Source organism: Cannabis sativa, chromosome 4, assembly GCF_029168945.1.
Source record: "Cannabis sativa cultivar Pink pepper isolate KNU-18-1 chromosome 4, ASM2916894v1, whole genome shotgun sequence".
Lineage (NCBI taxonomy): Eukaryota > Viridiplantae > Streptophyta > Magnoliopsida > Rosales > Cannabaceae > Cannabis > Cannabis sativa.
In genome coordinates this window covers 64,215,283-64,266,500 of record NC_083604.1, presented here as the reverse complement: position 1 = coordinate 64,266,500, position 51,218 = coordinate 64,215,283, and the positions used below count along the sequence as shown (strand labels likewise).

The 51,218-nt window shown below is 32.0% G+C and overlaps 2 protein-coding genes and 1 long non-coding RNA gene across 3 annotated transcripts; 2 read left to right on the top strand and 1 right to left on the bottom strand.

Moving 5' to 3' along the window:
- The first annotated feature begins 10,311 nt into the window (after positions 1-10,311).
- LOC133037066 (uncharacterized) lies at positions 10,312-11,635 on the top strand. The gene is made up of 3 exons (XM_061113876.1): positions 10,312-10,755; positions 10,846-11,243; positions 11,332-11,635. Exons 1-3 carry the CDS (start codon positions 10,312-10,314, stop codon positions 11,633-11,635), a joined length of 1,146 nt encoding a protein of 381 aa, XP_060969859.1.
- A 10,867-nt stretch (positions 11,636-22,502) lies between these two features.
- Positions 22,503-30,211, top strand: LOC115712067 (linamarin synthase 2). The gene is made up of 2 exons (XM_030640284.2): positions 22,503-23,141; positions 29,068-30,211. The coding sequence occupies exons 1-2, from the start codon at positions 22,628-22,630 to the stop codon at positions 30,006-30,008; spliced, it is 1,455 nt and encodes a 484-aa protein (XP_030496144.2). The 5' UTR covers positions 22,503-22,627; the 3' UTR covers positions 30,009-30,211.
- Positions 30,212-42,987: 12,776 nt separating this feature from the next.
- Positions 42,988-44,088, bottom strand: LOC133037295 (uncharacterized). Its single transcript, XR_009687418.1, has 2 exons — positions 43,558-44,088; positions 42,988-43,384 (listed from the first exon to the last, which is right to left on the bottom strand). It is a non-coding gene; the product is annotated as an uncharacterized LOC133037295 (long non-coding RNA).
- Between the last annotated feature and the right edge of the window lie 7,130 nt (positions 44,089-51,218).

Below are 51,218 nucleotides of genomic sequence, written 5' to 3'. Positions count from 1 at the left end.
TTTCCAGCGTGCTTTGTCCTCACTCGCACGCTTCTTGGGAAAACTTCCCAGGAGGTCACCCATCCTGAAATTGCTCCAGGCCAAGCACGCTTAACTGTGGAGTTCTTTCAAGATGAGCTACCGAAAAACAATATGCACCTTGTTGATATAGGTAGTACCAATCAATCCATTTAAGCCCTCTTCAACTGTGTAGTCCCATACCTACACAGTCTCAGAATCATCCCACTTGACCTTCCCCAGGCGGTGTGGGATTGCACAGCTTACCCGGTGTTTCTTCTTACGAATCACGGGACTACTGACTGTCACATTAATACACCCCTTATTTGTTTTAAATCCAGAAAAGTTTTTTAGTCTATTTTGTTTATGATCGTGTATGTTGTAATTATTTAGAAGCAAGCGTGTCTCAAGCCAACTTGGGTCAAAAAGTTTAATTGGGCTTTTTTTTTTGTTAATGAAAAAAAATATTATTATTTTTTTTTGTATTATAATGGTAAAAATTTGAAGATACAGTATTTTAAAAATATAATTCAACATTTTTTTCAATAAAACATCAAATGTAGTATCTTAGAAATAAATAGGTATTTTAAAAAGTAAATTAAGTATTTTTGTCAAATGTTTTTTTTGGCTTATTGGATAGGAGACTTTGGCCTGGGTCATTGCTGCCGCACCCTTGAGTTGCCGTTATTTAGAAGCATCTAACAAACTTTTAGTAAATATCAAATAGTGCTGAAAATAAAATTTCTATTTGTGATTATTTTTTTTACACGTGGTAAGTAACAAATAATCCTAAAAACAATAATGCAGCAAAATAGATGGCGGAGGTACTGAAAGAGTTTTTTAGAGAGGTGTAAATTAATCCCTGTTTTTTCAGTGATGAAAGCTTGAATGAGGAATAATGAGAGATCAAAATTCGAAATTGTTGTAGGGTCTCATATCATATTGATCCTTTCACGTGGCGAACTTCAACCTCATGTTCGATATATTTCTTTGTATTACATCATGGGGTAGAGAGTGTAAAAATATAATACAGTGGGTAATTAAGGTAAGCTTATATGGCGGACGAGAGAGTATTGCGGTAAAACAGAAATTAAACAGTAAGATATAGTTTAGTGGCAAATTACTTTGAAACCCAATGCTATATTATATGTTTAACACTCTTCATAATATTATTCCTCAAAAAGTATTCCAATTTCATTAAGCTGTACACCTCATGTGAGAAAATAAAGTTATGGGATGAATTATTTGACATTATTAAAATCAGTGTGTTGTACTGACATGATCAATCATTCGATTTCACATTTAATATTGTCATTAATTCTATATTGGGTTGTGATGGTTGCAGTACTATTCGATCTGTGCTCTGGTTCTGGTTAGGCGCCATGTGATCGCCATTAAGTTTGGCCCCTAATTAAAATGTAAGAATTCATACAAGAGTAATGATATGTGTACACATCATTACTGTTCTTAGAAATAACAATGAGCAATATTATGAACGTACGTACAGTAATAATTAAGAAGATTTGTAGAAATTGGGTTAGTCATTTACCAAACCTCAACTATATATAAACATATAATAGCTAGAAGAAGAAATGCTGAAATATTGTGATTCTAAATATTTGTATTTTAGTGTATACATATCAGCTCTTGAAAAGTTAGTATGGTGATTTTTTTTATTATTATTATTGAACTAGTAAACAATCCGCGCTTCGCAGAAGTTATTTTTAAATTTTATCATATAATTTTTTCCTTTGTATTAATAGTTTTACATAATTAGTTAGAAAAATATTTTTTTAGATAATTATAAAATATATTTTGTATTTTTTTTCTTTGAAAGAATAAAAATATAAGAATAAGAATGAAAATAAAAATAGGAATACAAACAGGAATAATAAAATAAAATTAAAATAATAAAAAATTCGTAAAAAAAATTATTTAAATTTTTTCTGTCATTCCTTTCATCTTAAAATGGAATAGTGATACTACTAAAATAATGAAAAAAACATTATATTTAAATGATATTTGAATACCTTAAAATGCAACCAAACAAAATAATAGAATAAAAGTTATTTCATTCATTTACATTCCATTTCTTTCCTTCCAACCAAACGGCCCCACCACCCCTGTATATAACACACTTTTTTTTATATGTAAATAAATAAATCGTGTTTACCATATATTTTTATTTAAAAATTCTAAATTATATATATAATCATACTAATTGAGTAAACGACAAATAATTTTCAAACTAATGATATCATTGATTGAGTATATGTGCAATCAGATAAGAGAACCATATTAGTAAAATTTAATTGAAAATAAAGAAGGAGGCCTTGATGCGAATTAAGGATAATATCATCAGAAACTTGACTGATACAATTTGGTCTGAAATTGAAATCGTTTTCTTTGTTTTTTAGTCTGTTTGCAAATTCAATTTAATTGGAAAAAAAACTGCATAAAGAGATCAATGAAAAAATAGTGTAAAGAATTATAAATTTCAAAATAATCTTAAATAGTAATGATAAAAAATTAATAATTTTTACTTCAACAAAACAAACCTACTTAATAAAATAATAATAATAATATAAATAAACTTCATATAATCTTAATGAATGCTTGGATGGGTTAAAAATTTCACTTCTTCTTAAAATATGTATAATAAATAAATAAATTAAACAACTTTATTTCTATTCTATATAAAATGTGACTATATAACAGAATTTTTGGTTTATGAGAAATTATTGGATGACTTTTTATTTATATATAATAAATAAAAATAAAATAAATCCCAAAAATGTTGTTGGGTGACTTTTAATTTATATATAACAAAATAAATCCCAAAAATACGATTTAAGATAGAAATGGTCATTTATACTGTTACACATACAGAATTAGTTAATTAGTTTTTAATTTTCTTGGTTAGTTAATTCTGTTTTAACAGTTAGTTAACTAACTGTTTTCTTTTCTGTAACTCTGCTTTGTATAATTGATCCCTATAAATAAAGTACTCAGCTCACTATTTTGGTGAGAGCATTTTCCTGCTATTTCTTGTTCTGTTTTTCCTCTGGTTTTTTTCTTGGTTCTTACCATCAGGTTCTACCTTCTTGAAGCTTGGTTAAGCTTCTACATGGTATCAGAAGCCTCCAATGGAGTCCTCTAATCCATCTGGTCCTGCGGTTTCTTCTGGCAGGGCTATTGCCCAAGACACCTCATCTCAACCCTCCAACTCTACTCCTCCGATATGGAATCCGTTCTCCAGTTCTTTGTCTTCTTCCCTCACGATCAAGCTCGATCGTACCAATTTCTTGTCTTGGAAATCCCAAGTTGTTCCCACGGTTATAGGGCATGAGCTTGATGACATTCTATTTTCTGGTGTTCCTCCTCCGCAAACCCTGGTTAATGGTGCTGTCAATCCTGCTTATCCTCAATTGAAGAAAAGAGATCAGCTCCTTCTCTCATGGCTCAGATCTTCAATGTCTGAAGGTGTTCTTGCATCAGTGGCCAATCACCAAACTTCCTCTGCTGTTTGGACAGCTCTTGAGCAAAAATTTTCAAGCCAGTCTCGTGCAAGACTCCTACAACTCAAAGGCCAATTTTCTCATATTAACTTGTCAATTTCTGATTATGTTGACAAAGTTCAGTCCCTTGTAGATTCACATGCCATTGCTGGTAGTTCTTTGAACACTCAAGATATTGTTCTTCAACTCTTAAATGGTCTTGGACCCGAGTTTGATGCTGTGGTATCTGGAATCACATCCCGTAGTGATTCTTTGACTCTTGAGGAGGTACAGGCCCTTCTGATGTCCCACACGAGAGCCGTCTGGAACATCACAACAACATGACTGACCTTTCTATTAAAATGCAAGCCAATCTTGCTTTGGTGCTTCCAAATCCAATAACAATCGGTTTACCCCGCCAACTGTTCGAGGAAACAACCCTGAGTTCTCCTCACGAATCCCAGCCAAAGGAAATGGCTGTCCCTACATACCACCTCATGCTCGATTAATCTGTCAAATTTGCTTGAAATTTGGCCACTCTGCACCGGTTTGCCACTACCGTTTTTATAAAAATTGGGTTCCACCCAAACCAGGAGCTGCTAATCCTCGTGCATATCTCACTGAAGTGGACATGGATAATGAACCTCAGGTATACTCCTCTGCCATATTACCTGATTTTGGTGATGACCATGTTTGGTTTGCTGATACAGGGGCCACGGCTCATGTGTCAACTGGGTCTGAACCTCTTGACTCTACCACGGCTTACAATGGGACTGAAGCTGTTGCTATAGGTGATGGTAAGCAGCTTCTAATTACTCATGTTGGCTCTACATCTTTACCTTCTTGTACATCTAAAGTCCTTCATTTAAATTCTGTCCTTAAAGTCCCTTAAATCAAAAAGAATTTAGTTAGTGTTTCTAAACTCACTAATGATAATGATATCTTTCTTGAATTTCACAAGAGTTGTTGTTTTGTAAAGGACAAGTCCACTGGGGCAGTTCTTCTGAAAGGACCAATTAGAGATGGATTGTATGTGCTAGGAGCATCCAAGAATTCACCATATACTCTCCAATGCAATCTCACCACCACATCCCAATTAGATGAGTCAAGTTGTTCTGTTTATGCCATTTCCGATTGTAATAAGGTCACTGTTAATACAGTGCACCATTGTAATCCTCCTTTAGACATTAATAAAGATTCTACTTCTAATTCCAATTATATTGGCCATTCTAATATCTTTATGTCTACTGTAAGTCAAGATGTCAATACTTGGCATCAAAAGTTGGGTCATCCCAACTCGGCTGTTCTTAGCAGATTGCTTAAGCAGCTCCCACATTCTGGCACTTTAAAAGACTTGCAATTTTGTGTTGCATGTCAAAAAGGAAAAAGCCATAAACAACCTTATTCTTTATCTCTTCGAAATGCCAAACAACCTCTTGAACTCATTCACAGTGATTTATGGGGTCCATCTCATGAACCCTCTAAAGAAGGTTGTAGGTACTACATCCATTTCATGGATGATCACACTAGATATACCTGGATTTTTCCTTTAACTACTAAGTCCCAAGCCTTTGATGTGTTTCTCAAATACAAAAGCATGGTAGAAAAGCAATTCAACCTCCCCATTAAAAATGTTCAAGCTGATTGGGGTGGGGAATATAGACCTTTCGCTAGGTTTCTAAGAGATCAAGGAATAGGGTTTCAACATCCATGTCCACATGACCATGAATAAAATAGAAGAGCAGAAAGAAAACATAGACATATTACTGAAACTGGGCTCACACTCTTGGCACAATCCGGCTTATCTCTTGAATATTGGTGGTTTGCTTTTCAAAGTGGTGTTTTTACAATAAATAGAATGCCAATAGCTGTTCTTGATTACAAAACTCCCTATGAATGTCTGTTTGGATCTCAACCAGATTACAAGATTCTCAAGAATTTTGGTTGTGCTTGCTTCCCTCATTTGAGGCACTATAGATCACACAAACTTGATTTCAGATCTGAACAATGCATTTTTCTAGGCTATTCTCCTCATCATAAAGGATACATGTGTGAGAACTCTCAAGGAAGAATATACATTGCACGCAATGTTGTTTTTAATGAACAACACTTTCCTGCAATCTCTACTGCTGCAGCACCTCATGTACCTCTATATCAATCTCAAAATTTACCTACTGCTACTTTTTCTCTTCCTACTGTTGCCACTAATACTTTCTTTTCTACTGGTTTTGGTGCTTCTTCAACTACACACCCAACCCGTGAGCCTGTTCCTCCACCAACATCACCACAAAATGTCCCTACACCAGCAACCATTACCACCATTCCCAACCCCAACACTGATCCCACTCCCATGATAACCAACCTCACACCAGAAACCATCACCACAAATGCCAATCCAACCACTATACCAACACCACCTTTCCCCAGCAACCTTCCCTCTGATGGTACCATTCCCATTTCTGCACCAGTACCAATTTCTGCTGGTATAACAGCAGCTGAACCTGAAGTAACTACCACTTCTCGCACTCACACCATGAAAACAAGACCTCAAAGTGGGATTCGTAAGCCTAAAGCATATATTTCCACCAAGCATCCTCTCAAAGAATCTCTACTGCCGAGTGAACCTAAATCTGTCAAGCAAGCACTCAAAGATCCCAAATGGTTCAAATCAATGCAAACAGAAAACAAAGCCTTAGTTAAGGCAAAGACATGGACTTTGGTTCCCCATGAGCCTTATATGACTGTGATTGATAACAAGTGGGTCTATAGGATAAAGCTTAATGCTGATGGATCTCTCAACACCTATAAATCAAGACTTGTTGCTAAAGGCTATCTACAAACACCTGGAATAGATTATCAAGAAACCTATAGTCCTGTGGTCAAACCAACAACAGTGAGGGCTGTTCTAACACTTGCAGTGACTTCACATTGGGATGTCAAACAACTAGATGTAAGCAATGCTTTTCTTAATGGTGACCTTCAAGAAACTGTTTACATGAGGCAACCTCATGGTTTTGAAGATCCTACAAAGCCTAATCATGTATGCCGTCTACACAAAGCAATTGATGGCCTAAAACAAGCTCCTAAGGCTTGGAATGACAAGGTGAGAAACACATTATTAGAATGGGGTTTTGTGGCCTCAAAATCTGACACATCTCTTTTCACTTATGGTTCGGGCAACACCTTCATTATTTTACTAGTATATGTTGATGATACACTAGTAACGGGTCCAAACTCAACTTTAATTTCCAAACTCATCCATGATCTCAACAACTCATTTGCTCTAAAGGACTTAGGATCTCTTCACTATTTTCTTGGGATTGAAGTTCATCGAAATTCAGAGGGCATGTACCTATCTCAAAGCAAATACATCACTGATCTTTTGGTTAAAGTTCAACTTGATGGTGCAAAAAGCTGTCCCAACCCGACTAGTGCAACTTTATTTCTATTCTATATAAAATGTGGCTATATAACAGAATTTTTAGTTTATGAGAAATTATTGGGTGACTTTTTATTTATATATAATAAAATAAAAATAAAATAAATCCCAAAAATACTATTGGGTGACTTTTTATTTATATATAATAAAATAAATCCCAAAAATACGATTTAAGATAGAAATGGTCATTTATACGATTGAGAATGGATTATGTATGTATGTATATGTAGGTATGAATGATCCTTTATTTGAATTGGGTTTTCGATGATCCTTCTAATAAAGAGTTTATTTATTGAAAATAATGTGTTTTCTTTGTTTGTGATTTTTGATGATGGTGATCATGATGATGATGATGATTAATGATTTCATAATGCTGTTTGGTTGGCTTGTATTGGTCGTCGTTAATATGAATGTCTATTGTAATATGAATGTACCCATTATAAATTCATACTGAAGTAAAGAAGAGCAACACATCTATTATTGTTGTTTTGGTGATGCAGTTGAGGAATCTGGTGTGGGCTACTTCAAAACATGATGTCTTACCTTTTGTGGAATTATCTCATTATTCATTGGTCACCGTTTAATCTCCTCTAAGTTTAAAGTTTTCAATGTTTCAGGACATGTAGCATTCTCTAAGGTTAGTTTTTGTGTAGGGTTATTTCCCTTATAATTAATCTGTAGAGCTTATTGTTGCTGATAAATTTTATGTAGAATTATACCCTTCCCTGTCTCAAATCACTTAAGAATTGTTGAGTTTTTCTCTTAAATTTTTTAATCAAAACCAGAAAAGTAAAGAGTCTTGCTTTTTTGTTGGTAACTAATATAAACTAATATGGCAGAAATCAACTTGTTGTAAATGAGGCTATCACGAAGAAACCACTCTCACCCCTATCCTGTTTGGTATAATGTTATGTTTGAAAATTGTATCCTTATTTCATTGTTTTAGCATAAAGTCTAAGGTGGCAGTATTTATTAGTTCATTGAGATAAATCCCTTTTTAGTTTTTGATCGAATGAGAGAACAGCCACAAAATTTGAGGTTGTGTAGATTAATTTTAATTTATACAAATTTATTGCTATTTAATTCTAAATATAAATTGTTATGTATTTAATTCTTCACTGATCCAATTTTTGTTGTAATCAAGATAATATTGTTCTAAAATATTATTTTGTATGTATTTTATTTATGTGCTATATCTGTTTAATGTTTCATTTGACTTTGTTTTTTTTATCACTCTTTTTTATTTTCTCCAGTTGTAAGTTCAAATTTAGAATTCTTTTGTATTTTTTCCTGTCATTCGAAGGTACCAAAATATACTTTTAATGTCTATTGGATCTTGCAGAGTCAAATGAAATGAATCTCTTTGCTGACTGAGAATCTCTTTGCTGTAGTAAAATTCAAATTATTCAGACGAATGGTTCACCAAATCTGAATGCAAAATAGACCAAGAAACAAAGGCAAAGCATTCAAAATCATCATCATCGAACGCAACATTATTCCATACCTGAAAGTTTGGTCCGTCCATGGCATCTAAAGAATACTTCTCACTTGCTGCCATTGCTCAAAGTTATCTAAATTTAGAGCTTCTTGATCTTAGTGCGTATGCTTCCAATTCCTTGTGCATTATAAAGATGATTGTATTTTTTAACTCATGCATGCAATGGTTGCAAACTCAAATGGGTATGTTATTCGTAATGACATCTTTTTCCATTTAATGTTTTCTAACACAATATTTTGTGTTCTATCTAAATTCAGATTTGGTATTAGTGATAATGTGATTGGAATGATCTGTAATGTGTTCCCAGACACTCTTACAAGGCTCCTTGTTGCTCTTATTACTTTAAATAGTTACTTTTTTTTGGCTATGTTTAAGAACATATTCTTTGTTTTGTTCTTTGACTTTTAAAGCTTTAGTTTTATTAATGTTTCTTGATATCGGCAGATCGTATTCAATTTATCACAGCACAATTGCCAATTCTTGAACTTATGGATTGTGGCATGGACACATGTGATCCCAATTCTCCATAGCCTATCTCAGAAGAAAGTAGTGATTGTGAAGTACAGAAAATATGGTAATGCTAGAGTCTCACATATTTACTAGAATTTGATCATTAAACATAGTAGTTTAAAAAAACTAAGGGTTGTTGCTTGAATGTGAGTTTCTAAAACTTACTAGAAAGTTATTTGTACTTGTACACATATCATTCAGCCCAAAATCATATTTAAACTTTGGTGGAAAATCTTTGATCAACCCTATTATTCATTAATTGGACATGTAAAGATAATTTTAAACAATAGCTAATTATTTTTTTTCAATTATTTATTATATTATTTTTAAATAGAGTAGAAAGCACCAACATAAAACTAAGTATACGTGCCTCGTACGTAACTTTTTTTTAGTATATAAATTTATATATATATATATTTATATATATATACAAACAGATACAAGTCCAATTATTAGGCAACTTACTTTGATCATTAAATGCTCATCATCTGAAGCCAAGTTCAAGCAATTTGATTTTTCATCCCATATATATATTGACAGTCACATCTCGATTTTCTTAAGTGCATATAATACCTGTTAAATTTCTTATACAACTTACTGAGTGTCTCCAATCAGATTCTTCTGGTGGAAATTGTTGGTGAATGATTTTAAGTCCTCAGATGTAAATACTACGTATAAAGAAACCTTCTGGTCAAGATTATAAATATAATCAACAATATTATTGTATAAAAAAATTGGAGAAAGAACTATTGATGGATCCATGGTTTGGTTTCTCCATGAATTGATCGTATGAAAGGGAGGCATCAAGCTGAGGCTAATGCTGAGGGTTTAAAATTTTTAGGTTGAGAATTCTAAATAAAGGCATTATATAGATATAAATTTTTTTAAGATAGATATTTCAAAATTAATATAGTGGTTGGTGTTTTACCTCAAATGTTGCTTGGCATCCGGGTGGGAGGATAGTTCTTGCTTGGAATCCTTTGAGTTATAATGTCAATATAATCAAATGTGATAGTCAATTTATTCATAGCAAGGTGACTATAATAGATGGGAGGAATGAATTCTATGTTACCTCTGTGTATGTCGTGAATGATAAAGAGGGAAGGAGAAAGTTGTGGAAGGAATTAAAGGAGCTGTCAACAGTTGATCCTTGGATAGTGTTGGGGGACTTTAATGAAATTCTGAATAGAGAAGAAAGAGTGGGAGACCGAGTACAGTATGACAAGGCAATAGAATTTATTGAATTTGTTGAGAAATGCCAGCTTGAAGATGTGAAAATGAGTGGCAACTTCTTCACATGGAACAATAAACAACATGGAGGAGATAGGATCTATTCGAAAATTGATAGAATCCTAGCTAATCCAAGTTAGATGGGCAAGTACTCAAATGCTGAAGCTTTATTCCTTAATGAAGGAATTTTTGATCATTCCCTGGGGGTGTTAACTTTTCATCCTGAAACATCTAATGGTAAAAAACCATTTAAATATTTCAGAATGTGGAGTTATTATCCGACCTATGAAGAGAAAGTTAAAGAAGTATGGACACAACAAGTCTATGGAACAAGGATGTATCAAGTAGTCACAAAGCTTAAAGCTATGAAGGGAGTGCTAAAGGAGATTAACAAGCAAGGTTTTTCTGAGCTTCATGTTGCTAGAGCAAAGGCCAAAGAAGTGCTGGCTGTGTGTCAAAACAAGTTGCAAATGGAACCCCAAAACCTGCTGCTACATCAGGAGGAATTAGAGGCTCGACATCAATTTTTAAAGGTGCATAGTGACCTTTTATCCATGCTACAACAGAAAGCCAAGGTCTCTTGGGTGAGAAATGGGGATGATAACACTTCGATATTCCATTCAAGCCTTCGGGATAGAAGAAGATAGAATAAAATCTGATCTATTGAACAGCAGGATGGAACCCGAACTGATCAGCCCGAACAGGTAACTGATGCTTTTCTTTCCTATTATAAGATGTTATTGGGAAGCTCCATGGAGAACAGGAAAAAAGTCATCCGTAGTGTTGTTAATGTGGGACCAAAAGTCACAAATCAGCAAGCTGAAATGCTGATGGAGAAGTACTCGAAGGAGGAGTGCAAAGCTGCCTTATTTGCAATCCCGGGAATCAAAGCGCCAGGTCCAGATGGATACTCGAGTTACTTTTTCCAAGATAACTGGGAGTTGATTGGGAATGAATTATATGAAGTTGTGGAATCTTTTTTGTCATCAGGAAAATTTTTGAAAGAGATAAACTCCACAGTTCTTACCCTTATACCAAAAGTGAAGTGCCCGAACACAGTGAAAGACTTCAGGCATATCGCATGCTGCAATGTTGTTTACAAAATAGCCACCAAAATGATTTGTTCATGGTACTCTGCATGGATTCTTTGAGTCAAAAAGAGGATTACGCCAGGGGGATCCCATGTCTCCTCTCCTCTTTGTGCTGGGAATGGAATATCTGTCTAGAATTATGCAAAGAATTGGTTCTAAAGAAGAGTTTCGGTTTCATGAAAGATGTGAGGGGATCAAACTAAATCACTTAAGCTTCGCAGATGACGTGCTCTTGTTCAGTAAGGGTGACTTCAAAAGTGTGTATCTCATGCTACAAGGATTGAAGCTATTCTCATTATCCTCAAGTTTGCATCCTAATCCTACCAAACCCGCTGTCTACTTTAGTGGAATGCATGACAAGGAAATACAATGAATATTAGATATGTCTGGTTTCGGTAGACACAATGCCCCATTTAGATATCTGGGAGTGCCGATATGTGCCAAAAGAATTTCAAGCAAAGATTGCAAAGAGCTTGCTTAGAAAATGACATCCTGAATTAAAACTTGGAGTACCAGGAATCTCTCCTTTGCAGGAAGGGCGGTTCTAGTGAATTCAATTCTCATGACCATTCACTCATATTGGAGCCAGATAATGATTTTACCTAAGAAGATAGTGAATGAGATAGAAGCTATTTGTAGAGAGTTTCTATGGAAGGGCCAACATTCAATGACTGGTTCGGATTTAATAGCTTGGGAGTTTATTTGCCAAGCTAAGTCTGAAGGAGGAATCAGGTTCAAAAAGGTAGCGAAATGGAATAGAGCAGCAATGTTTAAATATGTGTGGGCGATTGCTAACAAAGAAGATAACATGTGGGTTCGATGGATACATAGTGTATACATTCGGGGAGACGATTGGTGGGGCTACATTGCCCCCATTCAAGGGAGCTGGTACTGGAAAAAAGTGGTAGAGGCCAAGAATCAGATTAAAATATTGGTGAATGTTCAACAGTTCACACAATCCAGGTATCATCTCTCTCTTGGATATAAACTTTTAGTTCATCCACAACCAAAAATGCATTGGAGTAAGGAAGTTTGGGGGAAGTTTAACACCCCAAAATGCAGCTTTATTTTGTGGATTGTTGTACAGGGCATTAAGAACAAGAGAACGATTGGATAGATTTGGGATCATCAATGATCCAGGATGTGTATTATGTACTGCTCAGGATGAAACCTGTGATCATCTATTCTTCTCTTGTACTTTCTCTCAGCTTTGCCTTTAGAAGATTAAAGAGTGGTTGGGGTGGAAAGCTTCTAGTCAAACCTTATCAAGGCTTTTGAGGTGGATTGAAAGAAGCAAATGCAGCAAATTCAAAAAACACACTTTATCGCCTGCAATGGCAAGCTTAGTCTACCACATATGGAAGGCTAGGAATGACAAAATATAGAATGGAAAAGATGAGGATATAGATAGAGTAAGTTGTACAGTCAAAGAAATGGTGAGACACAGAGTCTATAGCATTTGGCCGAGACAAGTGGGGCCAAAGGACTTGGCTTGGTTCAGAAACTTATAGTTTGTAACAATAATTTTGACAATAGATGTAAAAATGTACAAAGCAGGTGTTTAATATGTGAGGTTCCTTTGATTGGGATGCTCTTTGATTGTAAAATAGATTATTGGAGTAATGAAACTAAAGCTGATTCATCCAAAAAAAAAAAAAAAAATTAATATTAATTAATATACATAATAAAAAATAATTAATATTTATAAAATTAATAAAAAATATTGATAAACTTACGTGGAGAACTTTTAAGTGTATTTTCTAATTTATTAATTAAAAAATGAATCAATATTTATAAAATTTAAAAAATAATTATAAATTTAAAAAAAATTAAAAAATAAGAGAATTAAGGAGACAAGAGATAGTGCTATTTGAAGTGATTTTAGACCGCCACGTCACCGCCTCATACTTCTTTTTATATATAGATTTTATTGTTCAAATTATTTATTTGTTTAAGTCTTTTTTTTTAAAAAAAAAAAAAATCATTGAGTAAGACTTTATAAGAATAAATGATAATGCAAATAAGGGGTTAGAAAATGATTTAATTTTTTTTTTTCAGGTTTTTTCATTATGACACTTTAAAAGTAGGTTTTTTTTTTTTTTTTTTTTTTTTTACGAAAATTCAAGTAAAAACTCACATTGCAACCAACAGATAACCTATCACTAGAGCAATTCAAACTGTAAATTAAAAAAAAAAGAATTAAAAAATAGTATATGAAATTATTCTCCTTTCTTCGTAATTTTATAAGGGTTTAACTAAACAATAAATGAGAAAAGAAAAAGTGCTTAACAAACTTTTTACCTAAAATAAAAGCCAATTATATATCATATGTACAATATTGTTAATTTGTGTTGATTTTATAACAGGGCAACAATAATAGGACAGGTTTGAAAATTTATAAGTAAAATAAATATATTAAGAGAACCTATAATTAACAAAGCTATCTCTAGCTTTGTACAAAGATGATTTATTGGAAGCAACATTTTAGTACTAACTAGCTTAAGGTTGGTGATAAGAACACTAAGTGCTTTCATCACGAAGTCTCTGCTAGGATGAAAACCAACTTCATCAGGTCCATTTCTCTTGATGATGACACCTTGTTAGTGATACTAGGGTTATTGTTGACACTTTTATTAGCTCTTATACTAATCTTTTTACATCCCAATGAGCTGATTGGGATGCCATTTCTGCTATTTTGACTGGGATCTCTTATAGACTTTATCCCTCTTAGGTTTCTTTGCTTGCAGCCCCTTTTGAGGAAGCTAAGGTGAACGAGATTTTTTTTCATTTTTCTAGTGATAAGGCCCTGAGATAAATGGTCTAAATGCTCATTTTTATCAAAAAAAAATTGGTCAAATTTGGGTCCTGAGTTTTATAAGGCTATCTTGGATGTCTTTAATAATGAGTCTAAGGTCTTTGTAATTAATGATATTGTTATTGTTCTTGTTCCTAAGAAAAGAATGCCTCTAAAATTAGTGACTTTAGGCCTATTAGTTTGTGTTCTACTCTTTATAAAGTAGTTGCCAAGATTTTGTCCAATATGATTAAGCTTCTCCTGAACACTCTAATTGCTCAAAATCAAAGTGCTTTCCTTTTGGACTGTGATTTTTTTTATATAATATTTTTATTACTAATGAAGTTGTTAATGTTCTCTATCATAGGAAGAAGGGGACAATTGGTTGGCCTGCCTTGAAGCTTGACATGGAAAAGGCTTTTGGAAGGGTAGAGTGGAGCTTCATTAAAGCTATTCTCTATGATTTAAGTTTCCCTTCTAGTTTTGTTTCCATTATTATTAAGAGTATTTTCTGGATTTCCTTTAAATTTCTCATTAACGGGTGTTTTTCAAACAGATTTATTTCTACTAGGAGTATTAGGCAAGGTGACCCCTTGTCCCCTTACCTACTTATTTTTGCTGGTGGCTGAGGGTCTTTCAGCAGCCATTCGTGTCAGAGAGCAAGTTAAGGATTTTGCTGGTATTTCTATTTGTAGAATTACCCCTGTTATCTCACTCTTGCTTTTTATTGATAACAACCTTCTGTTTACTACTGTTAGTAACAAGTCTTGTTTGGTTATTAAGGAAAGTTTTGATGTTTATAAGCATGCTACTACTTAGGTAGTGAATTTTGCCAAGTCCTCTGTTCTGTCTTCCCCAACACTAGTTCTAGGGATAGAGAGTTTTTTATGGCTAGTTGGGTCTTTGTAATGATGGCTTTGTTAGCCAGTGCTTAGGTGTTCCCTAATGTATTAGTAGAATTAGCAAATCTGTCTTCCATTACCTGATTCAAAATGTTTCCTCTAAAATGAATGCTTGGAATGGAAATTTTTTTCTAAGGTTGGTAAAGAAACTCTGATTAAGGCTGTGGTCCAGGCTGTTCCTTCGTATGCCATGTCCTATTTCAAATTACCTGTGTCCACTTGTAAGAGTATGGAGAGCCTTATGGCTAATTTCTGGTGGGGGCAGCGAGCAAGAATGGAAAAATTCATTAGAAGGGGTGATTAGAGGTTTGTGATTCAAAGTTCTTTGCGAGTCTGGATTTTAGATCTATTCACCATCATAATTAGGCCATGCTTGCAAAGCAAGCTTGGAGAGTCATGTCCAATCCCTTTTCTCTCTTGTCTTCACTTTTAAAGGCTAAATACTTTTAACGAAATGATTTCCTCACTACTTCAAAAGGCCATTACTCCTCGGCTACTTGGAGGAGTCTCCTTTGGGGGAAGAGATCTCCTTCTCAAGGGCCTTTGTTGAAAAGTGGGCAATGTAATTATATTTCTGCTATCAACTCAAATTGGATTCCTCATTTGAACTCCCCCAGTCTTTTGAATGGTCCTCCCTCTCCTACCCTTACTATGTCTATCTTTATTGATGAGGCTGGATGTTAGAATATCACTAAACTTAATCTTTTCTTTCCTCTAGATATTGTGGATGTTATTCTTCATGTCCCAATTGATCTTTCTTCTGCTGATAGTCTCATTTGGGTGCATCATTCTTCAAGTATTTTAACTATAAATTCTACTTACCACTTGGCTAAGTCCTCTTCCTATTCCGATTCTCCCTCTTCTTCCAAACTTTCTTATTTTAAAAGCTAGTGAAAAATTGTTTGGACATTTAAGATCCCCCAACCCCCAAAATCAGGCATTTCATTTGGAAAACTTTCAATCATGTCCTGCCTTTTGCTTTAAACCTCTACAAGATGAAAGTCTTAGAAAACCCTACTTACTCTCTTTGCTCTTGTAAAGTGGAGTCTATCTATCATGCCCTCTTAGAGTGTTCCATTGCTAGATCTGTGTGAAGAAAGTCTTATTTTAAACAATTTTATCATGCAAATGGTAATTGTGATATTAAGGAGTTTCTCCTTATATGTTTTGATAATTTGGAGAAAGAGAAGTTAGGTGCAACATGAGTATGTTGTTGAAACTGTGCAATATTTTATTCCATCAGAATAGTAGAAGCCTCCAAAGTGTTGAGCAGATCAATAAGAGAATGATCTTGATCTTGTGGTGCTACAGAAGGATAGTAAGAAGTTGGTTGAACATATTGATTGATCTCACTGTAGGAAGTGCTAAAATAATCTCCCCATTATTGATTGTATGCGTAAGTGTCGTAGTAGGTATCATATTAATATACTTGTGGCGAGATATAATATGGATCACAGTATTATTGATCATACATCGCCATATTTCTAAAGAAATATCTTAAAATTAAAACCACAACGTACTCAAAGAACAAGTTAGTAACAAGAAAAAAATGAATAAAATAGTCTCCGATAACGGCGCCAAAAATTTGATGCGTATCGTTTACCACAATAAATTTACTAATTTTTATTTTTATATTACCAATTACTTCAGTATAACGGTAAATACAAGTCGATCCCACAAGGACAAATATCAATTTATTATTCAAAATCAGTAACAAGAATGACAAAGGGAGGTTTTAATTATGAAGATTAAATAACATAAATAAAAAAAACAAATAGAATGATATACTACAATATTCAAGAAATAGTTCTCCACCCTTAACAATCATTCTTAATTCCAAATAATGAATGTTATTTTAGATTTTCAATCAAACTATTAAACCCCGAGATAACATTGAAGCAATCAATTATTCCAGTCTCCCCATTGCATGTAATCAAGGCGAATCGCTCACTAATTAACTCTTTTACCTAAGCAATAAATCCACAAAGCATGTAATTTATTTAACTTAGATAAAGCTTTAAGTTCAATGGAGATAGATTAATAGACAATAAATTAATGAAGCATATAATTTATTTAACATAGGTTCTATTCGTCATCATAATTAAAGATACCTTTGACAATATTAGAAATTATAATTTATCAAAACACTTAGAATCCTAGACTATTAGGTGAATAGTAATTCTAAGATTACAATAGATTAAACCAAAATTTAATTTAGCAATCATCTAAATAAGATTAAAAGATCAATCATGACATTGAATATAGAAGAATAAAATCAATTTGATATAATGGAAACTAGAAATTAACATTCATCATGAATGAAACTAAAAACTCATGTCTCGAGTTTTGAAATAATCCTTAACTAAAAAGAAACTACTCAGAACTATACATTATAATCAAAATCATAATAAATAGTAAGAGTTTAATGAGAAGAAAAAGAATTATGATGTAGAACATTCGAAGCCGTAATCTCCGTCTTCCTCTTATTCTCTCTCTCTGAGTTTCTCTTTCAATTTTGTAGCTCAAAAGTGCTAAAATTCGTACCCTAGAAGTCCTATTTATAACCCTTAAAAATAGGTCACTAAAATAATAGATAAATGTACAAATTTTGCCCAGAAATCACCTCCTTGCCGTAGCCACGAGCAGCCTCGTCGCGGCCACAAATTCCTGCCGAAAAAAATTTGTCACATGATTAGTATTTTGGTCATAACTTCTTCAATAAAACTTAGAATTGGACGATTCAAGATGTTTTGGAAAGTTGAGAATGAGATCTACAACTTTTATATTGTACTCCAAGTCCAGTTCTGCTTCCAAGGTCATCAAATTTTTTTAATTAAGTTCTACCTTATAAAACCGAGCTTGCCGGCTTCCACTATTTTCCACCAAAATATGCTAACATCCATCCAAATGACTCTAAATGTATATTTAGTTTTTAAAATAGCCTAACAAATTATAATTAAACTAATTAATAATTTAAAGAATTAATTTAAGAATATTAATACATAAATTAATCATATTAATGAGACAAATATGGACTCATCAAATTAGGTTTTTTTTAATAAAGCCTGTTAATGGGGTAAAATACATTGAATTTGTGCTTTCCTAAGCTATTGGGTTGGTTAGGTGGGGCCCAATTTTAAAGAGTAATATGGTTTACAGTATATGGTATTATTGACGATGACAACTGGTGTGTACCGTTGTGGGGAAAGAGAATGTCAGATTATGGGTGCAATGCACAAACGTAACCATCCTTTAGCCACGAGCCATTGTGGAATCTGACAGAGGTACAAGTCACTAGATTCCTTAGGGATTATGTTAGAGGCGTACCACGTAGGCGATATCAAGAAGGTTAGACCATTATGAATAACCCTTTCAGCTACAACTCCTGAATGACCCTTGGGGGTATCCATGTTGGGTTCCCAACATTACATTATCCTTGGAATTTAATTAGAGTTGAACTATACTTTCGGGAGCTTGGCATTCTCGGACATACTGTCCGAATCTGCGTCCATTCGGGAGATAAGTCGTCTTGTTCATTTGTATGGATTAGTTGATGGGTCGAGTGCTTTAGTGGGCCGCCTTGAGGGGTCACGTCTCACTTCTCCAGATATGTGGATAACAACTATCAATCTGATTGATGAATCAGAATAAGAGAAAGTTATTTGCTTGATTTCCCGAAATCAATATCAGAATAAAAAGTATTCTCATTGATGTGTTTACACTATATTGGAATGATAATATTTTATTTGAAATTACAAAACACCTTTGATTAAAATTTTAATTGTATATAGGACTCCTATAAAAAAAATAATTAAATGAAGGTCAAATTGACAATTCATAATTTACGAAAAAATAGGAATGGAAATTCTGAGTTTGTCATTCTCTTCAATCTCAAATTGGTGTGGGACTCACAAATTTTATTCTCCTTGCTTAAAATAATTAGAGAATTAAACAAGTTAATCAAATTCATTGCTTATTCTCATTTCCTAATCCCATGAGTAAACACACTAATTAATTGTAACAAATATTAGGAAAGTATACACATTTTTGCCAAAAAAAAGATCTTTTAGATTGAGTGGGGCTCTAGGGGCTCGCATTAAAAATTGGCTTGATAGCAGATGGATTAGCTCATCCATTGGTTATCTACTCATGAAATAAGACTATCTCTAATAGATAGTGTATAAATAAAAAATAAAAAATAAAAAATTAGTAATTACAAATAAGTAATAAAATAATAAATAAAAAAAATAATATTTATTATAGACTAAAATGTGATCTTTATTATATTTTGTGCTAAATTTAACACAATTTTTGTTTTTTTTTGATCAAGAAGGAAAAACTTCATTAATCAACAAACGATTACAAACAAAGCTCAGCTGAAGGAAAAAAACCAGCTGCAAGTCAACTAATTTTTACAGTATAGTTGCTCTATGAAGTTCCTCTCATATCTATTCAAGCTCCCTTTTTTTGCTATTGATAATCTGTAAAACAATTTTTTTAATATCCTGTACAATAGATGTAATTGTGCTCCAGAAACCATTAAAAATACAGTTGTTTCTGTTCAACCACAGCCTGTATACTGTGGCTGCCATGACAGCAGTACAAATTCTACTATTCTTGTTTTTGTTACTGATCACCAACCTGTTTTTCCAAGCCTGAAACTCCTTCGGCCAGCCCCCAACTCCCACCAATTTTGCACCTGATCTGCAACCTTACAGGAGAGATTACACTCAAAGAAAAGATGCTGAATTGATTCAGCAACTTCAGCACAAACCGGGCACTCAACATTGTCCAGCAAGACGCGAAATTGCAACATTTAACACAACTTTTAATATATACTAAATTTAAACTATATTAGTATATTATACATCACCATAATTAAAATTCAATTTTTTTGAACATGAGCTAAAAATTATTTATATATGTAATAGAACCTCTATTCAAGAATACACTTGGGACCAAATAAATTATATTCTAATTGAGAGGTTATAACTAAATAGAGTTACACTAGAAAAAAAAATTAAAAACCAAAAAATATCAATGTAACAATAATAACAATAAATAATCATTAATACTATATCATAATAGAAATATTTTAGAGTAAATATAATATTCGTATATGTATTATAATTTAAAATAAAATTATTAATTTTACATAAATAAATTTACAAAATACATGTATATATTTTATTAAGATGTAATTATTTTTATATAGAGGTATACTTTGGTAATACGAGACTTAGAAAATGTATAATTAATTAGGTTATTCTTATTTATATCTAGTCCAAATTGGGATTTAATTTTTTTATAACAAATTATATGTTATTCTTGAATAAAGTACTCCTAAGAGATTCTACTGTATATATATTTATACCATTAATGGAATATTTGATCATAGAAGATCCACTTGCTAATATTAATTGACTATTCATTTGTTTCATATCCAGGATTGATTTAGGAGGCCACGCTCAATCTCCAACTCCAACTTGATATATATTTATGCATATTATTAATTATTATATGAATATAGTAAGGTCGACCAAACCAAACCACACTATTTCAAATTAATAAATGGGGTTTTCCCGCATTAAATAATCTCATTAATACCGGCGGGTGGGGTCTGTCGGTATTAATGATGCCGGTATTGTATTTTTTATATATATTTTTTAATTTTTTTTTTATTTTAAAACATAATTTATACCGACGGACCCCCTAAGTCCGTCGGTTATAACATCATTATTAGGAGCGGGCTTTTTCCGCCAATAATAGATCGGCCCCTATTTTTTATTTTTGTTGTAGTAGATCTACTCCATTAATATATATTTTCGGTATTTATTAATGTATGAAAATTATATGTATATATATAATTGTATGCGTGGTGGTATAAATATATATATGAAAAGAAAATGAATGTGTGATATTTGAAGTGAGAGTGAGAGAATGAAGTTTTGGTAGTTGGGGTTGGTGGGTATATTTATAGGACAATACATGATGAGAATAATGTCTATATATGGGATAGGGGTCTCTCTCTCTCTCATATCATTAAATGGTTTGGTTGATTGTACCAATGATGTAAAATGGAATTATATGTAAATAATTTTCGTATATGCAAAGAAGTCATAAAAGTGAATTTGTTTTAACAAATCGGAAAGAGTTTCATTTCTTTAGGGCAGTGCTGATATAATATTATATTTATATTTGAGTTTTCTTTGATTAAAATTTTTATTGTTGGTAAATATTAGGTTGATGTTACTTGTAATATAAGTATAATTAGTTTTTTTTTTTAAGATAAATTGCGGTATAAATACTTAATATTTTAAATTGGGTAAATTGCGACATAAATACTTAATGTTTCAGATTTTATACACTTAAATACTTAATGTTTATTTTTAGAGACAAAAATATCTAATGTTACACTTCTCTTACACCGTTACTACCACTTCCGTTAACTCATAAATATGAACATGTGGAAGGTTCAGATGCATTACATTTATTTTTATTTTATTTTAAAACTTAATATTCTTAATATCAGAAACTAAATGCTACTTGTTTAAAAAAAAACCTGTTCTCATAACAATTTTTACATGATATTGACACTTCAATTCGATAATCATGTTCTATATGCTACACTGGTTCACTCAGTTATGGTAATTTAGTATTGCATCTCTCTTATTTTATTTCTTTTAGAAAAAAAACAAGTAATATTTAGTTTTTGATATTAAGAATATTAAATTTTAAAATAAAATAAATAAATGTAATGCATTTGGGCCCTCCACGTGTCCATATTTATGAATTAATAACGGAAGTGGTAGTAACGGTGTAAGAGAATTGTAACATTAGGTATTTTTACCACCAAAAATAAACATTAGGTATTTGAGTGTATAAAATAAAAAATATTAGGTATTTATGCCGCAATTTACCATTTCAAGTTCTATACACTTAAATACCTTATCTTTATTTTTAGAGGTAAAAATACCTAATGTTACAATTCTCTTACACCTATTACTACTATTTTCATTATAATTAACTCATAAATATGGACACGTGGAGGTTCTAGATACATTACATTTATTTATTTTTTTAATTTTAAAATTTAATATTCTTAATATAAGAAACTAAATGCTACTTATTTTTTTTTAAAAAAAAAAACTAGTTCTCATAATAATTTTTACATATACTGCACCGGTTCACTCAGTTATGGTAATTTAATTTTACATTTTTCTTATTTTTTTTTTAAAACAAGTAGCATTTAGTTTTTGATATTAAGAATATTAAATTTTAAAATAAATAAATAAATGTAATGCATCTGGGCCCTCCATGTATTTATATTTATGAGTTAATGGAAGTGATAGTAACGGATGTAAGGGAATTGTAGGTATTTTTGCCTCCAAAAATAAAAATAAGGTATTTAAGTGTATAAAATCTGAAATAATAAGAATTTATGGTGCAATTTATCCTTCTTTTTAATTAGATTTAATTAAGTAATGTTAAGTGCAATAAATGTTCAATATTAGTAACCATCCATGCCTTGCCAAGTGTATGTGAAATATACCAAAAGCCAAGCCAACTAAAGCTATATAGCTTCCCGATAGCTCTGCTCAACTCAAACTCACTTGCTTCCATCCCATAATATCTTGTCATTTGTTTGCTTAGAGAGTCTAAACTAAAGATGGATTCAGTGATTGAGAGTACAAAGAAGCCTCACGCAGTGTGTGTTCCATTTCCAGCACAAGGCCATGTTAACCCCATGATGCAATTGGCCAAGCTTCTACACTCTAGAGGCTTCCATATAACCTATGTCAACACTGAGTTCAACCACAGGCGATTGATCAGATCCAAAGGACTCGAATCTGTGAAAGGCCTATCTGACTTTCACTTTGAGACCATACCTGATGGTTTGCCACCATCAGATCGTGATGCAACCCAAGATATTCCATCATTATTTGCCTCAACTAGAAAGAACTGTTTAGGTCCATTTAAAAAGTTTTTACATAAGCTCAAAAATTGTTGTGAAGTGCCTCCTGTTACTTGTATCGTTACTGATGGGGTAATGACTTTTGGGATAGAAGCTGCACGGGAGTTTTGGATTCCAGAGGTTGTACTATGGACATGTTCTGCTTGTAGCTTCATGGGGTATCTCCAATTCGATGAACTTGTCAAAAAAGGTCTCGTACCTTTCAAAGGTACAAACTTTTCTAGACCCAACTGTTTTCAACTTGTTTATATAAGGGTTGATAATTTGTGACACAAGACCATATAATTGGAAAACAATTAAGAAATCATCTATGTTGCGTTCCTACTTAGGATCTTGATATAACTAATAATTGGATCGTATTGGTGCTCACAATAAATATATCGTAAACATATCACAACACAAAAACACAAATTGTCATATAATTAATTTCTATAATATATATTTTTGGACCTACCACAAAACAATATATAATAAATAATAAAGTTGTTGGCATATTATTATTTTTTTATTGTATTTTTTTATGGAACAGGGCACATATTATTCAACGATCTTAATTTTGAAGGAATGTTACTAATATAAGGAATTATTTATGATATGTTCATATAGTAATTACATACAATTTTTTTTTTTTGAAGTATAATTTATATGCTAAATGACTTTTGACTAGTGAGATCCTTAAAATAAAACAATTTGTCAGAAAGTCACATAAATTTGATATATACATTGATGTGACAATTTTTTTTATATATACACGTATCATTAATTTTTACAATTATATATTCATCTTTAATATAATAAACAGATTCAAAAAATGTACTAATGCTTTTATATTAGGTTATCATTAAGTATTTTTTTTAAAAAAAAAATCAGCTACTATTTTGTACTATTTTTAAAAATATAAGGTCTAATTTGTCATTTAATAAAAGAGAGTCCAATAACTTTAACAAAATACAAGATTCCAAATTAGTATCACTACTTAGGGGTGTTCATCAAACCGCTCAAACCGTCCGCACTGCAAAAAAAAATGCGGTTTGAAATTCTTTGCAGTGCGGTCGCGGTTTGAATTTTTCCTAAACTGCGCGGTGCGGTGCGATTTGCGGTTTGAATTGTTGATATGCGGTTCAAACCGCACCGCACCGCATAATATAAAAATACCAATTTTTATATTTATTTAGGTCCAATATGTGAAAGCCCAACCTAAACCCACTAATTATTGTATTGTGTAAAATTAAAACTTTTTTTCATATTTATTTTCAAGCCTTATTGTATTTTTGACAAGTGTTGCTCAAGCTTTGTTGTATTTGTGATATTTAAATTATTTATTGATAGTTTAAACCGCATAAACCGCACCGCACCGCACTACTTTTTGTGGTGCGGTTTTTGCAGTTCGTGGAGCGGGTGCGGTTTGGAAAATTGAAAAAACTGCATGTGTAGGTTGGTTTGAAAATTTAATCAAAAACCGTACCACCCGCACCGCGAACACCCCTATCACTACTACAAAAACTACCTTTAGAGGCGGTTTTTTAGGGCTTTCAACGTCGGTTTTGCTGATCAGGGCGACACTATAGGGTTTAATATAACCGACGCCATATATAGCGTAGGAACCGACGTTATATATACCCAAATTTCAGTTTTTTTTTTTTTAATTTTATTTAATTTATTTAAATTATATATTTATTAATTTAGATTTTATTTTATTTAATTTAGATTTAAATTACATATTTATTTTTCTAAAAGGTAAATTAAATATTATTTAAATTAATTTTAGAATTGACTAAAATACATAATTTCATTTCATTGTAGTAATTAAATATTACACAAATATTGTAAAATTAGGCCAAGTATTAACAAGTTAATAAATCTAACTACAAGTTAACCTAAAAAATTAACCTAGGAAAGAAAAATTTTTGGGTCTTTCAACATCAATCGTCATCGTGAATCACCGTCATCAACCGTTCTATTCACTGTCGCTGTATTGGTAATAATTCAGTTTTTGGATTGTATTGCCGCTTATCTCTAAACTGTTGAAAAAAGTAAAAATTTATATTCGTTTATATATATGTATATTGTTTGTTATTATAATAAATACTATAATCAATAATTAAAACTTACAGCTTTTTGATCTTGTATGTAACGATTGGAGTTTGCACGTGCGACGATGTCAGTCATGTATTTCAAAACATAAAAACCGCATTCTTGGTTTTTAGGTTGTCTTGGACAATTTGCTAGTGAAATTCTTTGCCGCGAGCCAAGATACTCATGTGTTTCCCCTATATATCCGAATGCACTGTTTGAAAAATTATATTAGCATTTCAATTCATTAGTTAATTAAAATTTGTTACATAAATAGTCATTAAATTATTACCTTCCCAATATTTGAGTAATTTGTTCGGGAACTTGGCAGCCACGTATAGGGTCTAAATGGATAATTTTTTTTAGCGTAACGACCTCTAGCATCCAATGTGTATTAGAAAATTATATTGGGATATAAGTAAGATAGTATAAAAATAATTTGAAGTCATAATACAGAAATGAACAATTAGCACTAAAGAATTAAATAGTGTTTACCCGATATTCCAAGGAATAAAAAATATTTGGTGGTTGTTATAATTCATCAATGATAACCAAGCAGCCAATCGTCTTTTCGCATTGTCAAAAGACTGACTCTTCTCTTTAGGGTTGCTACCATTCACTGCGAGAAGCTTTGGGTCGTAAAACTTGAAAAATTTTCTCAAACCGTTGATGCTCTCCCAGATGTGCCTGCCAAAAAAATTGTTAAGTATTAGTGTCTTATAATAATTTGACTAGAATTTAATATATAAGGTTAATTAGATTAAAGAAGAGTATACATCATTCCAAATAGTATTTCATGGTTGCCGATGAAGTCACACAATGCAACCTGCTGCAAATCCTCTCCATATAACGTGATCTGGGAACGCGGTGCTATGAATGCTCGGGATATAAGAATTGTGATTATATCACGCTTATCTTTGAGATTCAGTAATTCAACAACCATCCATTATAGCGATTTAGGGATCCTGTCCATGACCTTTTGCGAGAATAATTCATCTTCCCGTTCACGACCGCCTTGTGGAGAAAGCATGTGAGCTTTCCCCTTCGACGCATCACGTCTTGAAGGCGGCTGAGCGAATGGACCCTAAACAAAACAGAACATAATATATCAAATTTGATCCAAACTTTATTTTTCAGTGTAGGGTTGACTTCTTTCCAATTTTTATAGGACAAACCTATCGTCTGACGGCATCTAACTCCTAAAGTCGATACGAGCTTGGAGTAGCTTTTGTCGCAGTATTATCCTTTGTCATTCACCTCGAGGACCACTCTTTTGCCTTGATCCATTAGCTTGGATATTTCATTCATTTGAGTAGCTCCTCGTGTAGGCATCAGCCAAGGACACTCTGCCTCTGGGTCTGAATCTAATCCTGAACCTGAGTTGGCCATATCTACACCATTAACAAACAAAATTTAAAGTTAGCTATATATATATAACAAGTAATCTATACGAAATATTAAATGCATAAACAAACATTATGTATTTAGCATAAACAAACATAATATAAAGTAAACTATATATCAAGTTACTAATTCTACCGAAATTTCGGCAGCATAACGGTTGTGATTGGACGTTCTCAAAAATTTTAAAGTAACAAACAAAACAAATATAACAATACAGAACAAACAAAATAACATAAACAATACAAAATTTCTCCACCCATCCGGCCGCAGTACATGTATTCGCAGAACCTACTTCACTACGGATGAATATTTAAGATATTCAAACTCAACTAGGCATGCATTGAGAATTAATTATAATAATAAGAGTTAGCGAATGGATATACCTATTGCAAATCCGATCAACACTGAAATATGTCAAACCTAAAATATTAGCTCACAACCTATAATATAATGCAATATACAACCAAATTAGAATAATTTTAATTATTAAATTACTTACTAGTTAATAAAAAATGTAACAAGTTACTAGTTACTAAATTCTATAGTTAATTTTTATAAAAAATAACATATACATGTACATATATAATCAATTATATATCACACTAACATAATTTTAAAAAATTTAATTCTAAACTAATTAAATTGATCCCTACTACTTCATTCTCATTCACAACAAATATATATACAGTACAATTATACAAAATACACAAATAGTATATACACACAATATATATAAACACATATTCAATAATAAAATACAAAATATATACATACATATTATATATCAAGTTAATAAATATTTACCTTATAAATACAATCCGGCGATAAATTGCGACAAAAATCCGGTCACCTATAGCACACACAATATAATATTAATAAAATAAAAAAATCCAAAAAAAAAAAAATTACAAAAATGAAATAATACCAATGTACATTAATAAAATGAATAGAAAGCATATTTATACCTTAATGGACGTTGAGATTCAATATTTTTTCCGTTAAAATTGGTGGCCGGAGTTATACCACCACCTTTTTTTAAAATATGTTCGGGTACAGTGTAAATGGGTGAGAAAACAAAATTTTTTTAGTGTATGAGATTAGATATTGAAAATTGAAAATTTTAAGGCAAAAATAAGATGAAATGGTGAAGAAATGAGGGAGATAAGGTGAATTTTAGTGGTGATTGGCGAGGGTTTCGTGTGTTTTCAGGGATCTGGTGTGGCTACTTTTATCGTGGGGAAGAAGAAGACGATATAAGGGTTTTTTGTTAAACCCTATGCCGTTGGTTCCTAGCAAAGAACCGACGGCATAGGTGCACATTTTATTGACATGTGTGCACCTATGCCGTCGATTCTTTGCTAGGAATCGACAACATAGGGTTTACCAAAAACCCTTAAAATTTCTCAATTTTCAACCGACGACATAGGGTTTATTAATATATACACCTACGGTTTTTACCAAAAAATCGCCTCTCAATGTCAATTTCGAATGAGGCGGGTATTTTTACACCCTTTAGCTTCTTTTTTTATAAAATGGGTTGAAAAAGGGGAAGCTAAATGCCCATATTATAGTAGTGTATTTACACCCTAAAATCAACCATCTAACTACAATAATAATATTATTTTTTTTCTTATTAATAACATTCTTCACAAACTAAAGTTGATATTTTTTAAAAAAATACATAATAATTTAATTAAGTTATTATAACCCAAATAAATTCACTACAACTTGTCCCTACAGCAATGCCCCTTATTATTTTGTTTTTACTTTATATAAAAGTGAAACTCACTTAATTTCTTTGATCAAAATATTTTATATTTTTAATAATTTATTATATTATATATATTTAGTTCACTAAACGTATATTAATTTATTTAAACTTTCATCAGTTATATGTAACTAAGTAATACAATTTAAAACTCATATAAACTGAAGACGTACAGTTTTATCAAATTTGAATCCAGTGTATATACAAAATATTTATATTTTCTAATAAAAAACTACTACATGAACACATAATAATGAAAACATATAAGATAACAAGTTTGTATTTAGAACATAAGATAACAAGATTTTATTTTAGAACACAAGGAGTAATTACCCTTTTAATAATTCCTTTATAGTTTAGTCGTAGACTCGTAGTTAGTATATAATTCTTACAATTATATCCCTCTTTTGTTAGTTTTTCAACATTTACGTCTCTCCATTTTTGTTTACTCTTTCTACTAAAGAATACAAATTTTGGATTATCTACTGATGATTAACTTAGTGTTGCGATCTTATTCATTTAGATATTTTCATCATGACGATACAATGAAAAGATCTGAACGAGACACAAAATAGTGAAACATAAAACATATGTCACTTTTTAATGTTATCAACTATTTATATATAGATTGATTATTTTGTACTTTTTTTAATAGACTTTAATTGGTTTTGATAATCTCACGAGTTTAAAATCCTATGAAACACCACCCAGATCTTGAAGAGCTCAAACATATCATTATATGTAAACGTTGAGAGATTTTTTTTTTCATTATTGACAATATATTCTTATTGATATTTTTGGATTAAAATCTCATGTGACTATACCAACACTTTTGCTTTCCTATTTGTTGTTATACTTTTTAAGGTATAATTTAATCCATTTGTTTCAGATGAAAACTTCATGCAAGATGGCACGCTTGACACGCCAATAGACTGGATTCCAGGCATGAGAGACATAAGACTCAAGGACTTGCCAAGCTTCATCAGAGTATTATCAACTGATGATATAAAGTTTGATTTTTTAAGATCACAAGCAAAGAATTGCCTGACTTCTTCAGCTATAATCTTCAACACATTTCAAGAGCTAGAACAAGAAGTACTAGATTCAATCTCATTTATGTTTCCAGACATCTACACTATAGGACCACTTTTTATGCTTCACCGTCATCTTCCAGTTGAAAGTCAAGTCAAGTCCATGAGTACAAGTTTATGGAAAGAAGACTCGACATGTATCAACTGGCTTGATAAAAAGGAACCCAATTCAGTTGTGTATGTGAACTATGGAAGTATCACAACAATGACTGAAGACAATCTTAAAGAGTTTGCATGGGGACTTGCCAATAGCAATCACTCGTTTGTGTGGATAGTTAGGCCTGATGTTGTAATGGGTTCTAATTCGGCTAAAGTTTTGTCTGAAGAATTTTTCGAGGAGATTAAGGGCAGAGGGTTATTGGTAAATTGGTGCTCACAAAAGAAAGTTTTGGAACATTTTTCAGTTGGGGTTTTCTTAACTCATTGTGGTTGGAACTCGACTATAGAGACTATTTATGCTGGTGTTCCTGTGATTTGTTGGCCTTTCTTTGCTGATCAACAAACCAACTGCCATTTTGCTTGTAACACATTGGGTATAGGGGTGGAACTTAGTCCTGATGTCAAAAGAGAAGAAGTCTCAATGCTTGTGAAGGAGATGATGGAAGGAGAGAAAGGAAAGAAAATGAAGGAAAAAAGTTTATATTGGAAGAAGAAAGCGTTTGAAACTACTGATATTAAAGGTGATTCTTATAATAATTTTGACAAGCTGATTAAGGAGAGTCTCCACTATGATAGGTAGGAACTAAAAAGTATATTCAGTTTTGTGATTTAGTTTCACTAGATTGTGTTTAAAAAAGAGATACATTCATTTACTTGAATGTATGATTTATATGAATAAGTATTCTATGCTACTTGTATACAACTATAATGAAAAAAAGATAAATAAATAAAAATAATTGCAGGTCCTTTCAGAAACTGAGGCCGTATCTCGTTACTCTAAAATGGTCTTTTTGCATCAGTTAACTTTCAAAGGTGTCGCAATTATACACTTAAAATTTTGTGTCAATTTCAAAAAGCCAGGATTTTGCGTCACTTTTTTTTACAAACACACTCATTTCCATCAATTTTTAAAGTATGCAAACTCTTGCATCAGTATAAAACTGATGCAAAGCAGAAAAAGAAAAAAGAAACAAAAAAAAACCCAAAATATAAATGACCACACCAACCCTAAATATATAAAGACTTTGAATATGGTGTATATGTATACACCGTGTATACTTTAAATATGTATTTTGAAAAATAAAATTAAAAACTTAGTAAAAATAGTACAATTACTAAAAAAAATATGAATCATTATCAATTCTACATAAACTGTAGTTTCGAACCAAACCAAACCGTTCTTAAGGGTTTTGTTTAGTTTGGTTTGAGAAATTTTTTGGTCTGGTTTGGTTTTTAATATTGAAAAAACCGTTATACTGGTTTGGTTCAAAAACTATGAAAATTCGGACCAAACCAATCCGTGAACACCCCTAGTTGAGAATGTCCTTTTTTGAGTTTCTTTTTAGTGACAGAGGAATTAGTAAAAATGAATACTTTTAATTATCTCATTAAATTATTAAATTACAGAAAATGAATAAATAATGAGGAAAGGATTGAGGCGGAAGAAAATGGGATGACTTTTCTTTAAATAATATTTTAATTGAGTCACCTACATCAATCGAAAGCGGAAGAAAAGAAGAAGAAGAATATGAGAAAAATAAACAACATTAGGGACACACACACTCAATTCAATTTGAGCCGTTGATTTTCTAGATCGCCGGAGAATGGAGATGTGATAACCACCTACTCTCTTACTCTCTCTCTCTCTCTCTCTCTCTCTCTCTCTCTCTCTCTCTCTCTCTCTCTCTCTCTCTCTCTATCCCTCTCATATTACTTGCTGAGCCCTTCCTCCTCTGGTTTCCTCGATCCATTTGTCTTTCCCTTCAATGGCGGCTCCCAGGATCCTTAGCAGCGATGGCAGTGTTAGGTTATTGAGAGACAAAGAGAATGCAAAGGAAGAAGAAGACGATTCTCCATCCGGAAAGAAGCCCAAATTCGATAGATTTCCCCTCTCTCGATGGGAGTTCGCTGGTGCCATCGATGTCTTCTTGGTCTTCAGCGCTGGTCTTTTCTGCATCTACTTGACGATGCTTCCTGCCGAGTTCCCCTGATTCAATTATGACCATTAATCTTGCTAGAGTTTCTCACATTTGACAAGATAATTCTTCCTAATTTTCCAACTTCTTTTTGGTTTTAGCAAGTTCTTTAGTTATTCAAATGACTTTAGGGTCTAGCTCATTGTAATACCCTTCCCCTTCTTTATTGTCACTGTCACCTTCTGAGTCATCCTCTGGGTCTTCTAGGTCATCTTCATTGGTGGAATTTTCATCAATATATTTTTCGTTATGTTGAGTTTCTTTGTAGGATGGCTAGTCACTTCGAATGTATCTCCTAAAACACCTCATTTCCCATGTACAATAGGAGGATTCACGTCATCCATGGAGTGTCCCCATCACGAATGGTAGATTTGCCAACTGTGGTCTTTGTTGCAATATAAAACTTTGACACCACCTCTTTCTTCAGCTCTCATTAAAAGTACCAAAATATTTACCGAGATTTTCGAAAACTAATATAAAATATATTAAAACTAAAGAAATAGATTAAAAATAAAGAATGACATAAGAGTTTTTACGTGATTCAAGGATTAATAACCTCTAGTCCACGAGTCAATATATTTGATATATGTACACAAGTATTTTGTCAAGTTTTTAAACCCTAGAATTTTTGTGAGCACTCCCAGAATCAGATTATAACCCTTTGCACAAATGGTTTTTTTTTTATATTTATAGAGCTAGGATTTTCATAAGTCAACTTTTCTTACTGATGGGGTAAATACCGATAATACATTGACTTCGAGCTCATTTGGTGAAGCCCGACCCATGAGGCTTGATTTTCTACTGACGTGGATGCCATGTCATGTTGATAGCTATCTAAAATGTGTCCTACTTTTTAAATACACATACATGTTTAATTGATAGTTACTTTATTTCTATATTCGGAAGATATGATTCTCCTACATGATCTTGAGAATAAAGTCCTTATATTGCGGGATTTAGTAATAAATGAGTGAAATACGGAGCTAGATATTAGCATGCCCATTAATTACTCATTCGGAAGCTTTGCTTGTCCCTATGCGAAGACATGCTGTGCTGAAGGTTTATCTTGCCTGAACGAATCGTTTGTCCAACCGGAAGGTTTGCCTTCACTAATGGATCCAGTCAATTATCTTGATTGGGCCTTCGGTTTGGCCTATTGTAGCTAAATTGAATTATCTTGGAATTACACTTGTCATCTAATCGGAAACACGGATAACACACTAATAAACCTCCTAAAAGGGTCGTTTAATACACCCCTTATTTGTTTCAAATCCAGAAAAGTTTTTTAGTCTATTTTTTTATGATCGTGTATGTTGTAATTATTTAGAAACAAGCCTCACTCAAGCCAACTTGGGCCAAAAAGTTTAATTGGGATTTTTTTTAAAATGAAAAAAATAATATATATATATTTTTATATATTGAAAAACCGAGTTCTTGCAAATGTCAATAATATATATGAAAATATAAAACTGTATACGCCTGTAGAAGTAGAATGTAATTCTGCTACTGCTGAAACCAGTTTTGCAGCAACAAAAAAAAACAGACATAATATAAAAATAATTGCAGAAATTTAAATAACTTGACACAAGAGATTTGTACGTGGTATCAGTGTTCTCCCGAACACTCTTAGTGCACGGGGCCACGCCCAGAGAATGAAATCAATTAATAAAGTATCAAAATTACAAAGACAATTGACTTAAACTAGTTTAGACTCCCTCTAAATTATTGCCGCAATCCTTTGTAATCCACTTTATGAATCTGACTTCTGAAACACCTTCAAGCCCGAACCACCTTCGTCTTTGAAGTGTGAGTGCTTACTTCCTCCCGAAGTAAGGTTTCAACAAGTCTTCTCCCGAAGACCAAAGTGCTTACTTCCTCCCAAAGTAAGGCTTTATCAAGTCTTCTCCCGAAGACCACTCTCTTGTTCAGTCAAGTCGTTCTTAACAAACTCTAGGATAGAGTAAGAACTGATATATAAAATACTAGAACCTAGATGAACAACTAGGCTCTCACATAACAAAGAAATACTCTTCTCTCAAATAAGATAAATGCAAAAAATGAATAATGGAAGAGCTAATTCGAATGGCTGCTCTCTAGGCTCTATTTATAAAACATAGAAACCTTAGAGACAGCTACAAGATCGAATCTACAGCTGTACAAAATTTTTCTTAGAAAAATACGATCTGCAACATCAGATTCGGATGCTAACGCAGCAGATCAGACCAGAAACAGGAAACTTGCTATAATCGGGTCCGATCCTCTATTAATTCTTGATTCTTGCCAAAAACAGATTAGATATTCTTATTTTATCAAGGTACAATCGAATTGAATAAGGAAAAGACAATAATCAAAGTTTTCTTAAAAAACCAACTTTCCATAATAGAATTGTTTCTCTTACAAGAAGTTTCCAAACAAAGGAAAGTCCAGCTGAAAAGTGCATCTTTCCTAACATAGAAAAGAGCAACTAAAACCGAATAAACAAGGTAAGAAAATCGAGTATGAATGCAAAACAATCTTACCGTAAAAGAAAAATATTTTGTCAACTAACTTGCCAAAAAATGACTTTACATATATAATGGTAAAAATTTTAAAATATAGTATTTTAAAAATATAATTGAATACTTTTTTAATAAAACTTCAAATGTAGTATCTTAGAAAAAAATAAGTATTTTAAAAAAGTAAATTTAGAGTATTTTTGTTAAATATTTTTTTGGGGGAGATGGGTCACTGCTGCCGTGCCGTCGTTATTTATAAGCATCTAAATTTTTTTAAGTAAATATGGAATAGTGTTGAAAATAAAATTTATATATTTTATTAAACTCGTGATTATTTTTTTTTTAATGTGTGGTAACAAATAATCCTAAAAAATAATGATACGCCATTGTAAAAATAGTATATGAGATAATTTTTCTTAAACTCTCTTAAATACTAAATACCAAAATAGATGGTGGAGGTACTGAAAGAGCTTTTTAGAGATCTGTGTACCATATATTTTTGCTAAAATTAATGCCTGTTTTTTCAGTGATGAAAGGTTGTATGAGGAATAATGAGAGATCAAAATTCAAAACTGTTGTAGGGTCTCATATCATATCAATCCTTTCACGTGGCGAACTTCAACCTCATGTTCGATATATTTCTTTGTATTACATCATGGGGTAGAGAGTGTAAAAATATAATACAGTGGGTGTTGCGAAAATTATTAATCACTACGCAAGTATACGCAATCAAGTAGTAAACTCACACAGGTGAGGTCGAACCACAGGGAATTGGACTAATTACTACTAAATTATACTATTGATTCTATCTGGTAAAAGAATACTTTTTATGAATTAAATAAAACAATTCAGAAAATTAAAACTAACAAAAGGAAGATTAATCAAGATAAGAAAATAGGGAGACGAATCCTGTTGTTAAGTTACCAATGTTAATGTTTAAATGCTATCCTTCTCTTGAAGTGAATGACAGATTATGAATTAACCTAGCTCTTTTCAGATCTTCTAGGTTCTAAATCTCATGCTCTCTAATTAATCTCTTAATTAAACTAACATGAAATCAGCATTAAGCAATAATCTAAATGTCACAAAGGCTATGTAAATACTTTCGTTTCACATCAAAACCTAGACTATCCAATTTTAGCATTCTCAATTCTCACTTTTCAGATTTTGAATTGAGATCATAAAACATGTAAAAGGTGATCAATCTTGCACATGGAAATTAAACACAAATATGAATAGTATTCACAATCAAGATGGAGGAATGGCAATTATTCATTAACTAGGAAAAACTTAAACAACATTCATCATTCTCCCTAAATAGAAGTTTTGTTCAAAACATCCATAATCAAATCCATAATTAACATTGAAATAGAAAAGAACATAGAAAAATTAAAGAGAAGAGAAAGAACTAGTTGAAGCAATTGATCCGGGTCGCCACAAGCCGCTCTTCTAGCCTCCTCCTTTGTTTCTAGGGTTCCAATTCTGAATCCTCTCTAATTTTCACGAACCCTTACTATTTAAACCAATTCTCATCTTTAAAATTCGTGAAATTACGAAACTGCCCAAAAATCCCGTCATAAGGGTCCCCGTCGCGACTGGCAAAGCCCCCGTCGCGACGGGAGTTCAACTTCGAATTTCTTGAAAACTTTCTGCCAGTTCCCGTCGCGACTGGCAAATTCCCCGTCGCGACGGGAACAGGCAGCGACACCAATCTTGGTTTTTCTTCTCGATTCTTTCACCATTTTCCTCAATTCTTGTACATACTTTCTTTAAATGCCCGAGGACCTGAAACAAAAGAATCAAGCGTAATATAGCCCTAAAACTAGAAACAAAGAGTGAAAACTAACCGAAATATGACCCGAATCTTAGACTAATTTTAGCCTAACAGTGGGTAATTAAGGTGAGCTTATATGGCGGACGAGAGAGTATTACGGTAAAACAGAAATTAAACAGTAAGATATAGTTTAGTGGCAAATTACTTTGAAACCCAATGCTATATTATATGTTTAACACTTCATACTATTATTTCTCAAAAAGTATTCCAATTTCATTAAGCTGTACGGCTCAAGTGAGAAAATAAAGTTATGGGATGAATTATTTGACATTATTAAAATCAGTGTGTTGTACTGACATGATCAATCATTCGATTTCACATTTAATATTGTCTTTAATTCTATATTGGGTTGTGATGGTTGCAGTACTAGTCTGTGCTCTGGTTCTGGTTAGGCGCCATGTGATCGCCATTAAGTTTGGCCCCTAAAATGTAAGAATTCATACAAGAGTAATGATATGTACGTACACATCATTATCATTACTGTTCTTAGAAATAACAATGAGCAATATTATGAACGTATATACAGTGATAATTAAGAAGATTTGTATATTGGGTTAGTCATTTACGAAACCTCAACTATATATAAACATAATAGCTAGAAGAAGAAATGCTGAAATATTGTGATTCTAAATATTTGTATTTTAGTGTATACATAATTACATATGAGCTCTTTAAAAATATGTTAGTACGGCGATTTTTTTTTTATTATTGAATTAAATTGTTTTAATTATTTATTTGATTAAGTCTTTTTTTCTTTTTCTTTTTTTTTTTAAAAAAAAAAAATCGTTGAATAAGATTTTATTAGAATAAATGATAATGCAAATAAGTGGTTGGAAAACGGTTTATTTTTTTTTAGGTTTTGTTCTTTATTTTTACACTTTAAAAATAGGTTTTTTATTTTTATTATTATTATTATTTTTTTTAACATTTTTACAGAAATTTAGGTAAAAACTTACATAGCAACCAACATAATAAACTATCACTCCAAACTGTAAATTTTTTTTTTTAAAAAAGTTAAAAAATAGTATATGAAATAATTCTCCTTTTTTCGTAATTTTGTAAGGGTTTAACTAAAAATAAATGAGAAAAGAAAAAGTGCTGAACAAACTTTTTACCTAAAATAAAAGCCAATTATATATCATATGTTCAATGAACAAGATCAATGACAGTATCATTAATTTGTGCTGATTTTATAACAGGGCAACAATAATGGGACCTGTTTGAAAATTTATGTCTTTTTTCTATCAAAAAAACTTTGAAAATAATTCAATTTTTTTATATAAAAAAATATGAATTTTATTATGAAATGATTTTTGTTTAATTTTATAAGTAAAGTAAAATAAATACATTAAGAGAACCTATAATTAACAAAGCTACCTCTAGCTTCGTACAAAGATGAGATTTATTGGAAGCAACGTTCTAGGGCTAACTAACTTAAATACCGATAATAAGAACACTAAGTGCTTTCATAAAGTCTCTACTAGGATGAAAACTAACTTCATAAGGTACATTACTCTTGATGATGGCATCTATGTTAGTGATACTATTAACTCTTATAGTAATCTTTTTACATCTCAATGAGCTGACTGGGATGCCATTTCTGCTATTTTGACTGGGATCTCTTGTAGACTTAATCCCTCTCAGGTTTCTTTGCTTGAAGCCCCTTTTGAGGAAGCTGAGGTGAAGGGGGCTTTAAATACTCCGAGATAGATGCTTTAAATGTTCATTTTTATGAAAAAAAAATTGGTCAGTTTTGGGTCCTGAGTTTTGTAAGGCTATCTTTGTTGTCCTTACTAATGACTCTGAGGTCTCTTTAATTAATGATATTGTTATTGGTCTTGTTCCTAAGAAAAAGGATGCCTCTAAAAGGCCTATTAATTTGTGTTCTGCTCTTTATAAAGTAGTTACCAAGGTTTTATCCAACAGGATTAAGCTTCTCCTGAACACTCTAATTGCTCAAAATTAAAGTGCTTTCCTTTTGGACTGTCTGATTCTTTATAATATTTTTATTACTAATGAGGTTGTTAATGCTCTCTATCATTGGAAGAAGGGGACAAATTGGTTGGCCTGCCTTGAAGCTTGATATGGAGAAGGCATTTGGCATGGTAGAGTGAAGCTTAATTGAAGCTATTCTATATCATTTAAGTTTCCCTTCTCGTTTTGTTTCCATTATTATTAAGTGTATTTCCTTGATTTTCTTTAAATTTCTCATTAACGAGTGTTTTTTTTACAGTTCTATTTCTACTAGGAGTATTAGGCAAGGTGACCCCTTGTCCCCTTAGCTACTTATTTTTACTGGTGGCTGAGGGTCTTTTAGCAGCCATTCGTGTCCGAGAGCAAGCTAAGGATTTTGCTGGTATTTCTATTTGTAGAACTACCCCTGATATCTCACTCCTGCTTTTTATTGATGATAACCTTCTATTTACTACTGTTAGTAACAAGTCTTGTTTGGTTATCAAGGAAATTTTTGATGTTTATAAGCGTGCTACTAGTCAGGTAGTTAATTTTGCCAAGTCCTCTGTTCTGTCTTCCCCAACACTAGTTCTAGGGATAGAGAGTTTTTCTGTGGCTAGTTGGGTCTTTGCAACGATGGCTTGTTAGAAAGTGCTTAGGAGTTCCCCAATGTATTTGTAGAATTAGCAAATCTATCTTTCATTACACGATTCAAAATGTTTCTTCTAAAATGAATGCTTGGAATGGAAAGTTGATGTGGTCTGGTTACGCGGCTCTTCCATGGTTTTTTTTCTTAGGTTGGTAAAAAAACTCTGATTAAGGTTGTGGTCTAGGTTGTTCCTTCGTATGCCATGTTCTATTTCAAATTACATGTGTCCACTTCTAAGAGTCTTGAGAGCCTTATGGCTAGTTTCTGGTGGGGGCAGCGAGCAAGAAAGGAAAAATTCATTAGAAGGGGTGATCAAAGGTTTGTGATTCAAAGTTCTTTGTGAGCCTAGGTGTTAAATCTATTCACCATCATAATCAGGCCATGGTTGCAAAGCAGGCTTGGAGAGTCATGTCCAATCCCTCTTCTCTCTTGTCTTCACTTTTAAAGGCTAAATACTTTTAATGAAATGACTTCCTCACTACTTCAAAAGGCCATTACTCCTCGGCTACTTAGAGGAGTCTCCTTTGGGGAAGAGATCTGCTTCTCAAATGCCTTTGTTGGAAAGTGGGCAATGTAAATATATTTTTGCTGTCAACTCAAATTGGATTCCTCATTTGAACTCCCCCAGTTTTTTGAATGGTCCTCCCTCTCCTACCCTTACTATGCCTGTCTTTATTGATGAGGCTAGATGTTGGGATATCACTAAACTTAATCTTTTCTTTCCTCTAGATGTTGTGGATGCTATTCTTCAAGTCCCAATTGATCTTTCTTCTGCTGATAGTCTCATTTGGGTGCATCATTCCTTAAGTATTTTAACTATAAATTCTACTTACCACTTGGCTAAGTCCTCTTCCTATTCCCCTTCTCCCTCTTCTTCCAATCTTTCATGTTTTAAAAGCTAGTGAAAAATTGTTTGGACATTAAAGATCCCCCACCCCCAAAATCAAGCATTTCATTTAGAAAACTTTCAATCATGTCCTGCCTTTTACTTTGAACCTCTACAAGATGAAAGTCTTAGATAACCCTACTTGCTCTCTTTACTCTTGTAAACTGGAGTCTATCTCTCATGCCCTCTTAGAGTGTTCCATTGCTAGATTTGTATGTGGAGGAAGTCTTCTTTTAAACAATTTTATCTTGCAAATGGTAATTATGATATTAAGGAGTTTCTCCTTAGATGTTTTGAGAATTTGGAGAAAAAGAAGTTAGGTGCAACATGAGTATGTTCTTGAAACTGTGCAATATTTTATTCTATCAAAATAGTAAAAGCCTCCAAAGTGTTGAGCAGATCAGTAAGAGAATGATCTTGATCTTGTGGTGCTACAGGAGGATAGTAAGAAGTTGGTTGAACATATTGATTGATCCCAGTGTAGAAGTGCTAAAATAATCTCTCCATTATTGATTGTATGCATTAGTGTTGTATAGCGATCATATTAATATACTTGTGGCGAGATATAATATGCATAACAGTATTATTGATTGTACATTGCCATGGTTTTGAAGAAAGATCTTAAAATTAAAACCACAACGTACTCAAAGAACAAGTTAGTAACAAGAAAAAAAATGAATAACAAATTGAATAAAATAGTCTCTGGTAATAGCGCCAAAAATTTGATGTGTATCGTTTACCACAATAAATTTACTAATTTTTATTTTTATATTACCAATTGCTTCAGTATAACGGTAAATATAAGTCGATCCCACGAGGACTATTATCAATTTATTATTCAAAATCAGTAACAAGAATTAAAAAAGGAGGTTTTAATTATGAAGAGTAAATAGCATAAATAAAAAAACAAGTAGAATGAGATACTACGATATTCAAGAAATAGTTCTCCACCCTCAATAATCATTCTTAATTCCTAATAATGAATGTTATTTTAGATTTTCAATCAAACTATTAAACCCCAAGATAACACTAAAGCAGTTAATTATCTCAATCTCCCTATTGCATGTAATTAAGGTGAATCGCTCAATAATTAACTCTTTTACCTAACCAGTAAATCCACGAAGCATGTAATTTATTTAACTTAGATAAAACTTTAAGTTCAATAGCGATAGATTAATCTAGGCAATAAATTAATAAAGTATATAATTCATTCAACCTAGGTTCTATTCTTCATCATAATTAAAGATACATTTGACAATATTAGAAATTGCAATTTATTACAACACTTAGAATTCTAGACTATTAGGTGAATAGTAATCCTAAGATTACAATAGATTAAACTAAAATTCAATTTAGTGATCATCTAAATAAGATTAAAGCATCAATCATGACATTGAACGTAGAAGAATAGAAGCATTTTGATATAATAGAAACTAGAAATTAACATATTCATCAATGAAACTAAAAAATCATGTCTCGAGTTTTGAAATAATCCTTAACTAAAAAGGAACTACTCAGAACTAGACATTATAATCAAAATCATAATAAATATTAAGAGTTTAAGGAGAAGAAAAAGAACTATGATGTAGAACGTTCGAAGTCGGAATCTCTGTCTTCTTCTTACTCTCTCTCTCTCTCTCTCTGAGTTTCTCTTTTAATTTCGTAGCTCAAAAGTGCTAAAATTCGTACACTAGAAGTCCTATTTATAACCCTTAAAAATATCTCACTAAAAAAAAGCTAAATATACAAATTTTGCCAAGAAATATACAAATTTGTCACGTGATTAGTATTTTGGTCGTAACTTCTTCAATACAACCTAAAATTAGACGAGTCAAGTTGTTTTGGAAAGTTGAGAACGAGATCTACAACTTTCATATTGTACACCAACTCCAGTTCTGCCTCTGAGGTCATCAAAATTTGTAATTAAGTTCCACCTTATAAAATCGAGCTTGTCGGCTTCCACTATTTTCCACCAAAATATGCTACCATCTATCGAAATGACTCTAAATGTATATTTAGTTTTTAAAATAACCTAACAAATTATAATCAAGCTAATTAGTAATTTAAAGAATCAATTTAAGAATCTTAATATATAAATTGGTCATATTAAGAACATAAATATGAACTCATCAAATTAGTTTTTTTTTTTAATAAAACTCGTTAATGGGGTAAAATACATTGAATTTGTGCTTTCTTAAGCTATTGGGTTGCGTAGGTGGGGCCCAATTTTAAAGAGTAATATGTTGTACAGTACTTGGTATTATTAACGATGACAACTGGTGTGTGCACCACTGTGGGGAAAGAGAATGTCAGATTATGGGTGCAATGCACAAACAGGTAATCATCCTTTAGCCACGAGCCATCCTGGAATCTCACAGTGGTACAGGTCACTAGATTCCTTAGGGATTATGTTAGAAGCGTACCCTTGGGATATCCATGTTGGGTTCCCAACATTACTTTATCCTTAGAATTTAATTACAGTTGAACTATACTTTCAGGAGCTTGCAGATCCAAATTATTCTTGGACATGCTGTCCAAATTCGCATCCATTCGGGCGATGAGTCGTCTTGTTCATTTGCATGGACTAGTTGATGGGTCGAGTACTTTAGTGGGCCCCCTAGAGGAGCCACATCTCACCTCTCCAGATATGTAAATAACAACCATCAATTTGATTGATGAATCAGAATAAGAGAAAGTTATTTGCTTGATTTCCAAGAATCGATATCAAGATAAGAAGTATTCTCATTGATGTGTTTACACTATATTAGAATCATAATATTTTATTTGAAATAACAAAACCACTTTGATTAAAATTTTAATTGTATGTTGGACTCGTATAAAAAAAATTAAATGAAGGTCAAAAATTCATAATTTAAGAAAAAATAAGAATGGAAATCCCATGAGTTTGTCACTCCCATTCTTCAATCTCAAATTAGTGTGGAACTCACAAATTTTATTCTCGTTGCTTAAAAATAATTAGAGAATTAAACAAGATAATCAAATTCATTGCTCATTCTCATTCCCTAATCCCACTAATTAATTGTAACAAATATTGAAAAAGTATACACAATTTTGCCAAAAAAAAAGGGCTTTTAGATTAGCTAGTATGCTATAAACGCTCGCATTAAAAACTGGCTTGATAGCAGATAGATTAGCTCTTCTATTATTAGTTATCCACTCATGAAATGAGACTATCTCTAATAGGTAGTGTATAAATAAAAGGATAAAAAATTAGTAATTACAGATGAGTGATAAAATATTAAATAAAAAAAATAATATATATTATAAAGTAAAATGTGATTTTTATTATATTTTGTATTAAATTTAATACCACTTTTAATATATATTAAATTTAGCTAAAATTTATTTATATATGTATATATTTATACCATTGGAGATACTTTGATCATAGAAAGAGAAACTTATAAAAATACTATTTTTTTACTAAATGTTTTTAAAAATACTGGGACACGGCAAACTTTACATTTTTACTGTCCAAGCCCATTTTTATTTCTTTTATACTGCCTAGTCCCAATATATTTACTTTTATACTGTAAACAGTAACAAAACACAAACGGCACCTCTCCTTCGTGGTTGGGGACGGACAAATCAACACCGGAATTATAGAAACACCAGAAAAAAATATAAAATCTGGCAAAGAGATAAAATTATTAAATCAACAACAAATTACTGTTTTGTAGTGTTATTTTACTGTTGTATTAATATGAAAAAAGGCCACATAAATGAAATATTGTAAAAAATGACATGACATGAAATCTATACCAGTTCTCATAAAGGGCAATGGACAATGGGAAAAAATTATTTCAAGAGAATGTGACAATCCTATAAAAAAAAAAAAGAAAACACTACTAAAACAACACAAAAAAAAAAAAATTAAATAAAGAACATAAAAAACAAGCATAAAAAAACTCTGGAATGGTAGTATTCCGATCGGGTATACTTGGATTCCCAATCCTATAAAAAAACATAAGAAAACACTACTAAAACAACAAAAAAAAAAAAAATAAAGAACATAAAAAACAAGCATAAAAAAACATTAAAACTAAAATAATGAAATGACACACCTCAACAACCCTTTTCCTAATTATGTCTTCAAACAGATCAGTTGATTGAACAATCTTCACTTGGTATTTACCCTTTTCCTAAGAGTTAACAAAATAAAATCAAAACAACAACAAGGCACAGAGTCAAACAAACAGAAAACTATTAAATATGACTAACAAAAAAAAAACATGCAAGTAAAAAAAAAAAGAAATAGAAAATATAATCAACTTGACAAAAATCCTAAAACAACATAAGATCAATAGAAAAAAACCTTATCAGATTTGTGAGACTTTGGAACTTTGGCTCAAACTCAAAATTAGAGTCGGAGTTCTCCAACACAGATTGAGGGTATTTTTTGATTTAGTGTTCTTTGAAGTACCAGAACCTATATTTGCAAGAACATATCTAGAAAATCAAAATAAAAAAACCACTCTTTTATTTCCCCCTAAAAGTGTGACTAAAAATTAAAAAAACTAAAACAATGAGAAGAAGAAGAAGAAGAAGAAGAAGAAGAAGAAGAAGAAGAAGAAGAAGAAGAAGAAGAAGAAGAAATAAAATAAAAAATTTACATGTTAATGGAGAAAATAAGAGAACTTAAGGAGGAAGATAGTGAGAAAAAAGATGATAAGTGTATGGATTTTGAAAAAAAACAAAAGAAAAGAAAGAGACCCATGAAGAAGAAGAAGAAGAATAGAAGAGGAGCAATTACTATTACATGACACATTATCTTCATGTTCATCAGATGAGTCCACTCATCTTCTAAAAAGAACATCTGCAAGTATTTTAGAAGGAAAGGTATTTGATAAATAGTGGGACATGGAGGTGAGATTTTTAAATCTATTTAAATAATAAAAAAAAGTAAAAAAAAAATATGTTATTTTTGTGACAGCCCACATCTCATCAACCATTTAATGAAAAGATAATATAATAATTATTAAATATTAATAATAATAATAAATAATAATTTTTTAAATCTATTAAAATAAAAAAAAAAATAAAGAATTAGTCACTTTTACACAACCAATAAAAAAAAATAGAGCTGAATTAAAAGGCAGTACACTGCCGAACTAAAAAAAAAGAAATGTATAAAAAATGGGGATAAACTAATATATAAAAACCTATAACTAATGGCAGTATACTGCCAAATACATATAAACAGTAAAAATATAAATGTAAGCGTGTCAAAGTATTTTTATAACAAAGAAAATATATCATGTAAATTTCACCTTAATAATAATTGACTATTCATTAGTTTCATATCCACGATTGATTTACGAGTCCATACTCTGTCTCAACTCCAACTTGATATATATGGGATACGGGTGTGTGTCTCTCTCTCTCATATCATTAAATGGTTGTGTGTGTCTCTCTCTCATATCATTAAATGGTTTGGTTAATTGTACCAATCATGTGAAATGGAATTATATGTAAATAATAATTTTCCGAGAAATGCTAAAAAAGAAGTAGCGGTGCTTAGCAACTTTATGTGTCAATATCGTTATTTGTCTAAATATTGTTTTTTGTCCAATTAAGTATCGGATTCTATATAATTTAATATAAAAATTTTAAGAAATATCGCTAACCAATCACAACGCAATATATCAAGAAAGTGCTAGGCACTACTAATGTCTAATAGCAATATACTCTAATTTTCGTATATGAAAACAAGTCATAAAGGTGAATTTGTTTTAACAAATGAGAAAAAATTTCGTATCTCTAGGGCACTAATGGTATAATATTATATTTATATTTGAGTTTTCTTGGATTAAAAATTGCATTGTTCGTATATATGTATAATATTAGGTTCATGTTAGACCTATTAGAATATTTTATATATGGAAATTATTTTCTAATTAAGGAAATAATTTTCTATTTAAGGAAATAAATAAATAATTGATTTTCTGATAAATGAATATTTTATATTCATCAATCCTGACAAAATCAATTACGTAATATTCTATATAATTGCCGATTTCTATATTCATTACCCGATTTGATTTCTCCGAATTAATTGTCAAAATATTCTGACAATTAACGCGCAGATATCATGGAGTATCTCACCTATAAATATAAGGTCTCTCCCCCGAGCTCCTCACTCATTCCGAATCCATTCAAAGAAATTCCATCTAAAGAGAGTTGAGAGAGCGAGGAAGCCCGAACTCCAATACCAAAGCTATCGCAGGATCAAGCTCAAAGATCAAATCACTGACAAGCATCGATCCTTTCATTCGCATATATTATCGATATGATTAAAGTTTATTTTCCGCATTTCATATCATCAGTATATGCTATATTACATACACTATATATATAGTCTAATGGTATCGTAGCGATTTATCTCATTTCGATTTTATTGAGCTTTCATATATATATACATACATATACCGTTCATATATATACATATTTGTTTCTGCTTCGTATATATATATATTTATATTCATACCATTTATATTATATATACATTTTAATCAGTATATACATATATATATATATATCTTTTATTGTTCATATATACATATATATTATATACTCATACATTCATAATTTCATACTCGTACGTGTATATATATATATTTTATATGTATATATGTTTATATATATATCGTATATTATATATATGTTTTGTCACATAATAATAATCATAATATTCATTTTTTTTATTATGTGATATATACATGCATATATATATATACATGCGTATATATAATCACGATCATCCATGGTTTTGTTTTTTCCTTTTTTCATTTTTCGGTGTTTATTTTGAATTCTATATACATTACTATATTCGTATAGTATTATAGATCGATCTAAGCATTGAAAATCCATTGAAAAACTTAGAGATGGAAAAAATTTTCAGTTAAAACTTTTTCGGACCCGATTAGTTTCGTGATATTAAAGTATATATTTTTCGTGTTTTCGTGCATAAAATCTATGTGGATCTCTTTATTATTTGATTTAGAACATTTTAGATTTGAAAACACGCAATTTGGTCGTCGGAAACGCAATTTCCGATCGGGTTTGGGTCGGGTTCGACGGACCCGCGTGCAGAAAAACGGGTCAAATTCGACCCGGTTTGGCTGGAGAAGACGACACAAACGACATGTCGTTTGTCAAAAAACGACGTGTCGTTTGTCAAAAAACGACGTGTCGTTTGCCCAAAAATGACGTGTCGTTTTCCAAAAAACGACGTGTCGTTTTTCCAAAACGACGTGTCGTTTTTCAAAAACGACGTGTCGTTTGAAAGGCTTCATTTTCAGATGTCGTTTGAAAAAACGACATGTCGTTTTTCACAGTGTGAAAAACGACGTGTCGTTTGCATTCATTTTCAGCCCTTCAAATTTTGGAAAAACGACGTGTCGTTTTGCTTTTTGCAAAAACGACATGTCGTTTGGCAGTATGGATTTTTCAAAAAAAAAAAAAAAGGGAAAAATTCCGAATTTTTTTTATAAATTTTTATTTATTTGGAATATTAATTATTTTCCCATTTCAGTGTTAATTTAGTCAATAAATTGCATTTAGTTAATTTTCCATTTTTGTTTAATACATATATATAGTATAAATTGAAAATGGAAATTTGTTTAAATTTGGTAATTTATTACATGATTTATTTAGGCATGTAAAAATTGTGCTAATTTGTGCATTTAATTATATATTACCAAATTTCTGCAATTTATTGTCTAAATTAATTTTGAAAAATCTGCCATTAATTTCATATTAAGGAATTTGCATTTAATTAATTATCATACATTAATTGTATTATTTTGTAATTATTTGATAAATTTATGTTTAATGCAATTACTTTAGATATGTATGATTTAAATGCTATTCATAAATTCCTTTTATAGTGCTAGATATATTTAGAAATATTCAAACATTAAGATAGGTTGAATATTTTATTTAAGCAATTAAGTTTCATAAAACTACATAAAATTATTCATAAAATATTCATAAAACTTTACAAAATGAATAAAATATGAATAAAACGTAAGTAGTTTTGTGGTTTGACATAAGAAAACATGAACCCGGGACAAATGCTCATATCTAGAACTGCTTTTAATGATCTTCTGACGACCACACTAGAGCACTAATCTCTGATCGTCTATTATGTTAATAACGAAATTACTTTTGTAGAGCCCAATACCTAATGTCTAAAGTGAAAATATAATTTTTTATAATTAGGGAGTAGCCACATCATCTTTAATTATATAAAATTATATATTAATTAAAATTCACCTTAATGGACAAAACTTGTAATTAATTATTTGGATATAATAATTTTACCCCACATTGATTTTATTATATTTTTATAATTAATTAGGATAATATATTAAGTTAAATTCTCTTAATTTACCCCACAGGGAGTTATGAGGATTTGAATTAATAAAGTGTTATCACAAATTTTAATTAAAGATAGATTTCATTCCTTCATTTTTCTTAAATTAAATGTTTGATTAAATTTATCATAAAGTTCATCCAATTCTATTAAATTTAAAATTCAACTTACATGTAATTTTAGATTTAGTAAAATTTTCATCTTCATCATGTTTCTACATTGGTAAAACATGAATTCATTAAAGCCTCAATTCTTTTAACATCTAAATTTTTGTAATCCTATTCTCAATTTATTTCATCCACCTCTAAATATGCCGAAATCACTAAAGTGAAATCCCCGAGCTTAGGAGTGACAACTTCAAAACTGAAGGAACGAGTTCTTCTCCACCTAGCTTGCACCGACATGGATTATGCAATAAGAAAAGATGAACCACACATCACCGATACTAGCACCGTCGCCGAGATTGCACTACGTGAAAAGTGGGAGCAATCTAATCGTCTTTGCATCATGTTCATTATGTCCGAATTCCTATGGGAATGCGTGGATCGGCGGGAGCCACCCGAGAAGGTGAAAGACTTTATCAAAGTTATGGATGAGCAAGCTTGACACTTCGTATAAATCCTTGTTCATCAACCTCATCCAAGAGTTCTCGTCCACAAAACTCACCGTGTTAAAGGAGTTCGAGAACATATTTCTAAAATGAGGGACATCACGCTCATTTGAAGAAACTCGACGTTATCATTCCCGATACCTTCCCGGTTCATTACATCCTTCACAATCTTCCTTCACAAGATGGGCCTTTCAAAATTTCCTACAACACACATAAAGAAAATGGACTATCAATGAATTGATGACCATGTGTGTTCAAGAGGAAGCCAGTTCTACAGAGCAAGGAGAAAGTGTTCACCTGACCACTCAACCTAAGAAACGCAAGCCATTCAAGAAGAACAAAGGGAAAAAGCCCATGGCTCGCAAGGCTGCCATAGAGAAAGATTCCATCAAATGTTTCTTTTGTAAACAAAAGGGACATGCGAAAAGTGGAGTGCAAACAATTCCAAGAAATGGATGGATGACAAAGGTAATCCAATTTCCTTAGTATGTTATGAATCTAATATGGCTAATGTTAATCTTAACACATGGTGGATTGATTCCGTTCAACAATTCACATAACAAATTCCTTGCAGATATTCAAAATCTAAGGAAGCCGTTGGGTAAAGTGAGCAAAGCATCTTATCCGGAAACAAGATGGGCTCACATGTGGAAGCTATTGGAACATGCAATTTAGTTTTAAGTAATGGTTTTGTTTTAGAGTTAGAAAAGACCTTTTATGTACCAAGTTTCTCTAGAAACTTGATTTCAGTTTCAAGACTTATGCCCTTTGGTTTTTCCTTTACATTTTCAGACAAATATTTCAATTTATATTATAAACCAATGTGTTGGAAATGGTATTTTGTCTGATGGTCTTTACCGCCTTAATTTACAAAATAATACCACTAATAATGTTATGCATGTTCACGCCGGCACTAAAAGATGTGTTATGAAAGAGGATTCCCGTACATTGTGGCACCTAGAGATTGGGACATATCTCCATTGATAGAATTAAAAGGTTGGTAAAAGATGGGGTACTCAATACCTTAGATTTTATCGACTTTGATACTTGTGTGGATTGCATTAAGGAAAGCAAACCTCCAAGTCCACAAAACTCGGTGTCCATAGAGTTCCTAAATATTAGAAATCATACATACCGATATATGTAGTCCGTATATGGAGTCACATGGTCGTAAATACTTCATCTCATTCATAGATGATTACTCACGCTACATGTATATCTACTTACTTCATAATAAAAGTGAAGCATTAGATGTCTTTAAGATATTTAAAGTCAAGTAGAGAAACAATGCAACAAGCAAATTAAGATAGTGAGACTGATAGGGAGGTGAGTATTATGGTAGATACACGTAAGATGGACAAGCACCCGGTGCATTTGCGAAGTTTCTTGAAGAAAAATGGGATTGTTGCCCATTACACCTTGCCCGTACACCCGAGCAAAATGGTGTTGCGTAAAGAAGAAACCGAACATTAATGGACATGGTGCGGAGTATGCTAGTAGCAACTCTAATCTTCCTAAATCCTTGTGGATCTGGAAGCATTAAAGACATCCGTGTACATATTAAACCGAGTTCCAACAAAGGCAAGCCTCAAAACTCCTTTTGAATTATGGAAAGGTTGGAAACCAAGTTTGAATCATGTACGCATTTGGGGATGTCCATCTCAAGTCGAATATATAATCCACAAGAGAAGAAATTGGACCCAAGGACCATAAGCGGATTCTTTATAGTGGTACGCCGAAAAGTCTAAAGGTTACAAGTTTTATTGTCCATCTCATAGCACAAGAATTGTGGAATCAAGGAATGCAAAATTTCGAGAATGCCTTGATCGCTGGGAGTGATCAATCAAAGGACTTAGGTCCCGAGAAAGATCCTTCTAACCTTCCACTTCAAAAGCAAGATTGATAATGGTTAACACTCCCGTAGTTCAAACGAATGTTCAACAACCATTACCAATCACCGAAGATCCACAAGTTGGTAATGATAATCCAAAGAGATCAAAATGTTCAAGAGTTGCCCGCAACCGTTGAACAACCCGCCGAACCTCGTCGCTCCCCAAGAGTTCGTTGGTGAAGTCTTAAGAAGATCTACTAGACCTATCAAACCAAGGATTTATAAAGACTATGTTGTATTTATTAGAATCTCGATATTGGAATTGGAAATGATCCGAAACGTTTTTACAAGCTATGAACAAGTAGAGAATCAAAATTGTGGTACAATGCTATGGATGATGAAATGAATTCTATGAGGTGCAACAGTCCGGGAACTTGTAAAGTTGCCTAATGGGGCGAGAGCCATTGGTTGTAAATGGGTCTATAAAACTAAGAAAGACTCATTAGGCAACACTGAGAGGTACAAAGCGAGACTTGTTGCTAAAGGATTCACTCAAGAGGAAGGAATTGACTATACACGCAGACTTTTTCTCCCGTATCAAAGAAAGATTCCCCGAGAGTCATCTTGGCATTAGTTGCTCATTTTGATTTCTAGAGCCGGAGCAGATGGATGTAAAACTCGTTTCGAATGGTGATCTAGAGGAGGAGGTATACATGAAACAACCGTATGATTCTCCTCTGCTGAAGGTCAGATTTGGTATGCAAGCTCAAGAAGTCCATCTATGGATTAAAACAAGCATCCCGTCAATGGTATTTAAAATTTCATGAAGTCATCTCTTCCTTTGGATTTGAAGAGAATGTCATGGATCAATGCATATACTCCGAAGGAAAGTGGGAGTAAGATCTGCTTTCTTGTTTTATATGTGGACGATATTCTTCTTGCATCCAATGATAAAGGGTTGCTACGTGAAGTAAAACAATTTCTTTCAAAGAACTTTCGAGATGAAAGACATGGGTGAAGCATCCTATGTCATAGGCATTAAGATTCATAGAGATAGATACCGAGGTATCTTAGGTTTATCTCAAGAAGCCTACATCAACAGAGTTTTAGAAAGGTTTCATATGAAAGATTGTTCACCGAGCGTTGCTCCAATTATGA

What these genes read in the sequence shown, in the direction of transcription:
- LOC133037066 (XM_061113876.1), top strand. Translation starts at nt 10,312, where the DNA reads ATGGGCAAGTACTCAAATGCTGAAGCTTTATTCCTTAATGAAGGAATT. An exon ending in AGAAAGCCAAGGTCTCTTGG is followed by an intron (nt 10,756 to 10,845) that starts GTGAGAAATGGG and finishes ATTGAACAGCAG; the next exon opens with GATGGAACCCGAACTGATCA. An exon ending in AACACAGTGAAAGACTTCAG is followed by an intron (nt 11,244 to 11,331) that starts GCATATCGCATG and finishes TGAGTCAAAAAG; the next exon opens with AGGATTACGCCAGGGGGATC.
- LOC115712067 (XM_030640284.2), top strand. Translation starts at nt 22,628, where the DNA reads ATGGATTCAGTGATTGAGAGTACAAAGAAGCCTCACGCAGTGTGTGTT. An exon ending in AGGTCTCGTACCTTTCAAAG is followed by an intron (nt 23,142 to 29,067) that starts GTACAAACTTTT and finishes CATTTGTTTCAG; the next exon opens with ATGAAAACTTCATGCAAGAT.